We start from the raw sequence: 72089 nt of genomic DNA on the forward strand, positions 1-72089 counted from the left end.
CTTTTGCACGTGGCTTTCCAATTCTCCCAGCACCATTTATTGAATTGCTGTCTTTTCTCCATTGTATGTTTTTTGCTTCTTTGTCAAAAACTATCTGTCCATATTTATGTGGTTTTATTTCTGGGTTCTCAATTCTATTCCATTGGTCTATGTTTCTGTTTTTCTGCCAATACCATGCTGTTTGGATTATTGTAGCCCTGTAGTACAAGCTAAAGTTAGGGAGTATGATACCTCCAGTATTGTTTTTTTTTCTTAAGTTGCTTTGGCTATTTGGGGTCTTTTGTGGTTCCAAATAAATCTGATGATTTTTTGTTCTATTTTTTAAAGAAATGCCGTTCGGGTTTGATGGGGATTGCATTAAATCTGTATATTGCTTTGGGTAATATGGCCATTTTAACTATGTTGATTCTTCCAATCCATGAGCACGGAATGTCTTTCTGTTTCTTTGTGTCTTCTTCAATTTCTTTTAAAAATGTCTTATAGTTTTCATTATATAGGTCTTTTACATCCTTGGGTAGGTTTATTCTTAGGTATTTGATTCTTATTGCTGCCATTACAAAACAAATTGTTTTTTTTTATTTCTTTTTCAGAGATTTCATTGTTAATATATAGGAATGCAATGGACTTTTGTATGTTGATTTTGTAGCCGGCAACTTTACTGTATCCATTGATTGTTTCTAAAAGCTTTTTGGTGGAGTCTGTAGGGTTTTTTATATATAGCATCATGTCATCTGCAAAGACTGATAATTTAACATTTTCATTCCCCATTTGGATGCCTTTTATTTCTTTCTCTTGCTTGATTGCTCTGGCAAAGACTTCCAACACTATGTTGAAAAGCAGAGGTGATAAGGGAAAGCACTGTTGTGTTGCTGAACATAGAGCAAAGGGCTTCAGTTTTTCACGATTAATTAGGAGATTACCTGACGGTTTGTCATATATGGCCTTTATTATGTTAAGGTATTTTCCGTCTACACCTATTTTATTAAGTGTCTTAATCATAAATGGATGTTGTATCTTGTCAAATGCTTTTTCTGCATCAATTGATATAATCATATGATTTTTGTCCTTTATTTTGTTTATGTGATGTATCATATTGATGGATTTGCGGATGTGGAACCATCCTTGTGTCCCGGGGATGAACCCCACTTAGTCATGATGAATGCTCTTTTTAATGCATTGTTGTATTCGATTTGCTAGAATTTTCTTTAGGATTTTTGCATCTGTATTTATCAGAGATATTGGTCTGTAATTTTCTTTTTTGTGTGTTGTCCTTACCAGGTTTTGGTATCAGGGTAATCTTGGCCACATAAAATGAGTTAGGTAGTACTGTCTCTTCAATTTTTTGGAAGAGTTTGAGCAGGATTGGTATTAGATCCTCTTTGAAGGTTTGGTAGAATTCACTAGTGAAGCCATCTGGTCCCGGACTTTTGCTTTTGGGAAGGTTTTGGATGACTGGTTTGAATTCGTTACTTGTGATCAGTGTGTTTAGAGTATCCAGTTCTTCATGGTTCAGCCTTGGAAGGCTATATGTTTCTAAGAACTTGTCCATTTCTTCTAGGTTATTGAATTTGGTGGCATATAGTCCTTCATAGTATTCTTGGATCATCCTTTATATTTCTGTGGTGTCCGTGATAACTTCCCCTTTTTCATTTCTGATTTTGTTAATTAGTGTCTTCTCTCATTTTATCTTAGTGAGTCTAGCCAAGGGTTTCTCAATTTTGTTAATCTTTTCAAAGAACCTGCTCTTTGTCACATTAATTTTTTCTGTTGTCTTTTTGTTCTCTATTTCATTTAGTTATGCTCTGATTTTTGTCATTTCCTTTCTTCTGCTGACCTTGGGTTTCATTTGTTCTCCCTTTTCTAGTTCTTTAAGGTGTAACATGAGGTTATTTATTTGGGATTTTTCTTGTTTCTTGAGATAGGCCTGTAATGATATAAATTTCCCTCTTAAAACTGCTTTCACTGCATCCCCAAAATTTTGGTAGGATGTATTTTCATTGTCATTTGTTTCTATGTATCTTTTGATCTCTCCTTTAATTTCTTCTTTGACTCAGTCGTTCTTTAAAAGTATGTTGTTTAATCTTCATGTATTTGTGTTTTTTTTCTGCTTTCTTTTTGCAGTTGATATCCAATTTCAAAGCCTCATGATCAGAGAATATGCTTGGTATGGTTTCAATCTTCTTAAATTTGCTGAGGCTGATTTTATGTCCCAAGATATGGCCTATCCTTGAGAATGTTCAATATACACTAGAAAAAAACGTATTGTCTGATATTTTAGGATGAAGTGCTCTATATGTGTCAATTATGCCCATTTCATCTAATGTGTCATTTAGGGCTGCTATTTCGTTATTTATTTTCTCTTTGGATAATCTATCCATAGCTGTCAATGATGTATTTAAGTCCCCTAGTATAATTGTGTTTTAGTCAATTTCTCCCTTTAGTTCTGTTAGTAGTTGCTTGGTATATTTCGGTGCTCCCTGATTGGGGGCATAAATATTGATGACTGTTTTGTCTTCTTGTTGTATGTTCCCCTTTACTATTATGAAATGTGCATCTTTGTCTCTTGTTATCTTTTTCACCCTGAAGTCTGTTTCATCTGATATCATTATGGCTACACCTGATTTTATTTCGGTACCATTTTCTTGGAGTGTCAATTTCCACCCTTTCACTTTGAGTCTATGCTTGTCCTTGTAGCTGAGATGTGTCTCTTGGAGGCACCATATGGTTGGGTTTAGTTTTTTGATCCAATCTGCTAGTCTGTGCCTTTTTATTGGTGAGTTCATTCCATTTGCATTTAAGGTGATATTGATATGTGACGATTTCCTGTCACTCTATCTTTAGTTTTCTGGTAAGGCTGTGTCTCCATTGTTTCTTTGCCTTTTTGTTGTTGTCTATTATTTCTGTGTGGTGGTATTCTATGATGTTTCCATCTGTTTCTCCTTTTATTACAGTATATATTTCAGTTCAGGATTTTTCTTGAGTGTTTACCCTTAAGTTTATGTAAAAGAAAGTTTTATATATAGAGTATTCCATTTTCTGCAGCACGCTTATTGTCTCCATTCCCATATTCCTGTTCTGGCCTTTACTCTCCCCCTTTTTTATATTTCGGTTGTCACAAATTGTCCCAGTTGATGGTGGTCGAATAGCTTCCTTGTGGATTTCTTGTAGTGCAGGTCGTGCATTAGAAAATTCCCTCAGCTTCTGTATGTCTGGAAAGGTCTTTATTCCTCCTTCATACCTAAAGGATATCATTGCTGGATACATTATTCTTGGCTCATAATCTCTCTCTTTCAATAGTTTGAATATTTGGTTGCACTCCCTCCTGGCTTGTAGAGTTTCTGCTGAAAAATCTGATAATATAATGGGCTTTCCTTTGTAGTTTCCCGTCTTCTTTTACCTGGCTGCCTTGAGGATTCTTTTTTTGTCGTTGATTTTAGACAGCTTCAATACAATGTGCCTTGGATAAGGCCTGTTGGGTTGAGGTAATTAGGTGTTGTATTTGCTTCTTGGATTCAAGGATCCAGTTCTGTCCACAAGTTGGGGAAGTTCTCATCAACAATTTGTTTCAATATATTCTCTGTTCCCTTCTCTCTTTCTTCTCCTTCTGGTATGTCCATTATTCTTACATTGCTCTTTCTGATGGAGTCAGAAAGTTCTTGTAGAGTTCTTTCATTTCTTTTAAGTCTCAAGTCTCTTTCTTCTTTCATCTGTGTAATTTCCAGGTTTCTATCTTCGATGTCACTGATTCTTTCCTCCATCTGGTCAACTCTACTAACTAAGCTGGTTATTTCATTCTTAATTTCTTCTATTGAGTTCTTAATCTCCAGAAATTCTATTTGGTTCTTTTTTAAAATTTCAATCTCTTTCATAAAATGCTCTTGTTGTTCTTTGATTGTGTTTTATGAGTTCATTAAACTGTCTTTCTGTGTTCTCTTGTATCTCGTTGAGTTTTTTTCAGAACTGCAATCTTGAATTCTCTGTCATTTAAGTCACATATTTCCATATATTTAAGTTCCTTTTCTGAAGACTTTTCACTTTCTTTCTGAGCTGTCTTGTTGCCTTGGTTATTCATGGCAATTAATGATGCATTATTTCTCTTCCTAGACATCTATAGGAGTGTGTCCTGCCATAAGTTGACAGGAAGAGGTCTTTCTTTTGTTTTCCAGTACATGTTGGTAGAATGTTTTATTTTCTCTCCGACTGCAGCCTTTTATTCTTTCTCACACTGTAGTGTTATGTTTTCTCTGCACAATTCCAGCTTCTCACACAATTGGTTCATTTCCTAGAAGGCGGGCTTCTCCTCTGTTAACAGTTCACCTGTGTCATAGGGTGCTGATTCCGTGTTGGGATTCGGAGAGATTTTGAAGTTCCAAAGTTCTTCCTGCAGCAGATTCAGAGCCAGTGTGTTTCAGCAGTTGTATTTACTCCTGCAGGGTTCCACACAGATAGGGCGGACAGGGACGGGGTGGGTTGTGAAATGTGGCCCATAGCAACATGCAGCAACCACCACCACAGCCAGTCCTGCTTCCAGAGCTCCCTCCCTTTTGCCAGACCTATTTGAGCTGCAAATCTCAGAACTGCAAATATTCTGTTCTTTTGATCTTACAGTGCTCTGTTCCGTTTCTAACACAGGACAGGTGGGTACAGGGTGCGCTCTGGTAGTCTAGGCAGGGTGGGCTAGTCTCAGTGCCTACGGGTTCCGTTCTCTGCTGGGCAGTGAGAGCTTAAACTACCACTTTCAGCCTTCTTCCTTCAGTCTTTGCCCCGAGATCTCTGCCTTGATCATTGGGTTTAGCCGTGTTATATGCTGTCCCCTCAGCCCTGTGGGCCATCAACGGAGTCCTAGCAGTCTGAGTTCTTTCCCCTCCCACAGCTGAAGTAGTTCCAGGATGCAGCAAGCTCAGAGCACTGAGCTAGGTCTGTGTCCTGTCCCATCTCTGCACTTCTCCCTTCCCTCCTCCCCTGCTTGCACAATTTGCCCACCTTTAGGTGAATTCAGTAATGAACCTCTTCGTCTTGCATGTGTGCTGTGCAGGGAGTCCTTTGTGTAGTTATGGTTGTTCAATTTGTTTTAAGTTCCAGTGAAGATTTCCAGAGGCTCACTTCATGCCGCCATTTTGATGACATCACCAGCATTGGTTTTAAAATCTATTTTGTCTGGTGTAAGTATTGCTACCTCAACCTTTTCATTCATTTCCATTTTCATGAAATATCTTTTCCCATCCCTTTATATTCAGTGAGTGTGTCTTTCAATAATCTGAAGTGGATCACTGGTAGGCAGCATATGTGAGGGTCTTGTTTTCTTATCCATTCAGCTTCCTTATGTTTTTTGATTGGAGCATTTAATCCATTTACATTTAAAGTAACTGTTGATAGATATTGTATTGTTATTGCCATTTTATTATTCATAATTTTTAATCATTTTTGTTTTCTTCTTATTATTTTAGAAATGTTCCTCTAACATTTCCTGTAATGCTGGTTTGGTGGTGATGAACTCTACCTTTTTCTCCTGTAGGAAGCTGTTTCTCTGTAGTTCAATTCTAAGTGATAGCTTTGCTGAGTACAGTAATCTTGTTTGTAGATTCTTGCTTTTCATCACTTTGAATATTTTATGCCAATCCTTTTGATCTGTAAAGTTTCTATAAAGATCAGCTGACAGTCTTATGGGAGCTCCCTTGTCGGTAAATAACTCTGTTTCATTGCTGCTTTTAAGATTCTGTCTTTGTCTTTAAACTTTGTCTTTAAACTTTAAACTTTGATGTGCTTGATGTGGGTCTCTTTTAGTTTATCTTGTTTGAGACTCTCTGTACTTCCTGGCCTTGTATATCTATTTTCTTCTTCAAGTTAGGAAAGTTTTCTATTTCTTCAAATAGGTTTTCTTTTATTTCTTCAAATTATTTCTTCAAATAGGTTTTCAATTTTTTGCTCTCTCTCTTCTCCTTCTGCTACCCCAATGATGTGAGTGTTGGTGTGCTTGATGTTGTTCCAGAGGTCTCTTAAACTATCCTCATTTTTTTGGATTCATTTTTCTTTTTGCTGTTTTAATTGGGTGTTTTCTGCTACCATATCTTCTAAATTGCTAGTTTGAACCTCTGCTTCATTTAATATATTATTGATTCCCTCTAATGTATTCTTTATTTCATTTATTGTATTCTTAATTTATGACTGGTTCTTTTTTTATGTTTTCTACCTCCATTTTTATGTTTTCCTTCTCTTTGTTGAAGTTCTCCCTGAGATCACTGAGCATCCTTACAATCAGTGTTTTGAACTCTGCATCCAACAGATTGCTTGTCTTCATTTTGTTTAGTTCTTTTTCTGGACTTTTGTTCTGTTCTTTCATTTGGGACATGTTTCTGTCTCCTCATTTTGGCTGCCTCCCCGTGTTTCTTCCCACGTATTAGGTGGGGATGCTATGTCTCCTGGACTTAGTATAGTGACTTTATACAGTAGATGTCCTCTGGGGCCCAGGACACCTACTACAGTCTCCCTGGTCACCTGTGTGCTAGGTGCTGAAGTTTTGTTTCTTTTGTGGGTTGTGTGTGCCCTCCTGTTGAGCTTTGGTTGTTGTTTGCATATCAATGGGAGGAATTTATCTTTGGGCGGATTTGTTGTGAGGAGTATTCGTGACTACAGTAGAGGAGATGTTGTGCGAGGCCTGACCCTATGCAGCAGGATTCACTTTAGCAGGTCTCTGGTGACTGCCCAGTCTGCCCTTTGGATGTGTCGTCTGAGGAGGCAGCTGGGTGGTGCTCCAAGAAATCCTAAGCCAGCCACTTGGTGTGCTAGCCCCAGGGTTCCTGTAGGCTAAGTTCAGCCTCTGCCCCTGCCTTTCCCAGGGCCACCTGACCTGAGCCACAAAGCAATCTGCAGATGGCTGTCACCAGCACTGGACTTGAAGGTGTCTTGGAGAGGCTAAGCTGTGAACCAAGGCTGGCTGCCACTAGTGCCAGGCTTGAAGCTGCTTAGCGAGAAGTATGGGACATGCCAGATGCTGTTTGTTTTGGTTTTGTGAACCTTTGAGAGACTAAAAAATTTCACAATATGAGCCAAGACAGGCCATTTGTGTGGAACAGCGACGGAAACGTCTCAGGTGGGCTTGCAAGTTGGGTGGGGCGGCATCTCAGGGAATCACCAAGGCAGGGTGAAACGTGATAGCTAGGTTGATGGAGACTCAGATATGGTACCTGCCTGTTTCTGCACACTGGGTAAGAAGGAAGCTCAACAAAGAAACAATGCTTTTTGCCAGCACTTCTGTCAGGAAGGAAGCTGCCCCTCCAGCCCTTACTTTGAAGCCAGACAATTCAATTCCTTCCCATATATCCCTGGTGACCTTCAAGCTGTCAGAGCCAGTGAGTCCATCAATGAGTAAGTTCATGCATGAGCCTTTTAAGACAATCACCTGGGACTCCAGTCACCTTCCATCTCCCAGACCACAATCTCTACTGATTTTCACAGCCAGAAGTTGTGGAGACTTCTCTTCCTGACACTGGAACACTAGGCTGGGGAACCTGGTGTAGGGCTGGGACCCCTCACTTCTCAGGGGGACCGCGGCAGCCAAGATATCCCTCCTGATTTTTAACCACCACATGAGGGTGTGGGACTAGCCCATTCAGCATCTCTGCTCCTCCTACCAGTCTCAACTTGGATTCTCATGTATATTCTTAGTTGTATGGCTTCTGTTCAGGCAATTTTCAATCATGGTTGTTCTGTAATTTAGTTGCAATTTTGATGTGGTTGTGAGAGGAGGCAGCCATAGCATTTACCTACTCTGCAACCTTGACCAGCCATTCCCATTAAATCTTGATGTATCATTGTATATCAAGGCTTAACTTTATGTATCTATTTTGATTAGATTTACCCTTTGTAATTTATCAGTATTCTCTTACTTTATAATCAATAACTTTCCCCCAAGACATTTGAACAATCCTGGGCCTCCAACTTCCCCAGGTGGTGGAATGTCCATTCCACTCTGCTTCAGCTAGGGTATTTACCCACTGGCAAAATGGTCTCTTCTTAGCTTTCATCCACTAAGAGATAAAAGGACTTGCTTTCATTTTCTAAACTTTCTGGCTCTCATCTCTTCCTTTCTCATATTTTATGTTCAATTAAAGGTCCCAATATGTGTCAGGCATTTCACTGGCACCTGGGCTACAAAGATGGATAAAGCATAGCCAGTGCATTCCAAATATTTATAGTCTAGTGGGGGAAGTTATTTATTACAGGGCTTTTATCTAGCTGAAAGGGCTTTTAGAAATCATTTACTATAAATGCCTTCTTTTTACAAATGCTGTTACTAAGATCCAGAAAGTATGTAAAGTGACTCACCTAAGTTCTACCTTTCCAATGATTGAATAAGGACTGAAGTTTAGATCTAGTTAGAGCCTAGGATTTGTATCACCATGTGCTAATGAGGGAATTAAAACAAAAACAAAATAAAACTTTTCTGCTGTTGCTTTATCCAATGAGGAGGAAAATGTGAGAACAATCTCTGCTCTATGGATCTGATAATTAGAAGTAATTAAGAAGTAATTTTAAAGTACATAAACTTTTTTAAATCCAATGTTTCATAATCTAAAATTTCATATTTGACATTTAGAAACTTTGAGACTATTTGACACAGCCAAATATTTAATCTCCTATCTCACTATTTCCTGCCTTCTAGCACTCCTCATTTATTCATAAAGTTGAATATAACTGAGGAATCCAGCCAGACTCAATTTTTATTTTTATTATTTTTATTCTTAGGTTGCAAAGATTAAAAATTACTTATTTTTTACTTTATTTATGATTTTATTGACATATAGTTGATATACAAAAACTTCACATATTTAATTTATATAATTTAATGAGTTTGTCATGTGCATACACCCATGAAACCATCAGCATATTTATCAACTCCAAATGTTTTCTTGTATCCTTTTGGTTTTTGTTTGTTTTGTTTGTTTGTTGTGGTAAGAACTCTTAGCAAGAGAAGTACCCTCTTAGCAAATTTTTAAGTGCTCAATAAGTATAGCTCACTATGGGAACTATGTTGTACAGCACCTCTCTATGGATTACACAACTAAAATCTTATCCAACTTAACAACAATTCCCCATTTCCTTCATCCCGTAGCCTTTAGTACTCATAGTACTATGCAATGCGGCTCATATAAATGATATCATGCAGTATTTGTCCTTCTATTTGTGGCTTATTCCACTTAGCATAATTCCCTCCAGTTTTATCCATATTGTCACAAATAGCAGGACTTCCCTTTTTTAAGAATGAATAATATTATATTATGCATGTATACCATATTTTTCTTTATCTATTTACCATTGATGGACATTTGGGTTGTTTCCATATCTTGGCTATTGTGTATAATGCTGCAATGAACATAGGAGTGCAGATATCTCTTCAATATTCTGATTTCTACATTTTAGAATATATACCCAGAAGTGGGATTAGTGGATCATATGGTAATTCTATTTTTTTAAAAAGAATCTCCATACTGCTTTCCATAGCAGTTGTACTATTTTACATTCTCACAAACACTGTAGAACGGTCCAAATTTCTCCATGTCCTCGCCATCACTTGTTATGTTTTGTTTTTTGACCACCTTATCACCCGTATATTCTTTCCTCTTATCTGCATGCTAGTTCCAAGGGGTCCTTGAGGGTAGCCTAGCCAGTCAGTGATCCCTACCATATGTTAAGGACACTAAGGAAAGAACCATCTCTTCTGTTTGCTGAAATTGTCTTCTACTGTATCCACTACTTTATGTAGGGCCCTTTCCTTAAAGATTTAAGCTTTTAACAAGGCTTAAAACCATAACCCAGCCAGCCTTGGCCTGTCTCAAGGGTCTGCTTCTGCTGACCCTTTTCATGTGTTCCTGTTTAGAAGTATCTCATCCCAACAGCCCAGGAGTGACCGCAGAATATATGAAACATCCTTCAGGGACTTGTTTAAAAACATTTTGTGAACATAAAGTCAGAATAAATAATAGTCTATTCCATAAATAGGCTTAAAGATGAGGCCTTAGAAATCATCCCATCCAATTACAGACAACTAAGGCTCATACAGGTGAAAGAAATTGCCCAAACGTGTACAGCTACTTGGTGACAGAACTAAGTTTAAAATTCAAGTTTCTTGAAACCCACTACAGTACATTTCTAAAATGTTATATTATATTGCTATTCAAATTGGAAGTATATAAGTAGTAATGAATTACTAGTAAATATTTACTGAGTTCTAGAATGCAAAAGGTTTAGTGATAGGTGCTATGGAAGATAAAAAAAATGAATAAGCTTCACTTCCCATCTTCTAGAGACTCACAGCCTAGAAGAAGAGAGAGACAATGATATAATTCAAGGCGGCTTTTGAAAAACTGCAATTTCTGAGATTAAGTAAAAGGTTGGGAGAGATGAAAAAGGGGAATAGTTTTGGCTCTGCAGACTTAAGAAACCCTATAGAGAAGATTTGTTTTGAATTGAGCCTTGAAGGATGAAGTATCATTTCAACAAAACCCATAAAAATCGAGGACATTTTAGAGGAGTGGTGCACAGCCATAGAGGCAGATGAGTTTCTAAGCTCCTCAGATTTCATAGTTATTTAGGAAAAGTAACATCTTAAGTTCTAATGCAAGGTTAAGCCTCTGGTCTGGGCTTGGTTTAGCCCCTGCTCCACATTCAGTAATAGCATAAGCCATGGGTTTTTACTAATTGCTCAAAAACTTAGATTGTCTGGATGTATATTCCATCCCACCACTTACTAGCAGTATGACTTTGTGCAAGTTATTTAACTCCTCTCTACCTCAGTTTCCTTATCTGTAATGTGCAGATTATAACAACATCTACCTCATAAGTTTGTTGTAAAAGTTAAATTAGGTAAAATGCTTAGAACAATGTCTGGGACATAGTGCTAGGTAAATGTTTGTTAAAACAGTCCAAATTAACTGAATGCAATAGGTTCTTTGAGATAGAGACAAAGAAAAACTGAAAGATATTACTATGCAACTCAACTAATAAGAGAAATACATTAAATTCTGTGATGAATTCATGAAAATATGCTTGGGGTTTACTGTCCTTTGTCATTGGCCCAATGCACTGACTCACCTCTGCTAGTAGATACCAGACATGAAAGGTGACCCCCTGTGATGCTCTTCACCCCAAGATGATGAATATGGCCTTATACAGAATAATAGTCTGCTATTGATAATGCACTGAAGTCATATGGAAGCTCGATTATCCATGGCTCCGATTAGATCCTGACCTCACTATAGGCTCCCTCTACTAATGGTTTCATGTATTCCAGATTGTATTACTGCAAGGAATTAATTTTTCAGCTCTTTAAAATCAGTCTATTTGGGTCATATTTCCCTCACTTTTAGAGATGTATTTATTTCTCAGAATGTTTACTGACCCTTAGACACAAGAAATTTTGATTCCTGAAGCAGAAGAAATCTGTTGATCAATTGTTGGGAAAGCTGGGAATTTTTTCTTAGGAAATATTTCGTAGGTCAAAGCAAAGAAAATTTGTTTATTTTACTTGGGACCCAAAGTGAAACAAACACTGTAACTCCCAACTGAGACTTGAAAACTTTTTTAAAAGCTGTCAGGTGTATAGAGCTCAACAATTTATACAGTGATATTATCTAATATGGTAGCTACTAGCCACATATGTCTACTGAGCCTTTGTAATTTGGCTGAACTGATTACGGAGATGAATTTCTAAACTTATTTAGTTTTAACTCATTTTAATTTAAAAACCAATGCTTGATTAGTCATTAAAAACTTTTTAAGTTTCAGAAAATTTGAGGGTATGTCTACTTAATCAACTATAAATAATATGTAATAAAAATACATATCATGTATTTCTGGTGAAACTTTTGCATCAAAATTGAGATGTGTTATAAGTATTTAAAAAACAGATTTCATAAATCACTATAAAAATTTAAAATATTTCTTTCATATTTTTTTCACATTGGTCACATGTTGAAATGATAATATTCAGTGATGTCATAAACATGGCAGCAGGAGGGGAGCCTATTCAAATCTCCCCAGGAATTCACAACAAACTGAACAACTATAATTCCACAAAGGACTCCCTGCACAGCAGACAAGCAGACTACTGAAATCACCTGAAGGTGGGCAAATTGAGTGAGCTGGGGAGGAGGGAAGGGAGAAGAACACAGGGCCACGCAGACGCAGGACTCAGACCAGACTCGATGCTCAGAGCTCATTGCATTCCGGAACTACTGCATCTGCAGGAGAGAGAAAAACTTGGACAGCTAGGGCTCCGTTTATGGCACACAGATCTGAGGGGACAGCATAAACACAGCTGAACCCAACACTCATGGCAGAGACCTCAGAACAAAGACTGAGGGAAGAAGGCTAAAAATGGTAATGTAAGCCCTCACTGCTAAGCAGAGAACTTAGGCACTGAGCCAAGCTTCCCGCTCCCTACCCTCAAAGAGCTTGCTTCTCTCCCACCTGCCCAGTGCTAGAGGAATAGTATCAGTGTCAGATGAAAAGAATAGAATATTTGCAGTTCTGAGAACTGTGGTCCACAGACACAGACTCACACCCCAACTAGTTCCAGCACAGGGGAGGGAGCTTTGGAAGCATAACTGGCTGGGATGGTGGTCACCGATATTGCTCTGTGCGACGCTCACAACCCAACGCGCTTCTGTCTCCACCTATCTGGGCAGATCCCTGCAAGAGTAACAAGAGCTGCTGAAATACAAAAACTCTTAATCTGGTGCAGGAAGAGCTTTAGAACTTCAAAAGCTCAACACAGCCCCACACGGAGGTGGCACAGTGTGACCCAAGCATACTGTTCACAAAGAAAAGCCCACCTTTCCAAGGAATCTCCTGATTGTGTGAGAAGCTGGAATAGTGCAGAAAAACATAACACTACAGTGTGAGAGAGAAAAAAATACTGCAGTCGGAGAGAAAATAAAACATTCTACCAACACGTACTGGAAAACAAAAGAAAGACCTCCTCCTATTACCTGTTGCAGGGTCCACTCCTGTAGATGTCAAGAAAGATAAATAATAAATCATTAATTACTATGAATAACCAAGGCAACAAGACACCTCAGAAAGAAAATGAAAAGTCTCCAGAAAATGAACTTAAAGATATGAAAATATGTGACTTGAATGACAGAGAATTCAAGATTGTAGCTCTTAAAAAACTCAATGAGAGACAAGAAAACACAGACAGGCAGTTTAATGAACTCAGAAACACAATCAAAGAACAAAACGAAAATAACACTAAAGAGATTGAAATTTAAAAAATGGAACCAAATAGAATTTCTGGAGATTAAGAACTGAATAAAAGAAATGAAGAATAAAATAGCCACTTAGGTAGTAGAGTTGACCAGATGGAGGAAAGAATCAGTGACATCAAAGATAGAAATCCAGAAATGACATGATGGAAGAAGAGACTTGAGACTTAAAAAAAACTGAAAGAAATCTATAAGAACTTTCTGACTGAATCAGAGAGAGCAATATAAGAATAATGGGCATACCAGCAGGAGAAGAAAGGGAGAAAGGATCAGAGTATATTCAAACAAATAGTCGATGAGAACTTCCCAAACTTGTGGACAGAATTGGATCCTCGAATCCAAGAAGCAAATAGGACACCTAATTACCTCAATCCCAAAAGACCTTCTCCAAGGCACATTGTATTGAAGCTGTCAAAAATCAATGACAAACAAAGAATCCTCAAGGCAGCAAGGGAAAAGAAGATGGTAACCTACAAAGGAAAGCCCATTAGATTATAACCAGATTTTTCAGCAGAAACTCTACAAACCAAGAGGGAATAGAACCAAATGTTGAAACTATTGAAAGAGAGAAATTATGAACCAAAAATAATATACCAAGCAAGATATCCTTTAGATATGAAGGAAGAATAAAGACCTTTCCAGACATACAGAAGCTGAGGAAATTTTCTAATAACGACCTGCACTACAAGAAATACTAAAGGAGGCTATTCGACCACCATCAACAGGGACAATTTGTGGCAACCAAAACATCAACAGGGGGAGAGTAAAGGCTTGAACCGGAATATGGGAATGGAGAAAACAGGCATGCTGAAGAAAATGGAATTCTCTAAATATCAAACTTTCTTTTACATAAACTTAAGGGTAAACACTCAAGAAAAATCCTGAACTGATATATATACTGTAATAAAAGAAGAAACAGAGGGAAACATCATAGAATACCACCACACAGAAATAATAGACAACAAAAAGGCAGAGAAACAATGGAGACACAGTCTTACCAGAAGACTAAAGAGAGTGATAGGAAATCCTCACATATCAATAATCACCCTAAATGTAAATGGACTGAACACACCAATAAAAAGGCACAGAGTAGCAGATTGGATCAAACAACTAAACCCAACCATATGTTGTCTCCAGGAGACACATGTCAGCTACAAGCACAAGCATAGACTCAAAGTGAAAGGGTGGAAATTGACACTCCAAGCAAACGGTATCCAGAGAAAATCAGGTGTAGCTATACTGATATCAGATGAAACAGACTTCAGGGTGAAAAAGCTAACAACAGACAAAGATGGATATTTCATAATGGTAAAGGAGACTATACAAAAAGAAGACATAACAGTCATCAACATTTATGCCCCCAATCAGGGAGCACAGAAATATACCAAGCAACTATCAACAGAACTAAAGGGAGAAGTTGACCAAAACACAATTATTCTAGGGGACCTAAATATGTCATGGACAGCTATGCATAGATCATCCAAACAGAAAATAAATAATGAAATAGCCCTAAATGACACAATAGATGAAATCGACATAATTGACATTTATAGAGCACCTCATCTGAAAGCATCAGGCTATATATTTTTTTTCTAGTGTACATGGAACATTCTGAAGGATAGACCATATATTGGGAAATAAAACTAACCTTAGCAAATTTAAGAAGATTGAAATCATACCAAGCACATTCTCTGATCACAAGGCTTTGAAATTGCATATCAACTGCAAAAAGAAAGCAGGAACCACCACAAACACATGGAGATTAAACAACGTACTTTTAAAGAACAACCGGATCAAAGAAGAAATAAGAGGAGAGATCAAAAGATACATAGAAACAAATGAAAATGAAAATATATCCTACCAAAATTTTTGGGATGCAGCGAAAGCAGTTTTAAGAGGGAAATTTATATCATTACAGGCCTAGCTCAAGAAACAAGAAAAATCTCAAATAAATAACTTCATGTTACACCTTAAAGATGAAACCCAAGGTCAGGAGAAGAAAGGAAATAAGAAAAATCAGAGCATAACCAAATGAAATAGAGAACAAAAAGACAACAGAAAAAATCAATGTGACAAAGAGCTGGTTCTTTGAAAAGATTAACAAAATTGACAAACCCTTGCTTATGCTCACTAAGACTAAAACAGAGAAGACACTAATCAACAAAATACGAAATGAAAAAGGGAAGATATCATGGATGCCACAGAAATAAAAAGAATCATCCAAGAATACTATGAAGGACTATATGCTACCACATTCAATAACCTAGAAGAAATGGACAAGTTCTTAGAAACATATAGCCTTCCAAGGCTGAACCATGAAGAACTGGAAAATCTAAACAGACCGATCACCAGTAACGAAATTCAATCAGTCATCCAAAACCTTCCCAAAAGCAAAAGTCCGGGACCAGATGGCTTCACTAGTGAATTCTACCAAACCTTCAAAGAGGATCTAATACCAATCCTGCTCAAACTCTTCCAAAAAATAGAAGAAGAGACAGTACTCCCTAACTCATTTTATGAGGCCAACATTACACTAATACCAAAACCTGGTAAGGACAACACGAAAAAAGAGAACTACAGACCAATATCTCTGATGAATACAGATGCAAAAATACTAAACATAATTCTAGCAAATCGAATGCAAGAATGCATTAAAGAGATTATTCATCACTACCAAGTGGGGTTCACCCCAGGGCCACAAGGATGGTTCAACATACGCAAAACCATCAATGTGATACATATGTAAACACAATAAAGGACAAAAATCACATGATTATATAAATTGATGCAGAAAAAGCCTTTGAGAAGATAGAACATCCATTTATGATTAAAACACTTAATAAAATAGGTATAGAAGGAAAATACCTTAACATAATAAAGGCCATATATGATAAAATCTCAGCTAATCTCATAACTCATGGTGTAAAACTGAAGCCCTTTGCTCTATGTTCAGATGCATGACATGGCTGTCCTCTATCACCTCTGCTTTTCAACATAGTGTTGGAAGTCCTTGCCAGAGCAATCAGGCAAAAGAAAGAAATAAAAGGAATCAAAATTGAGAATGAAGAAGTTAAATTGTCACTCTTTGCAGATGACATGATGCTATATATAGAAAACCCTAAAGACTCCACCCAAAAGCAATTAGAAACAATCAACGAATACAATAATGTGGCCGGCTGCAAAATCAACATACAAAAGTCCATATACTACCAATGTCCATATACTACATACATATACAACGTACAAAACTCCATATACTAACTAATAAACGCACAAAAGTCTATATACTAACAAAGAAATCTCAAAAAAATAAATTTAAAAAAAATTCCTTTTGCAATTGCAGCAAAAAGAATAAAATATCTAGGAATAAACTTAACCAAGGATGTGAAATTGTATGCTGAAAACTATAAGACATTTTTAAAAGAAATTGAAGAAGACACAAAGAAATGGAAAGACATTCCGTGCTCATGGATTGGAAGAATCAACATAGTTAAAATGGCCATATTACCCAAAGCAATATACAGATTTAATGCGATCCACATCAAAATAACAAAGGCATTTTTTTAAAGATATAGAACAAAAAATCATCAGATTTGTTTGGAACCACAAAAAAGTACGAATAGTCAATGCAATCTTAAGATAAAAGAGCAGTTCTGGAGGTATCACACTCCCTGACTTTAGCTTGTCCTATAGGGCAACAATAATCAAAACAGCATGCTATAGGCAGAAAAACAGTCATGTAGACCAATGGAACAGAATTGAGAACTCAGAAATAAAACCACATAAATATGGACAGATAATTTTTGGCAAAGAAGCAAAAAATATACAATGGAGAAAAGACAGCTTCTTCAATAAATGGTGCTAGGAGAATTGGAAAGCCACGTGCAAAAGAATGAAACTGAACTGGTATCTGTCACTATGCACCAAAATTAATTCAAAATGGATCAAAGACTTAAGCATAAGACCTGAAACAATAAACTGCATAAGAAAACCTAAGTACTAAACTTATGACCTTGGGTTCAAAGAGTGTTTTATGAATTTGACTCCAAAGGCGAGGGAAGTAAAAACTAAAATAAATGAATGAAACTACATCAAACTTAAAAGCTTCTGCACAGCGATAAAAACCATCGAAAAATAAAGTGGCAACCAACTGAATGGGAGAATTTTTTGCAAACAGTGCCTCCGATAAGGGGCTAATATCCGAAATATACAAGGAACTCATGCAATTCAACAACAAAAAAACAAACAACCCAATTGAAAACTGGGCAGAGGACCTGAAGAGACATTTCTCCAAAGAGGACATACAAATGGCAAACAGACATATGAAAAAATGCTCAACATCACTAATCATCAGAGAAATGCAAATAAAAACCACAATGAGATAACACCTCACTCCAGTCAGAATGGCTATCATCAACAAGACATATATTAACAAGTGTTGGAGAGGCTGTGGAGAAAAAGGAACCCTCATACAGTGTTGCTGGGAATACAGACTGGTGTAGCCGTTATGGAAGGCAATGTGGAGGTTCCTCAAAAAATTACGAATAGAAACCATATGACCCAGCAATCCCTCTCCTGGGTATCTACCCAAAAAATCTGAAAACATTTATACATAAAGACACATGTGCTCCAATGTTCATTGCAGCTTTGTTTACAGTGGCCAAGACAAGCAAACACAAAAATGTCCTTCAATAGATGAATGGATAAAGAAGTTGTGGTATATATACACAATGGAATACTATTCGGCAGTAAGAAAAGATGATATAGGAACATTTGTGACAACATGGATGGATCTTGAGAGTATGATGCTAAGCGAAATAAGTCAGACAGAAAAAGCAGAGAACCACATGATTTCACTGATATGTGGTATATAAACCAAAAACAACAAAAGAACAAGACAAACAAATGAGAAAAAAAAACTCAGACAGAGACAATAGTTTAGTGGTTACCAGAGGGTAAGGGGTTGGAGGGTGGGAGATGAGGGTAAAGGGGGATCAAATATATGATGATGGAAGGAGAACTGACTCTGGGTGCTGAACACACAATGGGATTTATAGATGAGGTAATACAGAATTTTACACCTGAAATCTATATAATTTCACTAACAATTGTCACTCCAATAAATAAAAAAAACAGTGACTTTAATATAAAGTAGAATGATATGAGTATTAAATAAAAATATAGAATCATTCCCTTTCAATTTATTCTTTATGTGGCTGACAAAGTAATCTTTCTAAAACACTAATCTAATCATACCCTCTTCCCAAAAACCGCTACTTTCTTCCCATTATATATTGCCTACAGCATAAATTCCCTGTCCCTTTTTATGGCATCTGGCTCCCACTGAAATCCACAGGTAGAATCCATTATTCTATCGCTTCTCAACCCCAGTTTTGAATGCCATATCTATCTTTTACTAAATGTGTGGCCTCGAGTAAATGGTTTAAGCATTCTCAGTTTCATATTTATAAACCAGACATAAGCTTTCTTTACAGAGCCTATAACATAAAAGGAGATAATGTACATAATGCACTTTGCCCAGAGCTTGGCACATAGTATTTTGTGAGTGGTAACTATGTTAGATATCAAATCATGTTGAGCTGCTGCTCATAGTTCCCCAAACTCAGTGTCATCCAACTGTTTTTTCTGTTTGGGATGTTTTCTCAGCCTCTGAGTCTCATCCTTTGCTTAAACATCCTTTGGTTAATTTCTACCTAAAAAAAAAAAAAGTGACCCTTGGGTTTTGGTGCCTTAATCAAGTGATTCAATGGAGACACTCCATAATTAAGGAAAAGAGAGAGTTTAGTGAAATCTAGAGCACAGAGCTGGAGCTCATGATGTTCTGCTGAGGATTCTATTCTGTGTGAGCCCTTAAAAATACCAGATAATAGAATTTTTTTAAACAAGGTAAATGTGGATATTCACATACATCTGGAAAGAAAATCACAGGACTCTCCTGATGCAAGGAATTAAGCTGGTATTTGTATTTGTATCATGGTGATTTGCTTTACCTTCTCATTTTGCATAATCTCTTTTTCAATGGTGAGGAGTGTAATTTCCCTTCAGTTCATAGAATAGTATTTGGAGAGGACAGAGAGGAAGTCTCTGCATTTTGTGAAAGAGAAAATTAAAGGCACCCCTTTTGTTCCCTGAGGCAGGATTTGGATGGATTACTCATACTTAAAAAGGAAGGCGGCTTTTAACCTCAAAAAAAAAAAAAAAAAAAAAAAAAAAAAAAGAAGGAAGGAAGGAAGAAAGGAAGGAAGAAAGGAAGGAGAAAAGAAAAGAAAAGAAAAGAAAAGAAAAGAAGAGAAAAGAAAAGAAAACTTCTTGCATTAACACAGTGCATTGACATATTACTAAATCTAAGGAATTTTAAAGATAAATTCCCAGACTTTATCCAAATCATGAAACAAATTCTTCAAACACAAGCTGCCAAGCTCATCAGCTTGCTCAGATCCCTGCAACTTTGGTCTCACCAAACTGCTTGCTTAACTCCTCCATTGGCTGCTTAACCCTTTGAGGCCGATCAGAGTGGTGGGCAGGGGGAGGCTGGAGGGGACAATTGAACAAGCTCAGAACACTGGCCCTTCTTGGAAGATCAGACTTCTGGAATCGATTTGGGTCCAGAATTGCATTACCCAAAGAATGTGGAGTATGCACAGTCCTTGATGGCTTGTGAACCACACTTCCTGAAGCTGGCCACTAGCCAGAGCTGAGGCCATCAACATCTTAAAAATGAATTCTTTATGAGACAAAGAACAATCCACCCAATTTCTGAAATCACTGAACTGAAAAGCTTGTATGTAAGTAAGCTAAAACTTGGTCAACATTTAGACTTCTTTGTATTCCTAGTATATGGGAGATCAAATGTCATCCCAAAAAGTATTTTCCTTTCCACAAGCAGGCATCATAAGGTATTTAATAGCCTGGAAGTATATGTTGCTAAAACTTAACTGCTCTACTCAGAATTCTGTTTCTCTGTCAAAAATATTACCCACTAACTCCTCAAAAGACAGGACAGGCAGGACTAAATGTGGTAAGGAAAGATAAAGAGAAGTATTGATTCTATCTCTTCAAGAACTTAGTCTAGAGGGCAAGATGAGATGAATATCTGTGAAGGATTCTTAAAAAATCCATAAAAGCAATAGCTGGGAGGGGTATCCTACAGTTTTTAAAGGAAAGGGTGAATTGTGGAAATATAACAAGAAGCAAGGAGAACATTCCAGTTGTTAAAAAACCTATGAGCTGCACACTCAGAAGCAGGAATCAGCAAAATTAGTTGTGAGTGTGCCTGGCTGGTGTGGAAAAATCCTAACCTGAAAGTACAAAGAGATAAGCATGGGGGTGGGAGGAATTGGAAAGAGAGCCATGTGGGGGCTTAATTTTGCCTTATTGTTGCAAGTAGATTTTAATTTTCTTATGGTTGTTTTCTTACTCACTACTTAGACAAGGAGTATTTTCACCTGATATTTTCAGATTATCTTATTTCATTTCTATCTCTTGTTTGGATCATTTCATTCAAAGGCAAAGTTATAGCCCTTGAATGTACTATTGGCCCATAAAAGTAACTTCTGGATTTCAAATTCTGCAATAACATATATGTCACCACACTAAGTAGCTCTGCTTGATCCAAGGAGGGAAGTATATCTTCTAAATCAAGTGTATGCAGAATCATGGGTCTCAGTGTCACAATCTGTCCCAATAATTGTGTAATTGATTAACTAGCACTCTACAAGCAAATCTGACAGTTTCATTGCCCCACTACCAAAACTTGAAAACATACTTGATAATGATAATAATACTTTACTATCAAATTTTCACATATATTTTCTACTGCCTTTTCCTTTCTATTTATGAAGAAGTCTAAGAAAAATCTACCTGAAAAGTAAATATCTTATATTTCTCAGTGTCAGAATTACACATCTATTTAGTCAATTTCTCATCATATCAATAATGAAAAGTAGCATTCTCAAAGTGTATTAATTGCAATTTTGGTGAAGAAAAAGTTTCTAAGTGAACCCTAATATTGATCTCAGTGAGTTGAATCATATTAATTACTTGGGAACCTAGAACCAGCCTGAGGGAATCACTCTCAATTGAATGACTGTTTTTTTATTTCTACTTTCTAAAATAACACACAGACGATTATTCTTTTATCCTGTTTCTAAACAGACTTTAACCAATAAAATTATCTTGAGTATAAATTCTTTGAGGATATAGAAAATGTCTAACATAGTCCTTTAATGAACAAATGTGTAATTGAGTAAATAAATGAATAAATAAACGACTTTTTAAAAGAAACTCTTTTTCCTTAGTCAGGGATAGGCCAATCAATATGAAATGTTTGGAGATGGTAGTAAATAAAACTGGCTAAATTACTCAGTGTATATCCTAAGGTGGTGTTAACAAGAATGTTGAAGAAAATCATCAGTCCACTTGTCAGAAATCAAGGTGATTGTAATTGTTATCATCATGGACTACTGCAAACTGATTCAACTAACTTTCTATTGAGCAATATGTCCCAGGGCTTTCAGAAGACCCCAACATTTTTCCCCAGCCAGGAGGGCCCCTGAAAGATAATCTGATTCAGCCCATGAATTTAGAAGGAAGAAACAAAGGTCCAAGTAGGTACTATAACTTGCCCAATGTCACATATTTATGGCAGAGCATGAAGGAGCTCCTCATGTCCGTCCAGCTAATGCTCCTTCTATTGCACCATGGCTCCATGCTGTGAACTCACTGGAAGGAAGAACAGCCAGTCCAAGGTGGAATGATGAGCCCAGGATGCTGGACCCAAAGAACTATATAGAAAAGGCTGAGCTGGTATAATCCAGGAGCAATTGAGCAGTTACCGGAGGATGTTCTAAGCTAGGGTGCAAAAACTTCGGACCCCTATCCAGGTGAAGTAAAATGTAGGAAAAGCTTTGTTGGTAGAAGCATGGAGAGGGAACATTGTTTAAATTCAGTCAGTATCTCAACTGCTGCAAGGATCTGTGTAAATGCAGCAATGTCTGAGGAATTTGAGTTCTTCTGCAATTAGCTGAAAGAAGGATAAAATGGCTCATGAGATCTTCATAGCAAACATAACTGAGATGCCATGATTTCCACTGATGCCAGAGCAAAAATAAAACTGAGGACCACAAAGAAATGACAGGGTGCTCAGATCCAAGAAGAACAAAAAGGACAAAGGGACAGAGAATTGCCAGGAGTTGCTTAAAGAGAAAAATATTTTCACCTTAATGTCAGGGATAGAAAATCACAAAGAAAAGAGATTGTGTTTATCATGACACATTATTGTGACAGATAAAGGCAAAGATACTGTGTAGAAGAGGATTAAACAATTTCATAGCATGAAATAAGTGGGCTGAAGAGGAATCTGAAGAAAAGGTTTTAAATCTCAGGCCAGAGTTTGGGAGATAGAATATCTGAATATCCCTGGGGAGGAAACAATATTCCAAGGGGTGGGGTCAGCAGAATCATGGGACAAGAACGACTGTTCCATAGTCACCTCACCCAAACTCCTAGTTAGAAATATAAAAATTCTGCCTACAGGTGTAACAGCAGAATATAACCCAAAAGAGAGAAATGAGGCTTCTTCTTAAGGTGAAATGAACTAAATCAGGTGTATGGGGCCTCTTTCTTCATCCATACTGTGGTAGAATTGGCAAGGGTCAAAAAATTATAGACATTCTGATTATCTTATTTCATTTCTATCTCTTATTTGGATTATTTCCTTCAAAAGCAAAGTTATAGCCCTTGAATGTGCTATTGGCCCATAAAAGTAACTTCTGGCTCTCATATTCTACAATACCATATACATCACCACACTAAGTAGCTCTCCTTCGTCCAAGGAGGGAAGTATCTCTTCTGATTCAGGTGATATATGCAGAATCATGGATCAGATATTCTGGAACCAGGGCTGACTATTTTAACTAAAATGGCTCAGTAACAGTTTGATTACCATGCGTATAAACACAGCTTTGGTTAATTATCTAGATGTTTGTGCTACATCAAGTCAAATAAATGAAGAATCAGAAATATCAAAATAATTGACAAGATTATTTTTTTCTTTGAGTTTCTGTCCAAATGCTTTGGCATCAGCGTCTTTAGAGTCAAGGAAGAAAAGTATGAAGAAGGTAAATTTATAGTGGAAAGTAAAATTATGCTTCTACTTTTTTAAAATGTGATGTTATCTATGAGACAAAGTTATGGCTATCTGTTCACCAGTAAAAGAAAGTATAGTATAAAAAGAAAGTAAAGTGAGAAATCTCCTTCAAGTTAACTTAGTGTAATCTCATCTATTTGATTTATCAGAAACAAGCATATTGAGGCAAATGAACATATGTATACATGATCCAGAAGAGATAATTCCAGCTTTATTCTTTGTATGGAAAGTGGTTCAGAGTTGAGAATTTGAAGTCAAATAGACTTTAAATCATAGTGCTCTTTTGTGTCCAAAGGAAAATTGCTTAACTTCTCTGAACCTCAGTCGATACATCTTTAAAAATGGGGGTGGGGGGGTAGCATAACTTTATGAGATTATTAAGATCACACACATATAGCATATAATATAGTACCTGGGACACAGTAAGCACTTGGTAAATATTAGCTGTGACATAAACAACGTTGGATTGAATTGAAGTGGCTTAAGACTTCCAGATGGGTTTTGTTTGTTTGCTTGTTTTTTTGTTATTATACAGGAGATATTTCTATCTCATAGAGCACTGAGCTACATAACCTTTAAGGACCACTCCAACTATAAAGTGTTTATTATTTTATAATTAAATATCTGAAGTCATTTCTTTTCCTATCAATTTGTCAATCATTATTAATTTGTTATGAGAGGACACCCAACAAGTGCTGAACCAAGTGTGGGACCATTGCAGTCATGACAGTGAAGTAGAAGGAATGAAGAGTGCTCACTGCAGATGGTCAGCAAATGCATAAATCAAGATGTAGTAAGTCATCATCTTGTATATGCACACAAAATATTGAGTCTGTGTTTGGTATTTTGTATGTATTACCTCACTTATATCTCATGACCCTGATATAGGTATACACATTATCCCAATTTCACAGAAATGGAAAATTAGGCTTGAAGAGATTTTAAAATTTACCTAAGGTTACATATAGCTAGGAAGTGGCATAAATCCAGGCTCTCAAACCCATGTTTAAGCACTTCACAACCTGCCGATCATGTTTCCTCCTCCAGCCTTTTAAAAAGATAAATGCCACACTGCTTTTTAATTCTTTTTTTCTAATTTAATATATGCATGTTATGAACAAAGATTATGTTCATAATCACAAGAATATAGATTAATGTCCTTGTAAAGTGAAAAATCAGCAAGTACTATGAATAAAATAATGAACTAGAAAACTAGCTTCTAGTCATAACTTGAGCACCAAGAAGTGTGCAAGTCTTTTAAAATTTCTGGTTTAAAACATAGTTTTAGTGTTTTACCTCTAAAATTTATTTCATCATCACAAAGTGACTCAGACTAAGAGTGGTTTCCTCTTGGATTCAAGGCCTAATTTCACTGACTATCATAAAATATCTGGGACTACTCTTTGATATTGACCCACAAGGACCAGTAAAAAACAGCATTATCTCATTTAAAGCTCCAATACGTGGCATAGTCTTTTTTTTTTTTTTTTTTGACATCTTTGCTTTTAGGATTTCATCCACTGCTTTGGATCTTAAACATCTCTTCTCCTTGATCTTCCCTATCTCTATTCAGTCTCATCTTATAACCAGAGTATAGTTAAAGAAGCAAATTCTACAACAAAAATCATCTGCTTTGTCTGTCTGATGCTGAGGACTCACTTTGAAATCAAAGATATTATTAAATTTCTGACTACTCTACCTAAGAATGATAGTCCTTAGCATTTCTGAGAAACCATAACATAATACTATTAATGGTGATCGAATCATTTGAGATTATTAAGGAGAAAATAAACCCATTTCCAAAGTTGGTCGTGAGAAGAGGGTGAAGGGAGGATTTTATCCTAATCAACAATTATCAATGTTCTCTTCTCAGGAAAATAATCTTTTCTTTTTTCTTTTTTTTTTTTTTTCAAGTTCTGTGGGAAGTGTTAACTTCCAACTCTTAATAATGGAGTAGGGGAGTACAAAATGACATCAGCCCTGTGGCGTTATTTTCATTCTCTCCAGTACTACTGGATAGTTTCTTGGCTGATTAAAAAAAAAAAGCCACAGCTTCTGCACAGCAAAAGAAACCATCGACAAAATTAAGAGGCAACCAACTGAATGGGAGAAGATTTTTGCAAACAGTGCCTCCGATAAGGGGCTAATATCCAAAATATACAAGGAACTCATGAAACTCAACAACAAAAAAACAAACAACCCAATTGAAAACTGGACAGAGGACCTGAAGAGACATTTCTCCAAAGAGGACATACAAATGGCAAACAGACATATTAAAAAATGCTCATCATCACTAATCATCAGAGAAATGCAAATAAAAACCACAATGAGTTATCACCTCACTCCAGTCAGAATGGCTATCATCAACAAGACAAATAGTAACAAGTGTTGGAGAAGCTGTGGAGAAAAAGGAACCCTCATACACTGTTGGTGGGAATGCAGACTGGTGCAGCCGGTATGGAAGGCAGTGTGGAGGTTCCTCAAAAAATTATGAATAGAATTATTATATGACCCAGCAATCCCTCTCCTGGGTATCCACCCAAAAAATCTGAAAACATTTATATATGAAGACACGTGTGCTCCAATGTTCATTGCAGCTTTGTTTACGGTGGCCAAGACATGGAAACAACCAAAATGTCCTTCGATAGATGAATGGATAAAGAAGTTGTGGTATATATACACAATGGAATACTATTCGACTGTAAGAAAAGATGATATAGGAACATTTGTGACAACATGGATGGATCTTGAGAGTATGATGCTAAGCGAAATAAGTCAGACAGAAAAAGCAGAGAACCATCTGATTTCACTGATATGTGGTATATAAACCAAAAACAACAAAAGAACAAGACAAACAAATGAGAAACAAAAACTCATAATCACAGACAATAGTTTAGTGGTTACCAGAGGGTAAGGGGGATGGGGGTGGGAGATGAGGGTACGGGGGATCAAATATATGGTGATGGAAGGAGAACTGACTCTGGGAGGTGAACACACAATGGGATTTATAGATTATGCAATACAGAATTGTACACCTGAAATCTATGTAATTTTACTAACAATTGTCACCCCAATAAATTAAAAAAAAGAAAAGTCACAGCTTTCAAATTCCCCCAATGGAAAATTGTCTAAATCTGACTTACGCATACACATTAATGTATATTGAACTGTCTGAACTTGCTGTTAGGTTAAAGCTGATGAACAGACCAATCCCTTATATTGTCAATTTGAAAAAGATTAACACTCATTCTTAGTACAAGGCAATTTTCTGACTCTGGTAATTGACTACATGGAAAGTCAAACGATATCACTTCCACCCCCCAAATTTTGATAATACCAAATTTTTTCCCCCAAGGGGTTCTCAAAGAAGGAAAATAGAAATGCCACAGGTTCTACATAAAATAAATTTGAAAGCCAATATTTCAACCATTGCCACACTAAGAGGAGTTTATTCACTTTTTTTTTTTAGATGTTATTGATTTCTTTCTTTGTGTCAGGTGATACAGGTAGTGCATGCTATTCTTGCCTCAGTTTCTCAGTGAGCTGAAGGAGATGGTGAAGTAATCAGACAATTCTAATTTTGAGTTGAGTACTCACCAAAACCCAACACTCCCCCAAAGAGTTGGAAAAATTCTAACTTTAGGAATCAGCTCACACCAGCTCCTTGAACAGGTGAATCTGCAGCTGGAAACCCAAAGATTAGTGGTAAAACTTTATTCAGACATCTGTGTAACAACTACTTAAGCCATCAAAGGCCCATAAGATAAGACTGGAGCTGTGTTGGAGAGTCTGCTGCCAAAGCTTCTTGCTGTGTCATCAGCATTAACATCACACCTCCTCAGCATCTCAGAGCAAAGTTCAATTCTGATATTTTCCCACTAAGAGTAAGTCAGATGTAAAAGGTAATATTTGTGTTACTGACATGTCAACCTTTTGTAACTATCTACATCAGTCAGTCTGCTGTGCTTTTCTTACAGCACACCTCAGTGTGAATTACAGGCACTTGAAAAAGAAGACAGAAAGTAACCCTCATGCCATGGAGTCCACCCACAGGAGATGAGTAATTTGTGAGCAAATATCAGGGGTTCTGAATGTCTTCATCCTATCCTCCCCTACTTTCATATATATAGTCTTGCTAGCCCATGCATTCAATTTCTTCACACCCTTTGCCCTGATGAAGAAAAGCCTATAGAAGTTGGCTTTACTGCTCTCCTCAAGGACACTGAAGCCTTTGGCTCCAATCTACTAGCCCTTCAGTCAGGAAATCACTACTTTGCTTCCTTGTGTACCATTAGAAGTTTTCCCTTCATAGCTTTATTTTTCTCTATTTTTTTCCAGATAATCACCTCAGGTCCATGAAAGTCTGCTCCAAACTCTTGGGAATGTTCAAACACTGATTGAAAAGACCCAATACACAAGAATCTCTTTAGAAGACACCCAAGAGAAGATGTCTTCCAACTTCAAAATGTACAAAATATTGTTCTTCCTCTTCAAGTTAGAATTTTTCATACCTCACCATCTTACAATTTTTATAACTAAAACAAAAAGAACTTAAGTTTTATATCTATTTTAAATGTTTATTTTTTAAAATTTCTGAACATAAAGGTAAAATCATCAATAATCCTACCTTTCAGAGATAATCAACAATTGCTAAAATTCTGTTTTCTTCTTATTGCCCTGTCATTGGCAGGTAACAACTCATATTGAGGACAAAAAGAAATTTTTTCCAAAGAATTTTGTCCAAAGAAATTTTGTCTCATGTTCCAAAGAAAACTGAAATTATTTGGTGTTCAGCAGTTTCTCAGGGCCTCTAATTATCTCACATACACACAACAACAACACGCTGCATAGACTGGTGAGTGTATAAGCAAATTACTAAGAAGAAGAAAGACGTGGGTCAGGATTCAAAGAATTGACTAGAAATGTGATTCATAGGTCTCAAGGTAAGTATGTGGCTTTTTCTTCCCTTTCCTTTGGAGTGGGAGACCTACTTTTCCAACTGAGCCAATGGAGGAAGCACCAATGGCTTTGAGAAAGGAAGAAGAAAAAATAGTCCCTTGGGCTTGCAATTGCTGGGGAGAGAATAATTGAAGATAACTAGTATATTGGAAATGAAATTTAAATTTTAAAACAAATTAAGTTCAATAGATGAGGCTGTATTAACTAATAACAGAAAGTGAACAGAAGCAGTATCTGTCCAAGATATTGTTGTGAGGTAAAAAAGGGTAGTTTGGACAACACCATACTAAGTTTTTTAATGCTCTTGAGAAAGCTTTTGAACATAGAAAATATTATTTTCGGTTTTAAAAATTTGACTGATATTCAATTTATTTAAATTACAAATTCAAAAACCTCATTAAGTTCAAGTTACAAATTGTATTAGTCATTTATACATCTGATAAGATTTGATGACTTTTAAGGGTCTGTAAATAATGTTTTGTCCCACTTATGAACGTAGATAGTTGACACTTTAAATATGTTAAACCCAATTTGTAGATGTAGTGTATTCTAATTCATTTCTAATATATAGTTGTAAACTGTACAAACAGAATCTTTATGAGTACTAAATAACTCTTATATATCTTAAATAACTCTTATAATTTAAAAATATAGTGACCCTAAAATCCTCTTATATGTCCCAAACTTTGCACAAGATTTCAACTTAAACCACAAGTGTAAATTAATTACTCAATTCTATCGTTTAAATATGTTATGAGGCTATTAATCTAAAAATTCTATAAAACATGTAAAGTTTATGAAATACATAAGCAGATTCCTTATTATTATAAATATACTTATGATTATTATTCTTTTATATATTTAATTTAACATTGTCCTGGGAATAAAAGATGGACCGTCACTCAAGAAAGACAGTTACTTGAGATTGTCTAGCCATAAAGCAAGATGCATCCTAGTTAACTGAAATTACTTATAACTAGACATTTTGGCCTGCTAGAAATCATACAGTCCTGGACTTCTGAGAGAAATTCTTCTCACGCACTTCAACTATATGTAACAATAAGCCCTTCGTTGTAGTATTATAAAACGTTTTTGATTCTGACTACTCAGAAATGTATAACTTCCTCCTAGACTAAACACTTGATTAAAATTTTTATTTTTCTTGATCTCAACTTATGGACATGTATTTTTCTTTTTTTTTCTTTTTTTTAAATTAAAGTTTATTGGGCTGACAATTGTTAGTAAATTTACATCGATTCAGGTGTTCAATGCTGTATTACATCATTTATAAATCCCATTGTGTATTCACCACCCAGATTCAGTTCTCCTTCCATTACCATATATTTGATCCCCTTTAACCTCATCTACCATCCCATGTCTCCCTTACCCTCTAGTAACCTCTAAACCATTGTCTGTGTCTATGAGTTTTTGTTTCTCATTAGTTTGTCTTTTTCTTTTGCTGTTTTTGGTTTATATACCGCATATCAGTGAAATCATATGGTTCTCTGCTTTTTCTGTCTGACTTATTTCACTTAGCATTATGATCTAAAGATCCATCCATGTTGTCACAAATGTTCCTATATCATCTTTTCTTACCACCGAATACTATTCCATTGTGTATATATACCACAACTTCTTTATCCATTCATCTATGGAAGGACATTTTGGTTGTTTCCATGTCTTGGCCACTGTAAAAAAAGCTGCAATGAACATTGGAGCACACATGTCTTTATGTATAAATGTTTTCAGATTTTTGGGTAGATACCCAGGAGAGGGATTGCTGGGTCATACGGTAATTCTATCCGTAATTTTTTGAGGAACCTCCACACTGCCTTCCATACCGGCTGCACCAGTCTGCATTCCCACCAACAGTGTATGAGGGTTCCTTTTTCTCCACAGCCTCTCCAACACTTGTTACTATTTGTCCTGTTGATGATAGCCATTCTAACTGGGTTGAGGTGATAACTCATTGTGGTTTTTACTTGCATTTCTCTGATGATTAGTGATGTTGAGCATTTTTTCTATGTCTGTTTGCCATTTGTATGTCCTCTTTGGAGAAATGTCTCTTCAGGTCCTCTGCCCATTTTTCAACTGGGTTGTTTGTTTTTTTTTTGTTATTGAGTTTCATGAGTTCCTTGTATATTTTGGATATTAGCCCCTTATCAGAGACACTGTTTGCAAAAATCTTCTCCCATTCAGTTGGTTGCCTCTTTATTTTGTCGATCGTTCCTTTTGCTGTGCAGAAGCTCTCAAGTTTGATATAGTCCCATTCATTTATTTTAGCTTTTACTTCCATTGCATTTGGAGTCAAATTCATAAAATGCTCTTTGAACCCACGGTCCATAAGTTTAGTACCTATGTTTTCTTCTATGCAGTTTATTGTGCCAGGTCTTATGCTGAAGTCTTTGATCCATTTTGAATTAATTTGGGTACATGGTGACAGATAGCAGTCCAGTTTTATTCTTTTGCATGTGGCTTTCCAATTCTGTCAGCACCATTTATGGAAGAGGCTGTCTTTCCTCCATTGTATGTTTTTTGCTTCTTTGTCAAAAATTATCTGTCTGTATTTATGTGGTTTTATTTTCTCCTGGGTATCTACCCAAAAAATTTGAAAACATTTATCCGTAAAGACAAGTGTGCTCAAATATTCATTGCAGCTTTGTTTACAGTGGCCAAGAAATGGAAACAATCAAAATGTCCTTCAATAGATGAATGGATAAAGAAGTTGTGGTATATATACACAATGGAACACTATTCAGTGGTAAGAAAAGATGAAATAGGACCATTTATGACAACATAGGTAGATTTTGAGATTATAATGCAAAGGCCCATTCTTGAGACACACCTGAGTATCCAGATGACACTGAGATCGATTTTATTGTGTTTAGATATTTTTGAAGCAAACTGAGAAAGATTTATCAGCCAGGCCATTTATTCTAGTCATATTCTTGGGCACAAGACAATTGTTTGGGATGAAAATTTGGTATTCCACAATAAATGTAACACAATATAGATATTATTGTTAAGAAAATCGTGTTTTTAAAGTGATCAGGACTTCCAATAATTAAAGGAAATCAAGTACTATTATTTGGGGTTGCTTTTGGCCTACTTTCTCAGTGGATTATATAGATGAAATATCCCTCTCTTCATAGGGTATCTTAGAATTCAGTTTACTGTAAAATATGAACTCTAAAGTTAATAAACAGGGTGGCATTTGGTGCCAAGTATTGGATATTTACTTGTAAAATATACAGTGATGAAAAGGATTTTCAAATAGGTGATAAATCATATAGTCTGAGCTTTGTATTAAATATTATTTTTGATGGAAAAAATGAAACTTAGCCCAAGGGGAAAAGTTAACCCAATGTTTTGGATCCTGGGCCTGAGCTTGTAAAGATCACGATGTTAAATAAATGACAGAGATTTTATTTAATCTTTGAAATGATTCATTTATTTAGAGAAATAAAGAATGCTAACATGCCATACTTCACTCAGCCATGGTTAATACTTTATTTCTTTCACAGCCCTCTCCCAACTAGCTTTTCCCATTCCGCGCATCTTTTCTACCTTTAGGAATCCTACTGCACGATGGTTAAGAGCATATGCCCTACAGCTAGTTTGTCTAACTCAATTTTATTCAAATTTTGACTCTGCCAATTCCTTCTGTGTTATTTAACCTCTCTGTTCCTCAATTCACTCATCCACAAAATGAATATATTAATAGTACTACATCATAGGTTCTATACAGATTAAATATATGTATATACATATATATATGGCTAACCACTAACACATGGATTTTTTTCAGTTGACCTGGGCAGTTCAATTGATCCATGCGGTTCAAACTGGCATTGTCCAAGGGTCAACTGGCAGTTGGGAATTCACCTATGCAGCAAGCTGAATTAAGTTATATGCAAATTTTGGATGGAACCTGGTGGTCAGTGCCCCTAACCCCATGCTGTTGGAGGATCAATTGTATCTATGTATATCATTTAGAACACAGCCTAGAAAACAGTATTCTGCATATTATTGTTTTTCATCCTCCTCTTTAATTATCCCCCTATTACCTTACCCATCTTTCAAAACCTAACTTAATTCTTTAATGAGCTGTCTTTGATCAATGCAAACCTTCCCTAAATGTGCATAACCTCTTAAACCTGAACCTCTCTGTGTTAATATCTAATTGTTTATTATGCATTATTTCAAATTGATTTCTGATTTTCCTAATACATCATTCTCCTAGAGAGAGGGAGAGACAGGGACTAACTTTCTTTTTAAAATCCCTTTCAGCTGCATACACCTCGAGAATAGGATGATATCTGTAGTATGTACCCACATATTTTGCATTTATGGAGAGCCTATTATGTGCATTCTGCTGAAAACTGAACACAGTTCCCAATCCTTTAGCTTGGATAGTAAGGCAGATGGGTGCAAAGTGTGAAGCATGTTCCCTCTGTGCTGTCTAACACTTGGTTTGAATAGATCTGCTCTTGATAAACTGTTATTTAAGTTGGATGGATGGATGGACCAACGTGACACCTGAGGGAAAAAATCCTGCAGAACAAAAGAGAAGATTTTGCCTCTGGAAATAATTTACTACACAAAGCAGAAGTAACTTTTAGAAGATGTCTGTTTCACATTATTTGTAAGGCATAGGAAAAGGCTATGGAAGAAGAATGCATTGAGATGAAAATCCAACAAGCAAGATGCTGGTTAGGAATACTGAGTCAAGAGAATCATTGTGGTAGAGAAGTAGAGGTGGAGGGGGGAGGCAGAGAGAGAGAGAGAGAGAGAGAGAGAGAGAGAGAGAGAGAGAGAGATTGAGAGAGAAATTGATACTGTAACACTACTCTGAGTTTTAATTCTATTTCCTTTAAACTCAGTGTTCATAGAGAGCAGCTAAGTGATTTTCTGCAGTCCGAGACTTATGTTCTTAATTAGACTCATTTATGAAACAACATTAAGAACATGCAACAAACTGGTGGAGGCAATAAAAATGGGGAACAGTCGAAGGCCAATGCTTTGCCTGGGTACAGATAATAAGAATGGCTGAGTGTTATGCTCTCTTTTCTTTATCATTATGAAGACGAGAAACCATGAACAGAATCTCAGGATCATAGGTTATGATCAAGAACATTTTAGTCCCTGCTTCAGGATAAGGAAGCTTCTTTTAAGTCATATCCAAAAGATAACTTTCCTTCTAAGTCTCCAAAGAGGGAGATTCTGGTTTTATAAATAGGTTCTACAAATGGAACTATTTTGCCAATCATATTTCTACCTAAAATCCTATTTTCTGCAAAGATGTTTTCCCAATATGTGAAAGCAAAATACAGACTGGTGACAAAATATCATAATAATCACTAGAGGGAAAGTCATACAACCTGAATTTTAGTTCCATCTTTTTCTGTTAACTTCTTCAGTGATTCTGTCCAAACCACCATACTCCTGAGGCTTGGTTTCCAGAGTCTGAAAGGACAAGCATAAGCTCTATCTCTTGAAATAAAAATGGGAACCACTAAGCATTCATCAGCACTTTATAAGGCACAAAGCACTTTTGTTGTACATATTATTTCTTCTAAAGATGATAGATTTAAATGTTAAACAGTTAAAAGATAAGTTTCAAAATTAACAGTGGAAGTTCAAGTGAGGATAGAAATTATGTAAACATACTAGTTTGCTTCCCCATTCAGCACCACTTCCCAGCTCTATCCAATGTCTCTTGCAAATTAAACTCCTATATTCAACCTTATAATTTGATTTGCAAGTTTCCTGGATCCTTTTATGCATCCTGTATATACAGTATATCTACTTATTTCTGTTTGACTATATCAGTACACATTCCAAACAGTTTGTCCCCAGAGGGAATATCCCATGGTCCTATAATGACAGCTTAAGTCTACAGAACACATGACTGAAATGATGACCAAAATGGTGAGAATGGTGATGCTATGTTGATGACAGTAACACAGAGTGATGGAATCCTATCATGTATTTCCAAAGGAAGGTAACTCTAAAGTTGCCCGTGTGACCTGAGTTTCCAAATCTTCCTCGAGGTTCCATTTAAACACACAACAGATGCACAAAAAGCTTCAGCAAATACCAAATTATGCTATTTTAACTAGCAAACCAAATCTGAAAGCCTTAGACAAAAGTTTTCACAAAGAGCATTAGGAGAAATGCCAGCTTAGATGATCATAGAAGTTTTCATTAAGGGTTTGTCCTTAAATAAAGGGTTTGCATCTTAAATAAATAGTGGCCCTCTATACCACACAGAATGGTTTTCCCTTGAATGGAATTATTACTCAATGGAAAGACAAACACTGAAATTTGAAGCAGAACTGTTCTATGCATTGATATTAAACCATAAGAAATAAATCAAGAAAATAAAGAGGTAGAAGCAGCTCCTTGTTTCCTGTTGCTTCTCCTTGGTTCCCACACCCACAATTACCTCATGCCATTTTACATGCCCTTCTTTTTGCCTGGGGTGGACCCCTTACTATTGTGTTACCTCCTGGTAAATTCCTCATCCATCTTCAAATATTCCTTTCTCTATGAAGACTGTTCCAGCTCTCTCATCATTACCCTTTTTTCATTGCCTGCATTTGTGATTCTATCATAGCTCATCTCAGTAGGAAACAGCACTAGTTCTGGAGTCAAAATCCCAGGCTTCAAATCCAGGATTTCCCTTATTTGGGCAGGTTACTTAACCTTGTATCTCATCTTAATTTAGGATAATAATAACTGCCTCCTTGGGATGTGGTGAAGTATAAAAAGACAATCTATGTCTAAGGTTTTGTGCAGTATGTGACAAAATAATCAAGCAATAACTTGCTTGTCTTTACCATATTTAAAAAAAAAATTCTTTCTTCAGGTATATTTTGTTCATCTTTGTATCCCCAGCACATAGCATGGAACCTAGCACAATGTGGGAATTTTAAAATTATTTTTTTTTCCATTTAACAGATGAATTAATATTATAGTGCTTCACACTTTAAAAAGAACTTTTGTGTGTGTGGTCTCATTGGCAGTTCCTACTAACCCTCAGACAGAGGCAAGGAAGGCCCAGCTTTGCTCCTTGGGAAAAATGCCATTCTCTGTCTCCATATATACCTGTCAATCATGAGACACCTTCTGAGCTCAAGGATGATCATAGGACCAGACTGGACCAAAAGAAGTATTTCTGGTGATGTTATAATTTGATGAAACCAAAGGACAGAAAACAGATGGAGCTATTTCAGTCAATGGTAGCACTCCTGAAAGTTTACCAACTCTCGTACTGAAATTCCAGAAGCTGTCCTTATTTATTCCTTCCTTATCTTGTGTTTCAGTTTTTTCTGAACAATGCTACTGAATCACATGACACAGTAGATGGAGCGCTGAACTGGGCATCACCAGCCCTGGGTTCTAGGTCTGTTGCTACCATTAGTAACTGTGGGCAGATCTCTTCATTTCTCTTCATCTAAGTTTCAATATCTATGGAGTGGAACAGGTGGTAACTTGTTCTGCTTACTTCATTAGGTTGTTGAAGGCACAAATAAGATGATTTCTACAATGAGTTTATGAACTCCAAAGGAAATATAAAGCAGTAGTATTCCCCACTTTCCAGGCAGTAGATCACTTCCCTTGGTGTAACAGGTAAAAAAAAAAAAATGGGTTAGACACAACTCAATTCCATGTGGCGAACACCTAGTAAATACAGACTCTCTCACACTCTTGCCAGATTTCCCACCTATGTCCTGAACCCTTTTGCTTTTGACCCATCTCCCAGTCTGTTTCCTGACTCATTGCTGATCTCCTTGGTCCCTAACCCCTAGATACACTTCCAGTCGTAGTTTGAAATTCTCCCCCCATAGCTCACATTTGATATGCTCCTCTAGGACTGCTACCTTTGAATAATGAATGTGGCAAGAACTTTGGCTTTTCTGAGTACGTATGTAGCAAGGGTGGGCCTAGAGACCCAAGGCATAGGCCAGTCACACAGTAAAATTAGGAGCTCTTCCTTTGGTCAGATTTCAACCCATGACCTTTTTATTCTCCTTGCTCAGAATGTATTTTAAAAAGGATTTCCTATTAGTCAAAACTAAGTCACAATGACAAAATCCCAAAGCAAAGCCTGGGTACAATTCATGCTGGGAAATCTTATTAGTTTTCTCTAGCTATATTATTTTTATATTTTTGATGAGGAAATTCTCATGAGGTCAAGTCACCAGGCAATGTTTCCAGAGCTCAAGCCACTCTTTTTCTCTAGATAATACTGAATGGAGAGAAACAGCACAGATTCTCTTCTCATGCCTGGGGCAAATATTTCACTGGCAATTGGGAACATGTCCCTTTCACCTCCACCAAACATTCTTTCAGAACCTTCTTTGGCTTGAAGGATTTTGCCCCATTTCTGCTGGAGACCACAAAACATTTATTTTAGGTCCTGAGAGACAATCCATAAGTAAGAGGTAGCCAAGGGGTGGTGTTGTCTTAAGAGGATAAAGTCACAATATTTCATAAGGAAATCTATTAAAAGGTAGAATGAGGGCTTGGGAAAACTTGCTCTGGATCTCAGGTAATTTGGTTCTATAAGTCCTATAAACCAGTTTGTTTCCATCAGACAAATGAGAAAAGCAATGGAGGCCCTGGAGAAGGAAATGCAGAAGCAACTCCTCCATGCTGACAAGTCTTCCCACGTGTGACCTCAGACACTGCAAGCCAGAGTGCACTTCTCCAAGGATCCCGTTACAGTACCAGCCCTCCAGCTGTCAGCAGCTGTGTGCCTTCCAGCTCCTCACAGCTGGCTTTTCAGATAGAAATGGCCTCTCTCTAAGACAGTTTTCCAGAAGAGATTGTTTTGGATGTGCAATGTGGTTAAATGTGATTTAAAATGCAGTTATTAAATTAAATGAATTGCAATGTTGAATATAAAGGTGTGCTTGGACCAATGCATCACAGGTAGGAGGTACTCACTCAGTGAATAGCAGATTTTTCTTCCATTCCTTTGTGTCTTCTACTTTTTTCATGCTGAAATGAAGAACAGTTGGAAATAGTGTGAAAGCTTTTTCCCTGGGGGACTCTAGAGATTTCATCGCATGTGCTCATTTGTGCTTGCATGGTAGAAACATGTGTGGGTGCCTGAGTTTGATGAGGAAACTACCTGAAACACAAATGCGTCTAAAATTATGTGTGTGCATACATAAAGCATGCCTTAGAGTATTTTTCTAATATCAATCATATATATTTTAAATTCAAGGTTCAAGACCCTGTAGGAGTAGAAGGGGTTTAAAGGACTTTTCCTCATGAAAACAGCCTAGAAGTTGAGTTCCAAGTTTATGAGGTGGATTGGGTAGATTCAAGGCAATGACTGAATTAGAAGTAAGTCCTGGAGCAAACAATAGTTCACCCAGTATTCTATTTTCATTTAAATCAGAAGGTTTCATGTGTTCTTACTGACATATATTTTAACTACTGACTTCTTCTTGTTTTGAGTATGAAGCTTACATGCCCAGGAAAATTTCATAGAATAATCAATGGGGGGTTGTTTTTGTTGTCTAAAATGTTTTAAATATTATAAACTTCCAACCTGCCTGTTTTTAAAAGTTTAGTTCATGTCTATGCTGGGCTGCTTACTCAGAGCTTAGTGATTCTAACAGACAGTGGTGGGTAATTCTGAAACACGCATTTATATTAGTTTTCTCTACTCCCCCCCATACTCCTCCAAGTTTTGCATCCTCCTGGGACCTCAAACTATGGTTAATTTGCCTTTTTTTCTTTCCTTCCTTCCTTTCTTCCTTCCTTCCTTCCTTTTTTCTCTTCCCTTCCTTCCTGCCTTTGTCTTACTCTCCTCTTTTTCTTTATTTCCTGAGCACTGGCTTCTGTCTCCTGACATAGCCTCCTTTTTGCCAGATTATATAAATACCAGGCAGCCTGTTCTCCATCGCTTTTTGAAACACCTTCTCCAAACAGCATTTTCCCTAAGATTTATCTCTTCAAAAGAAGTAGGGCTCAGGGGTACTGAGAGACCTAAGCATGAGGAAAGAGAGAAAATAAAGACCCTGTTTGGTAAAATCACAGCCCACTCTCTCCCCTTTTGCCAACCCCCGACCCCACAAAAAAACACAATAAATCTCACCAAAGCCCTTTTCAAATCTGGAATTATTTTCATGCAGCTGAGGAAGGTCATGTTGAGTTGTTCCTTCCAGCTTCCTTGATCCTCTCCCTTCTCACACCCTCCTCCACTGCCCACCTGTCTTCCTCACTGAGCAGAGAAACAGAACACAGCCAATTAAAAGAAGAAAATGGACAACATAAGAAATGATTTCAAAACCTAAGGAAAAACAATAAAACATTTGAAAATTTGGAGTCAGGAACAGAACCCAGAAACAAGGTGGTTAATATTTCCCCTGGCCTTGCAAACCTTTTGTCTTTGAGCCACTAGTTCAGGCTGTGAATTCTGTTATCCCTGGTAGAGCCCCAGCCTGGGCGGATTCCACCTACATTCCTTCATTGCCCTCGTGGGAAGGGGGAGTCACGGGGGACTCAGGGGAGGAGGAGGCTGGGCAGGCCCTGGGGATTGTCAGACATACAACACTGATCTGCACCACAGCTAGGACTTCAGCCTTTTCGTTTTGAAGTTTACCCAAAGTTGCAGAGTTAAAATGCCTGAATTTAATACCACTTCCCTCACCGCAAGCTCAGCCTAATGTCCTTGGCTTTTCAATAGACCTAACCTCTTGGTAATATGGAGTCTTGATGTTTCGCGTTTTCTTTTGTCAACTCACCCTCAACTCACCCTTCTCTAACTTATGCTTCGTAAGTCACTCAAATGCCTGCCTTCCTGGAAAGAGCGCCTGCCTTTCCTCCTCCTTCCTCCCTTCCTCTTTCTGTCTCTCCCATCATTTTTTCTTTCTTTCTGTATTTCACTTTTCAGGAGGGGGTGAGGAAAGCAATGAAGGAACCCTTGGAAACTCTGCCTGGGGACGTGGTATCAGAGTAATGTTTCCAATGGAGGTGGTGCAATGTGGGGAGGCAGCACCGGTGATGGCTTAGTCACTCTGCCCTGAGAACAGAATTGCCTTTCCCTACAGCTCCCCAATTCCTTTTTGCTATATTCGTTCAAGTAGCTTCGGAAAGCTACAAACTAATCTTTATCCCCAGGGTTGTTCCAGGCTTTGGCACTGAACGTAGTCTTCAAGTGTTGCTCTTGAATAGCAAAAAGGGTTTATTGTCCTACTTTTGTCTTTGATATTGAGTTGTGCCCTTGCATCGTTAACAAATGCACTTCTGTAGACCTCTCAGTCAGTGTTTACTACGGCGAAGTCCCTTAGTTTCCTGCCAACTAGGACTAGTGTTAATTTTTTAAAGTTTAGATGCTTTTCATAGCTTTGCCTCCACTTTTTAACCATTCTGAGTTTCTTTCCCCGAGAAAGTCCAGTGGACTTGCCAAAGTTCACAGTCGTAGTGAAGAACAGAGCAGCAGTAAACATTAACATGCACCATATGTGCATGTACACACAGGCCATGTCTCACTGAAGACAGTGGATCAATTATTGTAAGTGAACCAGACAGTGTGATTTTATGCATATGAGTATTTTTCACAAAACCAACAAGTTGTGAAATCATAGAATTCATGCAATAGTTTTGGGAGATTTTTGTTAGTTTTTGTCATTATAAAGCCTGAATTTACTCTTATAGCTCAAGTTGATCTTTCTAGATTTCCATGTCTCTTTAGCAAAAAGCTCCTTCATGGAGTTATCTGCAACTAGCTTGTTACATTTCATTCTTCATGTATACTATCAATAGTTATTTTTATTGTGCTTCTTGGTCACTTTCTATGTATGAGTTCTGACAATTAAGTTAGCGAACTTGTTGCAATGATGCTATTATCCCGTTTTTGATATCAGAGGGATTATTCGTTATGAAATTATACCAACTCGACAAATAGTTAACTAAGTTTACTATTTAGAAGTGCTGAAAAGGCTGTGTGAAAAAGTTAGATGAGAACAACCTGAACTTTTCGTGCACAATTCATGGCTCTTGCATCACGACATTGTACCAGCTCACAGGGCACTCTCTGTGAGGGAGTTTTTAGTCAGTAAACAAATAACTGTATTGGAACATCCTCCCTACTCATCTGATCTAGCCCCCAATGACTTCTTTCTTTAAGCAAAGATAAAGGAAATACTGAAAGGAAGACATTTTGATGACATTCAGGACATCATGGGTAATACAACAGCTCTGATGGCCATTCCAGAAAGAGTTCCAAAATTGCTTTGAAGGGAGGACTAGGCCCTGGCATCAGTGCATAGCTTCCCAAGGGGAATACTCTGAAGGTGATCATAGTGACATTTAGCAATGAGGTATGTAGCACTTTTTCTATGATGAGATCACAAACCTAATTGTCAGACCTTGTATTATGCCGTATTCTAAGGAATTTATACACACTATCTTATTTAATCTTCCAAATAATCCTAGTGGGTACTATACTAATTAATTTTACAGATGTGAAAACTGAGGCCCAGATAGGTTATGTCACTTGCCTGATGTCTCTGATTATTTACCTATGTCTTCAATTATCTTGTAAGAAGCATAACTTTTCCTTTCTTACCCTCTGTCCATCAGATAGCATGTTATCAGCTTTGCACAAAGAGGATACTGCATTAATATCTGTGAATGTTCATTTCCCAAGAAAAAAAATTTAAACTAAAGACCAAGAAACATCAAGCCAAATTGATTAGATCAAAATGGCAGCATGAGGTGAGCCTCTGTAAATCTCCCCTGGAATTTAAAACAAATTGAATAACTCCACAAAGGACTCCCTGCACAGCAGACAGGCAAGATGAAGAGTCTCACTACTGAATTCACCTAAAGGTAGGCAAATTGCGTGAGCTGGGTAGGAGGGAAGAGAGAAGTGCGGAGATGGAACCGCCCGAGTGCAGGGCACAGGACGCAGGACGCAGACCTAGCTCGGTGCTCCAAGTTCGCTGCATCCCGGAACTACTGCAGCTGCAGGAGAGGGAAGAACTCGGACTGCTAGGGCTCGGTTTATGGCACACAGGACAGAGGGGATGGCATATAACACAATGAGCCCAACTATCAAGGCAGAGACCTCAGAGCAAAGACTGAGGGAGGAAGGCTGAAAATGGTGGTTTCAGCCTTCACTGATGAGCAGAGAACAGAAGACTTAGTCACTGCAACTAGACCCCACCCCTACCCTCCCAGAGCTGGCCCAGCCTCCACCTGCCCAGTGCGAGAAGTGTAATAGTAGCAGTGCCAGATGAAAACAACAGAATATTTGCAGTTCTGAGAACTGTGGTCTGCAGACACAGATTCACAGCCCAACTAGTTCTGGCAAAGGGCAGGGAGCTGTGGAAGCAGGACTGGCTATGGTGGTTGTTGCCACCATTACTCTGGGCCACATATCACAACTCACCCTGCACCTGTCCCTGCCTATCTGGATGGATCCCTGCAGGAGTAACATAACTGATGAAACACACAGGCTCTGAATCTGGTGACGAAGAGCTTTGGAACTTCAAAACCTCTCCCCATCCCCAAAGGGATACAGCGCCCTATGACCCAGGCAAATTGTTAACAGAGGAGAAGCCCACCTTACAGGGAATCTCCCCATGGTGTGATTAGTGTGGAATAGTGTGAACAAAACATAAAACTACAGTGTGAGAGAGAGAAAAACGTCAGCAGAAGAAAGGAAATTATAAATTTCAGAGCAGAACTAAATGAAATAGAGAACAAAAAGACAATAGAAAAAAATTAATTTGACAAAGAGCTGGTTCTTTGAAAAGATTAATACAATTGATAAATCCTTGGCTAGACTCACTAAGATAAAAACAGAGAAGACACTCATACACAAAATCAGACATGAAAAAGTAGAAGTTATCATGGATGCCACAGAAATACAAAGGATCATCCAAGAACGAAAGACTCTGAAAGACTATATGCCACCAAATTCAATAGCCTAGAAGAAATGGACAAGTTCTTAGAAACACATAGCCTCCTATGCTGAACCATGAAGAACTGGAAAATCCAAACAGACTGATCACCAGTAACAAAATTGAATCAGTCATCCAAAACCTTCCCAAAACCAAAAGTCCGGGACCAGACGGCTTGACTAGTGAATTCTACCAAACCTTCAAAGAGGATCTAATACCAATCCTGCTCAAACTCTTCCAAAAAATTGAAGAAGAGACAGTACTCCCTAACTTATCTCATGAGGCCAACATTAGCCTGATACCAAAACCTGGTAAGGACAACACAAAAAAAGAAAACTATAGACCAATATCTCTGATGAATACAGATGCAAAAATCCTAAACAAAATTCTAGCAAATCAAATGCAACAATGCATTAAAGATTATTCATCACGACCAAGTGGGGTTCATCCCAGCGACACAAGGATGGTTCAACATCTGCAAATCCATCAATGTGATACATTGCATAAACAAAATAAAGGACAAAAATCATATGATTATATCAATTGATGCAGAAAAAGCATTTGACAAGATACAACATCCATTTATGATTAAAACACTTAATATATATAGGTATAGAAGGAAAATACCTTAACATAATAAAGGTCATATATGACAAACCCTCAGCTAATCTCATAATTAATAGTGAATAACTGAAGCCCTTTGCTCTACTTTCAGCAACATGACAGGGTTTGTCCCGTCACCTCTGCTTTTCAACATAGTGTTGGAAGTCCTTGCCAGAGTAATCAGGCAAGAGAAAGAAATAAAAGGCATGCACATTGGGAATGAAGAAGTTACATTGTCACTCTTTGCAGATGACATGATGCTATACATAGAAAACCCTAAAGACTCTACCAAAAAGCTATTAGAAACAATCAACGAATACAGTAAAGTTGCCGGCTACAAAATCAACGTACAAAAACTCATTGCATTCCTATGTGCTAACAATGAAATCTCAGAAATAGAAATAAAACAAAAAAATTCCTTTTCCTATTGCAGCAAAAAGAATAAAATCCCTACCAATAAACTTAACCAAGGATGTGAAAGACCTATATGCTGAAAACTACAAGACATTTTTTAAAGAAATTGAAGAAGAAACAAAGAAATGGAAAGATATTCTGTGCTCATAGATTGCAAGAATCAACATAGTTAAATTGGTCGTATTACCCAAAGCACTATACAGATTTAATGCGATCCCCATCAAAATCCCAATGGCATTTTTTAAAGAAATAGAACAAAAAATCATCAGATTTGTTTGGAACCACAAAAGACCCAAATAGCAATCTTAAGAAAAAAGAACAGTGCTGGAGGTATCACACTCCCTGACTTTAGCTTGTACTACAGGGCGACAATAATCAAAACAGCATGGTATTGGCAGAAAAACAGACACATAGACCAATGGAATAGAATTGAGAACCCAGAAATTAAACCACATAAATATGGACAGATAATTTTTGACAAAGAAGCAAAAAATATACAATGGAGAAAAGACAGCTTCTTCAATAAGTTGTGCTGGCAGAATTGGAACGTCACGTGCAAAAGAATGAAACTGGACTGCTGTCTGTCACCATGTACCAAAATTAATTCAAAATGGATCAAAGACTTAAGCATAAGACCTGAAACAATAAACTGCGTAGAAGATAACATAGGTACTAAACTTATGGACCTTGGGTTCAAAGAGCGATTCATGAATTTGACTCCAAAGGCAATGGAAGTAAAAGCTAAAATAAATGAATGGGACTATATGAAACTTGAAAGCTTCTGCACAGCAAAAGAAACCATCGACAAAATAAAGAGGCAACCAACTGAATGGGAGAAGATTTTTGCAAACGGTGTCTCCGATAAGGGGCTAATATGCAAAATATACAAGGAACCCATGAAACTCAACAACAAAATAACAAACAACCCAATTGAAAAATGGGCAGAGGACCTGAAGAGACATTTCTCCAAAGAGGACATACAAATGGCAAATTGACATATGAAAAAATGCTCAACATCACAAATCATCAGAGAAACGCTAATAAAAACCACAATGAGATATCACCTCAACCCAGTTAGAATGGCTATCATCAACAAGACAAATAGTAACAAGTGTTGGAGACGCTGTGAAGAAAAAGGAACCCTCATACAGTGTTGGTGGGAATGCAGACTGGTGCAGCCGCTATGGAAGGCAGTGTGTAGCTTTCTCAAAAAATTACAAATAGAATTACCGTATGACCCAGCAATCCCTCTCATGGGTATCTACCAAAAAAATCTGAAAACATTTATCCATAAAGACACATGTGCTCCAATGCTCACTGCAGCTTTATTTACTGTGGCCAAGACATGGAAACAACCAAAATGTCCTTAGATATATAAATAGATAAAGAAGTTGTGGTATGTATACACAATGGAATACTATTGAGAAAAAGATGAAATAGGACCATTTGTGACAACATGGATGGATCTTGAGACTATAATGCTAAGCGAAATGAGTCAGACAGAAAAAGCTGAGAACCATATGATTTCACTGATATGTGGTGTATGAACCCAAAACAACAAAAGAACAAGACAAACAAATGAGAAACAAAAACTCATAGACACAGACAATAGTTTACTGGTTACCTGAGGGTAAGGAGGGAGGGGGCTGGTAGATGAGGATAAAGGGGATCAAATATATTGTGATGGAAGGAGAAATGACTCTGGTGGTGAACACACAATGGGATTTATAGATGATGTAATACAGAATTGTACACCTGAACTGTATGTAACTTTAGTAACAATTGAACAATTGTCACCCCAATAAACTTTAATTAAAAAAATAAGAAACATCAAGCCAGGTTATTTTATGATTCCTTCCAAATTTACTGTCTTTGGGGGCCCACAAACCACTACCAGAGTTGTGGTGATTCTCAAGAAGCTAACCGTGAACTGTTGTATCTCACTTCAGATTTCATTGCCCTAGTTGAGGATTAAGAACTCAAAGCTATGAAACTATAAATATAGACATTCAGCATCCTCTGTAAGCCAAAAATATTGTCTTTCTCATTGCTCAAATTATGAACTTCTCAATTCTATGTGAGAAAGAAGGTACTTGGGCATGTATTATATCTGCAGGAACCATCAAGTCAAGCAAACCCTGGGTGTTTCTTTTGTTCTGGGGCCCAGCATACTGATTCCACGTAAGATAGTTTTAGTGCCTGGAAACCCTGATATCACTGTCACTCAGTTTATCTGTAGTCTTGAAATTTTTCTTCCTTTACATCCCCACTTCGTTGGTCAGAATAATATGCTCAAAGAAAACACAGGTGAAGACAATCTTCAATGCTTCCGAGTTGAGCGGAGATCTTGCTATTGTGGTCCCTACATTTTGCCAGTTTATTGGAAGCCACTGGTATATTCCTGAATTATGTCTCAGATTTCTCTCATTGGCACCATTTCTAGTTTGGGCTCAAAAGAACCCCCACATCTAGTTCTCTAGCTCCAGTGAAAGCACTTGCTGCAACACACAGAGGCTAACTGATTTGGTTTTATCCCTAGGTGTAAGTTTACTCATCACAAACTGAATAACTCTGGTTTCAATTATTGTCAAAGTCTATTAAATGCCAAGGTTAGATGCTGAAAACCAGAAAGGGCAAAGGAAAGAGGAAAGCCCTCTCTGGAAACACTCAGTTATTCCAAAAATGGCTCTTCTAAGTGAATAGTCAATACAGACATTCATTGCCTTTACTGGAGCAAGTGCCAGAAGACACAGAAGAAAGAAGACACAAGGAGTTCCTAATACATGGGAAGCTTCAAGACTAAGATGGCGGCAGGAGCAGCAGAAAAATAGGATGCACTGTAAAAAGACATAGGACACAAAGAAAACATGACTTCAAATAAATAAATTGCAAATTATGTGCATGAGTTCTCATTTGTCTACCCAGAGATGAAATCAGACAATGAGCTAAAGTATGGAGCCGGAGTGGTAAATGGATCAAGCAACTTATTTCACCATTTTGGCATAGCTTTCTGTACTCTTTAGCTTGAACAACCCATTTAATTTTCAACAGGGAAGAAACTGAACAAAATATTGCCCTTAAAGAGTTAAGACTATAATTTCACTGCTCTCCTCCAGTGCATTTTCCTAATAAGGTCACAGTGCTATATTCTCTGACTTCACCTACTCATACTCCAAGAGTTTTTTTTTTTTTTTTTTTCTCCCCATATCCACATGGAATCTTTTTGCTATCCTTCCTTTCAACTGCTATTTCCTCAGGGCCTCTGTGCTCAAGAACGCTGACATTTGGGATACAAAGTGATCCAAACCTACTGATGGTCATTTCCCTTTCTATCCCATTTGGGAGCCTTGGACCTTCCCCCATTCCTATTGCTCCTCTCCTCACCCAATCAATGGCACAGAGGGAGACATCCTAAGCAGGTCTCAAAATGGAATCTCAAAGAAAAGATGCACTGAGCTTGAAGAGAAGGCCACACAAATAACAAAAGAAATTGAAAAACAGGAACTATGATGCAAAAACTACTGAAAATAGGATCAAAGAAAAATCTGGGAAAACTGAGCAAAGAGAATGCAAGAGCTCTTGAGATAGAGAAGTAGAGAGAAGAATAAAAGTTCCTGCTCCAATAGTTCTGCCTGATTTTACTTCCACTAAAGCACAAAGAAGACTTTTTAAAAGACCAAAACTGGAGTATGAGAACACTGATTATGAACTCAGGTTCTGCCTGATTCCCAGCTCTGCCTCTCACAACTAGGTGATCCAGGAAGCTGTTGAGCTGCATGTCCCTCTCTGTAAAGTGGGGATAATCATATTTCCTTCAGGAATATTTTAAGGTTTAAACAAAATCATAACATTAGCACTTCTACAGCACCAACTCTGCGCCAAGTATTGTTAATTAATTAGTTTGCCCAAGGTCACAGAGCTAGGAAGTGGCAAAATAGTGATTTGAACGCAGAAAGGCTGTTTTCAGTCTGTGTTCTCATCTCTCATGCCTCTCAATAGATGTGTTCTTATCTACTCTGCCTCTCAATATAATGCTCACAAATCACTCTGCCCAATGCCTGGCATGTGAAAATAGTGTTGTAAATGTCAGTTATCATTTTATTATTACTATCCTCACACAGGACATAAGAAAAATCTTTTTGTCAATAGAGATTAGAGAAAGAAAATCTGTTCTGGAATGCAATACTTGGAGGTCTGCATGCCTGAGTAGTTTTTCTGGGAGAATTTGGAAAGAACTCATCAAAGATGTGCTGCTTCTCTGTGGAGCTGTGTGTAGCTCACACAAGTATTCTCGGTTTAGTACCATCATCTCTTCTGTTTTCCAAGATTGACTTAGAGCTCTAAGTCTCAATGGAGAATTATAGATTATCCTCACCCTTTCATTTTGTAAACAAGTAAATTGAAGATCCAAGTTATAGTATTTTATTATAGAAGAAATACTAATACTTGAACAAAAGTCTCTCGATGCCCAGAAAATGCTCCATCTTTTAAATCTATAGCCAATACATACACCAGATTTCTAGATTTCACAATTTCTTGTTCATCATCTGCATAAGTGCAGTTCTATTGGCCAAATAAATGATTTAATTGTTGATTTGAAAAATATGGTTACATTAATGATTCATCACATGGAAGACAGTTATAGAACTTCTTTCTCTGTATACTTCTAATGGCCTGGAACAGGGGTGCGGGACAGGGAAAATGGTGATGCTTAAATCAAAATGTCTCTAATTACCTACCACAGTCTTCTTGGTTTTCAATGGTCTTGAGGTTTAGGAACCTGTTTGCTAATGCTGATACCCAAAAAGCTCACACAGAATTAGGTTGTTCAAGTGCTCCAGACAGGACAAGAAACATTGAAATCAGGACCTCCTTCCACTCCCCCAAAAAGATCCTTTTCCTTTAAGGCTCCTTTTAAAAGGCAGCAAGTTTTCTCTGACCCTCCTTAATAAAATACCCCAGCAGCAGTGCTCCCCTTCCTTATTTCAGATCCATGCAGTCTCATTAAATTTGATGTGTCGCAGAGGGCTTGGATATGTGAAAGGGAGGCTGTGGGAGCAGAACTGGAGGTTGCCAGCTTTACTAAGGAAATGTAATTCATTACTGCTTTTCAAAATGGACGCCCCTCTGGCTTCCTGCTCCATTGATTTTTCCCCCTTTGCAAGTAACAAGTGAAGGGCCAGCTCAGCCTGCAGATTTAACCCTTATTAACAGCTGTTTAAATTAAAGATGCAGTTTGATGGAGACACAGGAGCCTTCCTATATCCCCACTGAAAGGAAATCCAGAAGAGGTGATTAAAGATGAAAGCGTGCAAACATCTGATGTTAGACTGGCAATGCAGCATCTACCCCCATCAGAGGAGGGCCTAGCACTGCTATTAAGTAGTTTATCCAAATAATGTGCTCCTACTTTTCCCAGATTAAATATTCATGATCTCCTTTTTCCTCCCCCTCCTTCTTTGAAATAGTAATGGAGGAAGAAGTATTTGCTGTGCTTATGTGAAGTGATGAATACGAGGACAATAGCAGACTGCCAGCACATTGAACACTGCCTCCTCAGAAAGATTGATCCGGAACAGCTAGGACTACGAGCCTGGCTACAGGCTTCCCTGAGACCGGAGAGTAAAAGTACTGATTGCTTTGGTGCTTCTGAGTGAGGCAAACCTGTTCTGGAAACAGAGCTTGCAGAAAGAAGACAAGATTCATCATGCAAATGCAAGCTTTGCCTCTGTCTGTGGGGACCAGTCCATGAAGGCGCCCCACAAACTAACCAGGAAGCCAAATAGCAATGTCAATGTCAGTGCTTTGATGAAGGGAGGGTGCAGACAGTCCTAGATGAGGCTGCTTATCTAGCCTCTGTTTCTGTTTTATTCAGAGCTTCTTAAAGCCTCAGATTCCTTAAGCCCCTAACCCTAAATGCACTAGTAGGGGTGTTGTCATTGTTGTTCCTCTAAATTTCTCCTTGAGAGAAGAGTGTGGGGATTCACACTGGGTATTTCAGACAAAACAAAACCTACCTGCCCACTGGGACAATGCACCATGGGAAAAGACTATTTTAAGGAAGGGATGGGGACAATATGCCCCCTCGAACATTAAAGCCCACTTTGTTCAGAATTTTGCTCCCCCCATTCATCTAACCATCCTCATCTTCCCTCAAAAGGTAAATAAAATAATCCCAAGAATTTGGGTCACTCACATTCTTTAGAAAATGCACACAGATATGCTGCTATGAAAAAGAATAGCATCGAGGCACCTCTTTCATGTTCATACTCTATAAATTATTTTCCTGAATTGCACAATCTAACTCAAGGAATCTGAAGAGAAACATTCTATGACAGAAACAAAATAAGACAGGACTAAGTAAATCATGTGCTGACAGCACTGGCATTTGCATATTAAGTGAAAGAGGATGTCAGCTTACTCCAGTCTTATTTTATTTGTAACTAAAGTGTATAGATTTTTTTCTGGAGTCTAAATTTTATCATAGCTTTTCAAAGTGCAAAAACCTTAGTATACCCTAGTTTTTACTCCACAAGGAGTAATTCTTCACCACCACGACCACTCCCAAGTCCCAAAATAGATAAGAAATATATAGAAAACATGATAGTGCCACTCTCCATCCTCCTCAGTTCACTTCGGTGAGTTTTATGCAAGTTTTTTTTTTCTTTTCCTGGGAGATTCAAAGTATAAACAGAGTTTGTTATAAACAGAGTTTTCTTCAAACTGTTTTGAAAGAAAGTTTTAAAGTATTCACAATGTCAGAGAAACTTATTGCCAGCTTATGCTTGCCATAGAGTGCGGAACTTTGGAAATATAGACCTTCCACTTTTTTTTTTTTATTAATTGACCCCATCATGGAAATTTAAAAAGATGAAGCATTGAGAAAACAAGCTATAAATTTCTAATGCATGTCCTGTCTAGTGACAGATTAAGGGAGGTGCATGCTATAAGAGCTGCCAAGAACTTTCACATTCAGAACAAGTGTCCAAGCACAACGCATACTTGGCAAAAGCCATTTCCTCTTAATTTCAAATTCACCTATATGTATAGGGAAATGTAATCCCTGTTTCTTCTGAGAAGATTTCCCTTTCTAGAACATTCGATCCCTGATTTGCAAGCATGTACTTCATGAAAAAGAAGCTAATAACATGGAGGAAACTTGCCTGCCAAACAAGGAAGTTACTCCCATAACAGTAAGAAGAAGTTTGTTATAACGTGGTTGCTTCAAGAGATATTTTGCTCATCTATACCCTGCACTCCCCACAGAAATAGTTCTCTGACCTCTAAAAATGTACAAAATGATTAAGGTAAAAGTGGATGCTGGAGAGGAAAGAAAAAATTGTCACATTATTGAGCACATCACTAGCACCTAGGAATGTACTTAAGAACTTTATATATGTTATCTCATTTCATATTCACAACAACCCTACAAGATCAATTACCTTTTTTGGTTTTTCACTTACAGATGAAGACACTGAGGACCAGGTGAGTTCAATAACACCATCAAGGTCTAAGAGGCTCAGCTAGGACTAAGATCACAATCTAATTTTTTTTTAATTTTACTAGGGAACATTGGGGAACAGTGTGTTTCTGCAGGGCCCATCAGCTCCTAGGCATTGTCTTCAATCTAGTTGTGGAGGGCACAGCTCAGCTCCAAGTCCAGTTGCCATTTTCAATCTTTAGTTGCAGGGGGTGCAGCCCATCATCCCATATGAGAATTGAACTGGCAACCTTATTGTTGAGAGCTTGTGCTCTAACAAACTGAGACTTCTGGTCACCCCTCTGGAAGCTCAGTGCAGCTCATTGTCTTCAATCTAGTTGTGGAGGGTACAGCTCACTGGCCCATGTGGAATCAAACCAGCAACCCTATTGTTCAGAGCTTGTGCGCTAACCAACTGAGCCATCCAGCCGCCCCACAGTCTATCTAATTTTAAAGTCACTCACTCTATTTCCACTATATAAGATTATCTCCAATTGCAAGGATCTTTAGAAACCATAGAAGTAAACATTACCAAAATCATAAAGAAAGTGGAAACCAGACTCATGATTCTTAGCTCAGTCTTATTTCCCATTACAGCAGAGTGACTAATGCTATGTTTGCTTCAAAATGTTTGTTTGCCCATTAAACTTCTAAAATAAGTCTAGCATTCTGCTGTTACAATTCTTAATGCAATGCAATATACAGTCAGACACAAGACATACAAGTACTATGTAACAATGATGACAGTAAAAAGGATCCATTGTATGGATCGATTATTTCAACAAATATTTACTGTGTCCACTGTACTACAAAGTTCTTAAGGTAAAAGAAAAAAAATCCATACAGGCATAGCCTCAGCCTGGCTTCCTATCCCCACTCACAATACCCTTTGCTTGCCTTCCACCCAATTGTATTATTACCAGGAGCAAAGAAGACATTGTCAAAGCAAAAACATTGTACATAGACAGATATTCACATAACACATCAGAGGGATGGCTCAAACTCCCACAATGAAGGTAGAATGCCTACTCACCACTCTCCTTCTCTAATCACTAACACAGGTCTACAACCATACCCTGGACACAAACTCAGTCTAACTTCATTCAGCTCTGGTATACATACTTCCAGTCTAAGCACAGACCCCACCTGCCTGTCTTCTTCCCCTGCTTTCCCATTCAATCTGCCGCACTTACATCAAAACCAGTTTTCCACACACACACGGCCCCCACACTCCATACTACCTTCTCAACTAGTCTCTTCTTTCGTGTTCTGTGGATTCTTGTTTTCTTTTTAATGAGCAAACTCCTATAGAATTGCAAACCCTTATACCAGCATCCTTTCTGTAGCACTGTCTAAATGAAAATATGGCTTTCCCTTAAGTATGAATAGTTTTCGAACCCCCTTTCTAAAGAAGCTGTTTTCTCTTCCCTGACTTCAACTCATATGTCACACTTGCTCTCAACCTGCCTTGCAGAGCTTTATCCTGCAGCCACTGCACAAGAGCCCGTCTCCTTTGCATCTCTTCCCTCACTCCTTGATGTAGTCTTCTGATTCGTGATGTCTTGAGCACCTGTTCACCTAAGACTCCATCAGCACCCTAAGCTTTTATTGGTGAATGATGACCTTGAACTTTCAGGATCTTAACCTCCTCAACATCAATGACTTTCATTTCTTTTCTGTTTCACACAAGGCAGTGGCTCTCAAAGCCTGTCTTTAGACCAACAGCATCAGTATCACCTGAAACTTGTTAAAAATGCAAATTCTCAGGCCCTACCTTAGACCTGTTGAATCAGAATCTCTAGGGGTTGGGCCAGAAATGTGTGCTTTCACAAGCCCTCTAGGTGATTCTGATGCACAAAAGTTTGACAACCACTAATGCAGAGGATGGCCACACCATGAATACTGGCATCAATTGGAGCTTTGCTACTCTAAGTTCTCTCTGCTTCACCTCCTTGTCATCACTTTTCTACTCTTTCAACTTTGCTAATTTAATAATTGTTATGGTCAAGAAGTCAAGAACCTCTTCTGGCCTCACCTTTACTCAGTCTAGATGCTGGTCAGTGATTTGCATGATGCCTCTAAGCTTTCAAATTGTTGCTTAACTGTTTTCTCCTAAATCTGGACTTTTAGCAAAAGCTATTAAATTGTGCTGACTGAATCCAACATAGATATCTTATCTGGACCATTGCTGCTGGTTTATAACCATATTATTCATTTATTTTGGACTTGCTAATTTGTTCTTTACAATATTTTAATACCCACTTTCTTCAAGGTTTACATTTCCACTTAGTCTTTCTCACTTTTGTCAGATGAACTTTACTTTTACTTCATTAAGAACAAAGTTACTGAACTGAGTTCCCTCAATTTTTACCAACTGCTGTCCGAATCATCTCTATAGCTTCTCCTCCTGACTCTGAAGTAGAGGTGACCATCCTCCTCTCTTATGCTCATGAATTCTCCCTTCTCCCTCATGACTCCACCAAAACCTTGCCTCAGGAATGTCAGTAGAATATAGGAAGAGAAGTTTAAGACCATATCTTGCCAGAGGGTAGAGGAGATTATCAGTGATTAATAAAGTCATATGCCAGAAATAGATCCAAAATGATGAAACTGAGGAAAGGCTATTTTGTTGTGTCCACTACTAGATAATTGACTTCAAAATTGCTGTTTTAGTAGAGAGGTGAGAATAGAAGACGGGTTATAGGAGAATGAAGTAAGCATGTGAGGGTATGTATAGCTCACTATCAAAAGAAATGTATCCATGTAGGAAAAGCTGACAGTAGAAATGTAGCTAAAGTGACTGAAGACTCAATGGGCATTCTTATTTCAACCATTGGTGATATCTATGCTGGGTCTATGCAAAAGGGAAGCAGTTAGTAGACAGGGACAGAGTAAAGACACTAGAAGATGGGATATTGAAGGACAGATATCTGGTAAGGGACAGAAAGACATAGAATAGAGAGCAAACCTGGAGGGACTTATTCATCAGGACTCTTGGTTGCCAGTGACAATATAACTTTATCAATGAACTTAGGCTAAAACAGAAATATATGGACTCACACAACCAGCCAGAGGAGGAGTGTAGCTGAAAATTGTTGTACCCAGAGATTTGATGCTTCCAGGACCAATGTCTCACATCTGTTGGAAAGATACATGCCAGTAGAAGCCCATTGAATTAATCTAGCTTATGTTTGTCTTCATGGGAGAGAGTACAGAAGATAACCTAGACAAACATAAGCTAGACCCATTCAGTGGGCTTCTACTGGCATGTATCTTTCGAAATTTTCCATCACAAAAGCAAGGGTTTCTCCTCAGCTCCAGTTAAATGCTATAAAGTCTCTGATTAGTAGAGTCTGAGCTTGGTGCCCAACCTGATGGTCAGGGAAAGAGTATTAGGGTTCATGGTCTCCGTTAGAAAACTATGCATGGATGAAGAAGCTCTTCTTTACTCTCCCACCAAAGGTATGGCACTTTGTCCCACAGGGTAGGGAGAAATGAGGTACAGGGCAAACAGAAACCACCTATGTCAACTTGTCATGGTTAGCCTTGGATAGGAACATACCACCTCTTCTGACACCAGGATTGATATGAATGTATACATGTGTGTATGTATATTTTATACACAAAGGGTGCCAAAAAAAATGTATACACGTTTTAAGAAAGAAAAAAACTGTATTAAAATTATGCTGATGGTAACCACTTTGAGAACCTCCTGCAATTGCCAAAGTCAAACGTGACTTGTATTCATCTTTTGTTCTTGGTATATATTGAGTATTACAATTTTAATACAGTTTTTTCCTTTCTTAAAATTTGTACACTTTTTTTGGCTCCCATTGTATATACATAAGTAATGCATTTCATCTAGTCGTCTATATATACATATATAAAGTATTATACTATACATGTGTATATATACATGTAGATAGATATACATGTATCTACAGAGGGTGCCAAAAAAGATATACATATTTAAAGAAAGGAAAACTCTATTAAATTGTAATATTCAATATAAACCAATAACAAAAGATGAATACAAGTCATGTTTGACTTCTGCAATTACAAGAGATACTCAAAGTAGATACCATCAGCATCCAGACACTTGTAATTACAGCAAACTACTGTTTGAGCAACACTGACCAGAGTCAACATCTCTAAAAATGTATATACATTTTTTTTTCAGGAACCCCGGTATATAAACACATGCCTACATATACATATGCAGTGTGATCAGAAAATATGGTGAATGTTTAATTTTTTTTAAAAGTTTATTGGAGTGACAATTGTTAGTAAAATTACATAGATTTCAGGTGTACAATTCTGTATTACATCATCTATAAATCCAATTGTGTGTTCATCACCCAGAGTCAGTTCTTCTTCCAACACCATATATTTGTTCCCCCTTACCCTCATCTCCCATCACCCACACCCCTTACGCTCTGGTAACCACTAACCTATTGTCTGTGTCTATGAGTTTTTGTTTCTCATTTGTTTGTCTTGTTCTTTTGTTGTTTTTGCTTTACATAACACATATCAGTGAAATCATATGGTTCTCTGCTTTTTCTCTCTGATTTATTTCTCTTAGCATTACACTCTCAAGATCCAGCCATTTTGTCACAAATGGTCTTATGTCATCTTTTCTTACTGCCGAATAGTATTCCATTGTGTATATGTACCACAACTTCTTTATCCCTTCATCTATCGAAGGACATTTTGGTTGTTTCCATGCCTTGGCCACCGTAAACAAAGCTGCAATGAACATTGGAGCACACGTGTCTTTATGGATAAATGTTTTCATATTGTTTGGGTAGATATTCAGGAGAAGGATTGCTGGGTAATAGGGTAATTCTATTCGTAATTTTTTGAGGAACCTTCACACTGCCTTCCATAACGGCTGCACCAGTCTGCATTCCCACCAACAGTGTATGAGGGATCCTTTTTCTTCACAGCCTCTCCAAAACTTGTTACTATTTGTCCTGTTGATGGTAGCCATTCTAACTGGAGTGAGGTGAAATCTCACTGTGGTTTTTATTTGCATTTCTCTGATGATTAGTGATGTTGAGCATTTTTTCAAATGTCTATTTGCCAGTTGTATGTCCTCTTTGGAGAAATGTCTCCTCAGGTCATCTGCCCATTATTCAATTGGGTTGTTGGTTTTTTTGTTGTTGAGTTGCATGAGTTCCTTGTATATTTTGGATATTAGCCATTTATCGGAGGCACTGTTTGCAAAAATCTTCCCCCATTCAGTTGGTTACCTGTTTATTTTGTCGATGGTTTCTTTTGCTGTGCAAAAGCTTTTAAGTTCCATATAGTCCCATTCATTGATTTTAGTTTTAACTTCCCTTACCTTTGGAGTCAAATTCATAAAAAGCTCTTTGAACCCAAGGTCCATAAGTTTAGTACCTATGTTTTCTTCTATGCAGTTTATTGTGTCAGGTGTTCTGCTTAAGTCTTTGATCCATTTTGAATTAATTTTGGTACATGGTGACACAAAGCAGTCCAGTTTCATTCTTTTGCACGTGGGTATCCAATTCAGCCAGCAATATTTATTGAAGAGGCTGTCTTTTCTCCATTGTATGTTTTTTCTTTCTTTGTCAAAAATTATCTGTCCATATTTATGTGGTGTTATTACTGGGTTCTCAATTCTATTCTATTGGTCTATGTGTCTGTTTTTCTGCCAATACCATGTTGTTTTGATTATTTAGCCCTGTAGTACAAGCTAAAGTTAGGAAGTGTGATACCTCCAGTATTTTTCTTTTTTCTTAATTTACTTTGGCTATTCGGGGTCTTTTGTGGTTCCAAATAAATCTGATGATTTTTTGTTCTAGTTCTTTAAAAAATGCCATTGGGATTTTGAGGGGGATGGCATTAAATCTGTATATTGCTTTGAGTAATATGTCCATTTTAACTATTTTGATTCTTCCAATCCATGAGCACGGAATGTCTTTCCATTTCTTTGTGTCTTCTTCAATTCCTTTCAAAAATGTCTTATAGTTTTCAGCATATAGGTCTTTCACATCCTTGACTAAATTTTTTCCTTGGTATTTTATTCTTTTTGCTGCAATTGCAAAAGGAATTGTTTTTTGTATTTCTTTTTCTGAGATTTCATTGCTAGTATATAGGAATGCAATGGACTTTTGTACGTTGATTTTGTAGCCAGCAACTTTACAGTATTCGTTGATTGTTTCTAATAGCTTTTAGGTGGAGTCTTTAGGGTTTTCTATATATAGCATTATGTCATCTGCAAACAGTGACAATTTAACTTCGTCATTCCCAATTTGGATGCCTTTTATTTCTTTCTCTTGCCTGATTGCTCTGGCAAGGACTTCCAACACTATGTTGAAAAGCAGAGGTGATAGGGGACAGCCCTCTCGTATTCCTGAATGTAGAGCAAAGGGCTTCAGTTTTTCACTGTTAATTACGAGATTAGCTGAGGGTTTATCATATATGGCCTTTATTATGTTAACGAATTTTCCTTCTATACCTATTTTATTAAGTGCTTTAATCATAAATGGATGTTGTATCTTGGCAAATGCTTTTTCTGCATCAATTGATATAATCATATGATTTTTGTCTTTATTTTGTGTATGTGATGTATCACATTGATGGATTTGCAGATGTTGAACCATCCTTGTGCTCCGGGATAAACCCAACTTAGTTGTGATAAATAATCTTTTTAATACATTGTTGTATTTGATTTGTTAGAATTTTGTTTAGGATTTTTGCACCTTTATTAATCAGAGATATTGGTCTGTAGTTTTCTTTTTTTGTGTTTTCCTTACCACGTTTTGGTATCAGGGTAATGTTAGCCTCATAAAATGAGTTGGGGAGTACAGTCTCTTCTACAATTTTTTTGAAGAGTTTGAGCAGGATTGGTATTAGATCCTCTTTGAAGGTATGGTATAATTCACTAGTGAAACCATCTGGTCCCGGACTTTTGCTTTTGGGAAGGTTTATTATGACTGATTCAATTTCATTACTGGTGATCGGTCTGTTTAGATTTTCCAGTTCTTCATGGTTCAGCCTAGGAAGGCTATGTATTTCTAAGAACTTGTCCATTTCTTCTAGGTTATTGAATTTGGTGGCATATAGTCCTTCATAGTATTTCTGGATGATCCTTTGTATTTCTGTGGCATCCGTGATAACTTCCCCTTTTCCATTTCTGATTTTGTTAATTAGTTTCTTCTCTCTTTTTCTCTTAGTGATTCTAGCCAAAGGTTTGTCAATTTTGTTAATCTTTTCAAAGAACCAGCTCTTTGTCTCATTAATTTTTTTCTATTGTGTTTTGTTCTCTATTTCATTTAGTTCTGCTCTGATTTTTGTTATTTCCTTTCTTCTAATGACCATGGGTTTCATTTGTTCTTTTTCTGGTTCTTTAAGTTATAATGTGACATTATTTATTTGAGATTTCCCTTCTTTCTCGAGTTAGGCCTGTAATGATATAAATCTCCCTCTTAAAACTGCTTTCGCTGCATCCCAAAAATTTTGGTAGGATATAATTTCATTGTCATTTGTTTCTATGTATCTTTTGATCTCTCCTCTAATTTCTTCTTTGATCCGGTCGTTCTTTAGAAGTATGTTGTTTAATCTCCATGTATTTGTGTTTTTTCCTGCTTTCTCTTTGCAGTTGATATGCAATTTCAAAGCCTCGTGATCAGAGAATATGCTTGTTATGATTTCATGATTTCAATCTTCTTAAATTGCTGAGGCTAATTTTATGTCCCAATATATAGTCTATCCTTGAGAATGTTCCATGTACACTAGAAAAAAATATATAGTCTGATGTTTTAGGATGAAGTGCTTTATATATGTCAGTTATGTCTATTTCATCCAATGTGTCATTTAGGGCTGCTATTTCATTATTTATCTTTTGTTTGGATGATTTATCCACAGCTGTCAACGATGTATTTAAGTCCCCTAGTATAATTGTGTTTTGCTCAATTTTTCCCTTTAGTTTTGTTACTAGTTGCTAGGTATATTTCGGTGCTCCCTGATTGGGGGCATAAATATTAATGACTGTTATGTCTTCTTGTTTTATAGTCCCCTTTATCATTATGAAATGTCCACCTTTGTCTCTTGTTACCTTTTACATCCTGAAGTCTCTTTCATCTGATATCAGTATAGCTACACCTGGTTTTCTCTCCATACCATTTTCTTGGAGTGTCAATTTCCACCCTTTCACTTTGAGTCTTTGCTTGTCCTTGTAACTGAGATGTGTCTCTTTGAGACAACATATAGTTGGTTTTAGTTTTTTGATCCACTCTGCTACTCTGTGCCTTTTCATTGTTGAGTCAGTCCATTTATATATAGGGTGATTATTGCTATGTGAGCATTTCCTGTCATTCTATCTTTAGTTTTCTGGTAAGGCTGTGACTCCATTGTCTCTTTACCTTTTTGTTGTTGTCTATTATTTCTGTGTGGTGGTATTCTATGATGTTTCCCTCTGTATCTTCTTTTATTAGAGTAAATATTTCAGTTCTGGAGTTTTTTTTGAGTGGTTACCCTTAAGTTTATGTAGAAGAAAGTTTGATCTTTAGAGTACTCCATTTTCTTTATCACGCTTACTTTCTTCATTCCCATATTCCAGTTCAGGCCTTTACTCTCCCCCTTTTTATATTTTGGTTGTCACAAATTGTTTCTGTTGATGGTGGTCGAATAGCCTCCTTTAGTATTTCTTGTAGTGCAGGTCGTGTATTGGAAAATTCCCTCAGCTTCTGTATGTCTGGAAAGGTCTTTTTTCCTCCTTCATATCTAAAGGATATCTTTGCTGGGTATGCTATTCTTGTCTCATAATTTCTCTCTTTCAATAGTTTGAATATTTGGTTCCACTCCTTCCTGGCTTGTAGAGTTTCTGCTGAAAAATCTGATGAGAATCTAATGGGCTTTCCTTTGTAGGTTTCCGTCTTCTTTTCCCTGGCTGTCCTGAAGATTCTTTGTTTGTCGTTGATTTTATACAGATTCAATACAATGTGCCATCGAGAAGACCTGTTGGGATTGAGGTAATTAGGTGTTCTATTTGCTTCTTGGATTCGAGGATCCAGTTCTGTCCACAAGTTTGGGAGTTTGGGAAGTTCTCATTGATAATTTGTTTTAATATATTCTCTGTTCCCTTCTCTCTTTCTTCTCCTTCTGGTATTCCCATTAATCCTATATTGCTCTTTCTGATGGAGTCAGAAAGTTCTTGTAGAGTTCTTTCATTTCTGTTAAGTCTTAATTCTCTAATTCTTCCATCCGTGTAATTTTCAAGTTTCTATCTTCGATGTCACTGATTCTTTTCATCATCTGGTCAACTCTACTACCTAAGCTGGTTATTTCATTCTTAATTTCTTCTATTGAGTTCTTAATCTCCAGAAATTCTATTTGGTTCTTTTTTAAAATTTCAATCTGTTTCGTAAAATGCTGATGTTGTTCTTTGATTGTGTTCCTGAGTTCATTAAATCGCGTTTCTGTTTTTTCTTGCATCTCGTTGAGTTTTTTCAGAACTGCAATATTGAATTCTCTGTCATTTAAGTCAAATATTTCCATATCTTTAAGTTCTGTTTCTGGGGACTTTTCACTTTCTTTCTGAGCTTTCTTGTTGCTTTGGTTATTCATGCCAAATTACTGATTTATTATTTCTCTTCCTCGACATCTACAGGAGTGGCTTCCGCAACAGTTTGATAGGAAGAGGTCTTTCTTTTGTTTTCCAGTACTTGTTGGTAGAATGTTTTATTTTCTCTCTGACTGCAGCCTTTTTTTCTCTCTCACACAGTAGTGCTATGTTTTCTCTGCACTGTTCCAGCTTCTCACACAATGGGTGGTTTCCCTGGGAGACGGGCTTCTCTTCTGTTAATAGTTCACCTGCGTCACAGGGCACGGTGTCCGTGTGGGTATGCGCATAGCTTTTGAAGCTCTAAAGCTGTTCCTGCACCACATTCAGAGCCTGTATGTTTTAGCAGTTCTGTTTACTCCTACAGACATCCAGCCATATAGGTGGGGTCAGGGGCAGGGTGAGTTGTGAGAGGTAGCCCAGAGCAATGGCGGCGACCACCACCACAGCCAGTCCTGCTTCCACAGCTCACTCCCATTTGCTGGAACTAGTTGGTCTGCGAATCTGTGTCTGCAGACCACAGTTCTCAGAACAGCAAATGTTCTGTTCTTTTGATCTGACACTGCTACTCTTCTACTTCTGGCACTGGGCAGGTGGGGACAAGGTGACCTGTGAGTGGGTGGCAGGAGGTGGCTAGTCTCAGTGCCTAAGGCTTCCGTTCCCTGTTCGGCAGTGAGGGCTTAAACCACCATTTTCAGCCTTCTTCCCTCAGTCTTTGCTCCAAGGTCTCTGCCGTAAGCATTGGGTTCAGTTGTGTTATATGCTGTCCCCTCAGCCCTGTGGGCCATAAACGGAGCCTTAGCAGTCCGAGTTTTTCCCTTTCCCACCCGTGCGGTAGCTCCCGGATGCAGGGAGCTCTGAGCACTGAGCTAGATCTGCGTCCTGTGCCCGTGTGGCTCTTTCTCTGCACTTCTCCCTTCCCTCCTATCCTGCTGGCGAGAGTCACCCACATTTAGGTGAATTCAGTAGTGTGCCTCTTCATCTTGCCTCTCTGCTGTGCTGGGAGACCTTGTGGAGTTGTAGTTTTTGAATTTGTTGTAAATTCCAGGGGAGATTTACAGAGGCTCACCTCACACCGCCATTTTGATGACGTCTCTATCTTAAATTTAAAATGTATATATATTTCAGTAAAAGACACATTGCTATTTATCCTCCTCAAAATACTCCTCCTTGCTTCCAACATGCTTTCCCATTGTTCTTGCCACTTTCTGAAGCAGTTCTGGAAATCCTCTTTGGTGAGTGTCTTTAGTTGTGCTGTCATGGCCACCTTCATGTCCTGAATCGACTCAAAACATTTACCTTTCATGATCATTTTGACTTTGGGGAAGAGTCAGAAGTCGTAGTGCCAGATCCAGTGAATAGGTAAATAAGGACAGACCATAATGTTTTTATTGGACAGAAATTGTCATACCACATGTAACATTCTCAAGGATAGACCATATATTGTGACATAAAACTACCCTCTGCAAATTTAAGAAGATTGAAATCATACAAGCATATTCTCTGATCACAAAGCTTTAAAACTCGATAAGAAACAAATGACGATGAAAATATATGCTACTAAAATTCATGGGATGCAGCAACAGGAGTTTTAACATGGAAATTTATATCACTACAATCCTATCTCAAGAAACAAGAAATATCCCAGATAAATAACCTCATTTTACACCTTAAAGAACTAGAAAAAGAAGATCAAATGGAACCTAGTCAGCAGAAAGAAGGAAATAATAAAAATCAGAGTAGAACTAAATGAAATAGAAAACAAAAAGACAATAGAAAAAATTAATGCAACAAAGAGCTGGTTCTTTGAAAAGATTAATAAAATTGACAAAACCTTGACTAGACTCACTAAGATAAAAAGAGAAAAGACACAAATAAACAAAATCAGATATGAAAGGTGGGAAATTATCACGGATGCCAGAGAAATACAATGGATCATCCAAGAATACTATGAAGGACTATATATGAAACTAAATTCAATAACCTAGAAGAAATGGACATGTTTTTAGAAACATATAGCCTTCCTAGATTGAATCACGAAGAACCAAAAAATCTAAATAGACTGATCAACAGTAAGGAAATTGAATCAGTCATCAGAAACCTTCCCAAAAGCAAAAGTCCAAGACTAGATGGCTTCACTAGTGAATTCTACCAAACCTTCAAAGAGGATCTAATACCTGTCCTAATCAAAGTATTCCAAAAAATTGAAGAAGAGACAATACTCCCTAACTCATTTTATGAGGCCAACATTACCCTGATACCAAAACCTGGTAAGGATAAAACAAGTAAAGAAAATTACAGACAAATAGATCTGATGAATACAGATGCAAAAATCCTAAACAAAATTCTAGTAAATCTAATGCAACAATGCATTAAAAAGATTATACATCGGACGTCATAGGAATGGTGGCAGCGAGGTGGTCTTCTTGGGTTCTCCTCCAGAATTTACCACAAATTGGACATCTATAACCCATCAAAGGACTCTCTGCTCATCAGACTGAACAGCTAAGAGACTCATACAAGGATTATTTGAAGGTGGGCAAATTGGGAGAGCAGGAGAAGAGGGAAGGAAGCAAAGTGGAGACGTGGCCCCCATCCATGGCTGCAGAGATGCAGGGGGTCCCAAGACAGAACAGAGACCACAAGAGCCAGGAGGTGGGCTCTTTCCCTGCACCCCACAGCTGATCTCTCCTGCCAGGAGAGTAGCATATTAAGAATTTCAGGCAGTAACCTCAGCTGAGACCTCCAGCTGGGCCCTTGGTCAGACAAAGGGCTTAAACACCATACCTGAGCTCCTCCCCCCACCCTCCCAATCCAACCCCCACCCTTCCAAAGACTCAAACTGGCCCCTGAACTGAGGAGTAGTGTCAGATTACAGAGGAGTCATAGCGCTCCTCCTCTGGGAAGACCCAGCTTGCAGCTCTGATCCAGGGAAGAGGCTGGGAAGAGTGTGACACTGCTGGGTTGGGAGAGAGAAGACTCCTCCAACCCCAGCCCCCCACCTTTTCTGGCCTGCCTAGGGTAGGGCAATTACAACTGTGGTGACACACCCAGCGGTCAGCAGCAAGCAGCAGATGCAGCTCGGGTCTTTCAGCATCTCAGAATTCTCCCGCCGTCCACACAAACACACACACACACACACACACACACATAAGAAATGCCCTAAAACTCGGGAGACCCAGCCACAAGGCTGGTTGTGTTACTCTTAGTGCGCATAGGTGCAGGCAAGAGCAGAAACTGCACTGACTTTGGAGAAACTACCATCCAGACCCATAGCCCTACTCATCTAGAACTGCAGTCCCAGGGTCACTCAGGGCACCAGGTGACCGGTTCTACCTGCACAAGACACAGAGTACTCTTTGGTACAACAGAGGACAACCTGGAGAATACTTGGTGGGCTTAAGCCAATACTGGTGCTGCTTTTTTGTTTTGTTTTGTTCTGTTTTGTATTTTTTATATTTTTGCCTGTGTTGAGTGTGGGATATTTGTTGTTTTTACATGTGAGTGTATTTGGTTTTTTTCTTTGTTGCTGTTGTTGTTGTTGTGCTTGGTGATTTGCTTTGTTCTGAAATTGCCCTAGACCAGGGCCCAGCTCAAGAGGCATAAGATTCAACACAACCAGAGGCCAACTCCAGACCAAACCAGAGTATTACAGGTTTGACCTACAAGTGACACACCCAGAGGGAATTCTCTACAGGCACAAGAGCCCATAGGGGCCAAGCCTCATTTGAGTGGTCAACGCTCACTCAGCAGAACATTCACTGTGAGCAGAGCAAAGTCTCACAACTAGTCAGCCTAGGAGTCAATCCCACCTACTGACAAGCCAAAAGCAATTAAAGATCAACTTTAACAGAACAATATACACAACACAAGAGTCACCTTTGGAGCACACACACAGAAGAATAAAAAAGTGGTGCAAGTCAAATATAAAGGTCACATACTACACAAGATAGCCCAGCAAAAATCAAGAACCCTAGGGGATCTACCTAACACATAAAAGCAAACACAGAGAGTCAGCCAGAATGTGGAAACAAAGAAACATGCCCCAAATAAAAGAACAGAAGAAACCTCCAGGATTGGAACCAAATGAAATAGAAAAAACCAACCTATCATAGACAGAGTTCAGAACACTGATGATAAGAATGTTTAAGAAGCTTAGTGACAACATAAAGAAGGAGAGAGAAATCATAACGAACAACCAGTTAGAACTAAAGAATACAATTACTGAAATAAAGAACACACTTCAAGGAATTACCACCAGGTTAGATGAAGCAGAGGATCGAATCAGTGACTTAGAAATCAAGTTAGCAGAGATCACACAAACGGAGCAACAAAAAGAAAAAAGAATAAAAAACAATGAAAATGGTTTAAGAGACCTCTGGAATAACATCAAGTGCAACAACATGTGCATCATAGGAATACCGGAAGGTGAAGAGAGGGAGCAAGGAATTGACAACGTATTTGAAGTAATAATGTCTGAAAACTTCCCTAACCTGATGAAGGAAGCCAACATACAAGCCCAGGAAGTGCAGAGTTCCAACCAGGATAAACCCAAAGAAGTCCACACCAAGACACATTATAGTTAAAATGGCAAAGCTTAACGACAAAGAGAGAACCCTAAAAGTAGCAAGAGAAAGACAGCAGATTACATACAAGGGAAACCATATAAGACTATCAAATAACTTTTCTACAGATACACTGCAGACTAGGAGGGAATGGCAGGAGGTACTCAAAGTGATGGAAAACAAAAGCCTACAACCTAGATTGCTTTATCCAGCAAGGCTATCATTTAAATTTGAAGGAGAGATAAAGGGCTTTCCAGAAAAGAATAAGCTAAAGGAAATTATTACCACCAAACTAGCACTGCACAAAATATTAAAGGGGCTTCTGTAAATAGAAGAAAGATGAAAACAATCTAATTACAAATTTAAAAAATGGCAATAACTATGTAGCTATCAATAATCACTTTAAATGTAAATGGATTAAATCCTCCAATCAAAAGACATAGGGTGGCTAGGTGGATAAGAAAGCAAGACCCTTGCACATGCTGTATACAAGAGACTCACCTCAGATCAAAAGACAGGCTGAAAGTGAAGGGTTGGAGTAAGATATATCATTCAAAAAAAAAGCTGGAAAAAAGTTGGAGTTGCAATACTTATATCTGACAAAATAGACTTTAAAATGAAGAATATATTAAAAGACAAAGATGGGCACTATATAATAATAAAGGGATTGATCCAACAAGAGGACACAACCCTAGTAAACATCTATGCACCAACATAGCAGAACCTAAATATATAAAACAGATATTGACTGACATAAAGACAGAGATCAACAGTAACACTATCATATTATGGAACTTCAACACACCTCTGACAACAAGGGACAGGTCTTCCAGACAGAAAATCAATATGGAAACAACGGCTTAAGTGACACATTGGATTAGTTGGATTTAATCGATATTTTCAGAGCATTACACCCCAAAGCTGCAGAATACACCTTCTTCTCAAGCGAACATAGAACATTTTCCAAGATACACAACACGTTAGGCCACAAAACAAGTCTTGATAAATTTAAGAAACTTGAAATCTTACCAATTGTCTTCTCTGACCACAGTGCTATGAAATTAGAAATCAACTACAAGAAAAAAAATGGAAGAAACACAAATTCATGGAGGCTGAATAACATGTCACTAAATAATGAATGGGTCAACCATGAAATCAAGGAAGAAATCAAAAGATATCTCAAGGCAAACAAAAATGAAAACAAGATGATCCAAAATCTATGGGATGCAGTGAAAGCAGTCCTAAGAGGGAAATTCATAGCATTGCAGGCCTACCTAAAGCAACAAGAAAAATCACTAATCAACAGTTTATCTTCAAACTTAAGGGAACTGGAAAAAGAACAGCAAAATAAGCCCAAAGGGAGTACAAGCAAGGGAGATAATAAAGATCAGAGCTGCAATAAATGAAATAGAGACCAGAAAAACAATATAAAAAGATCAATGAATCCAAGAGTTGGTTCTTAGAGAAGATAAACAAAATCGACAAACCTTTAGCCACACTCATCAAAAAAAAGATAGGACCTAAATTAATAAAATCAGAAATGAAGGACAACAGACACCACAGAAATACAAAAAATTTTAAGAAATTACTATGAGAAACTATATACCAACAAATTAGACAACCTGGGAAAATGGACAGTTTTCTAGAAACATACAACCTTCCGAAGTTAACTCAAGAAGAAACGGAAAATTTGAATAGACTGATTACCACCAGGGAAATTGAATCAGTAATCAACAAGCTCCCAACAAACAAAAGCCCTGGACCAGATGGCTTTACAGGTGAATTTTACAAAACATTCAAAAAGAATTATCACCTATTCTCCTCAAGCTATTCCAAAAAATCCAGAAGGAGGGAACACTCCCAAACACTTTTTACGAAGCAACTATCACCCTGATCCCAAAATTACACAAAGACACTACAAAAAAAGAAAACTACAGGTCGATATCACTAATGAACATAGATGCAAAAATCCTCAACAAAATATTAATGAACAGAATTCAGCAATACATTAAAAAGATCATACACCATGGTCAAGTGGGATTCATTCTTGGTATGCAAGGGTGGTTCAACATCCGCAAATCAATTTATGTGATACATCACATTAACAAAATGAAAAATAAAAATCATATGACGATATCAATAGATGCAGAAAAAGCATTTGACAAAATCCATCAGCCATTTATGATAAAAACTCTTAAGAAAGGGACCATATTTCAACATAATAAAGGCCATATATGATAAATCCACAGATAACATCATACTCAATGGGGAAAAGCTAAAACCATTCCCCTTACGATCAGGAACAAAGCAAGGTTGCCCACTTTCTCCACTTTTATTAAACATAGTGCTGGAAGTTCTAGCTGCAGCAATCAGACAAGAAAAATAAATAAAACGCATCCCAATTGGTAAGGAGGAAGTCAAATTGTCATTATATGCAGATGACATGATACTATATATAGAGAACCCTAAAAACTACACCAAGAAACTATTAGAGCTGATAGATGAATTTAGTAAAGTAGCAGGATACAAAATTAATATTCAGAAATCAGTTGCATTTGTATATACCAATAATAAAATATCAGAGGGAGAAAGTAAGAAAACAATCCCACTTACAATTGCTTCAAAGACTATAAAATACCTGGGAATAAATTTAACCAAAGAAGTAAAAGATCTGTACTCAGAAAATTATAAGACACTGAAGAAAGGAATGAAGGAAGATATAAATAGATGGAAACACATATCATGTTCATGGATAGGAAGAATTAATATAGTTAAAATGTCCATACTGCCTAAGGCAATATACATATTCAACGCAATTCCTATCAAACTACCAACGTCGTTTTTCACAGAAATAGAACATATAATCCTTAAATTTATATGGGACCATAAAAAACCCCGAATAGCAAAGGCAATCTTGAGAAATAAGAACAAAGTGGGAGGTATAACAATACCTGACTTCAAATTATACTACAAGGCTACAGTAATCAAAACAGCATGGTACTGGCATAAAAACAGACACATAGATCAATGGAACAGAATAGAGAGTCTAGAAATAAATCCACGTCTATATGGCCATTTAATCTACGACAATGGAAGCAAGAATGTACGATGGAGTAAAGACAGTCTATTCAATAAATGATGCTGGGAAACCTGGACAGACACATGCAAAAAAATGAAGCTGGACCACCTCCTTACACCATATACAAAAATAAATTCAAAATGGCTTAAAGACTTAAATGTAAGATCTGAAACCATAAAATACCTAGAAAAATATAGGAAGAAACTTCTCAGACATTACCCGGAGTAAGATTTTTACTGATATATCCCCTCGCTCGAGGGAAGTAAGAGAAAAAATAAACATGTGGGATTATATCAAACTAAAAAGTATTTTCACAGCAAAGGAAACCATCAATAAAACAAAAAGGGATCCTACTGAATGGGAAAAGATATTTGCCAATGATATATCTGATAAGGGAATAATATCACAAATCTATGAAAAACTCACTCAACTCAACTCCAAAAAAAAAAAAAAAAAAAAACGACCCAATTAAAAAATGTGCACAGGACTTGAAGAGACATTTTTCTAAAAAGGACATACAGATGGCAAACAGACATATGAAGAAATGCTCAACCTCACTAACCATCAGAGAAATGCAAATAAAAACCACAATGAGATACCGCCTCACCCCAGTCAAAATGGCTATCATCAATAAATCAACAAACAACAAGTGCTGGCGTGGATGTGGAGAAAAGGGAACGCTTGTGCACTGTTGGTGGGATTGCAGATTGGTGCAGCCACTATGGAAAACAGTATGGAGGTATCTCAAAAATCTGAAAATGGAACTACCCTATGATCCAGTAATTCCACTCCTAGATATCTACCCGGAGAAATCCAAAACTTCAATTCAAAAATCTTTATGCACTCCTATGTTTATTGCAGCACTATACACAATAGCTAAGACATGGAAACAACCAAAATGCCCATCGGTAGATGACTGGATTAAGAAACTGTGGTACATTTATACAATGGAGTATTACGCAGCCATAAAGAAGAAAGAAATCTTACCATTTGCAACAACATGGATGGACCTAGAGAACATTATGTTAAGTGAAATAAGTCAGACAGAGAAAGATAAGTACCATATGATCTCACTTATTTGTGGAATCTAAAGAAAAGAATAAGTGAATGAACTAATCAGAAACAGTTTTGGAGACAAAGAGGAAAAACTGAGGGTTGCTAGATGGGCGAGGGTGGTGGGGGCGGGGGGGGAGGGTGAGGGGATTGGAGGGCAGTCGGTGACCACAGGATGGCCACGGGGTTTGAAAATTAATCTAGGGAACGTAATTTAGTGGTTACCAGAGAGTAAGGGGGTTGGGGGGTGGGAGATGAGGGTAAGGGAGATCAAATATATGGTGATGGAAGGAGAACTGACTCTGGGTGGTGAACACACAATGTAATTTATAGATGATGTGATACAGAATTGCACACCTGAAATCTATGTAATTTTACTAACAATTGTCACCCCAATAAATTTAAAAAATAAAAAAAAATAAAAAAATAAAAAATTCTCAACATCACTAATCATCAGAGAAATGCAAATAAAAACCACCATGAGATATCACCTCACCCCAGTCCGAATGGCTATTATCGACAAGACAAATTGTAACAAGTGTTAGAGAGGCTGTGGAGAAAAGGAACCCTCATACACTGTTGGTGGGAATGCAGACTGATGCAGCTGTTATACAAGGCAGTGTGGAGGTTCCTCAAAAAATTACGAATAGAATTACCATATGACCCAGCAATCCCTCTCCTGGGTATCTACCCCAAAAATCTGAAAACATTTATCCATAAAGACACGTGTGCTCTAATGTTCATTGCAGCTTTGTTTACGGTGGCCAAGACTTGGAAACAACCAAAATGTACATTGATAAATGAATGGTTAAAGATATTGTGGTATATATACACAATGGAATACTATTCGGCGGTAAGAAAAAATGAAATAGGACCATTTGTGACAACGTGGATGGATGTTGAGATTATAAGGCTAAGCGAAATAAGTCAGACAGAAAAAGCTGAGAACCATATGATTTCACTGATATGTGGTATATAAACCAAAAACAACAAAAGAACAAGACAAACAAATGAGAAACAGGAACTCATAGACACAGACAATAGTTTAGTGGTTACCAGAGGGTAAGGGGGATCAAATGTATGGTGATGGAAGAACTGACTCTGGGTGGTGAACACACAGTGGGATTTATATATGATGTAATACAGAATTGTACACCTGAAATCTATGTAATTTTACTAACAATTGTCACCCCAATAAATTAAAAAAAAAAAAGAATGAATGAAAGGGAGGATGTATGAATTAATACATGAATGCATGAATGAAAGCCAAGTGTGCTCTTGTCTCAGAGCATTGGTATTTACTGTTCCCCTGTCTGGAAAGGTTTTTCCCTAAATTGTTACATGCCTTGCTCCCTCAACACTTTCTTTAGCTCTTGGCTCAAATGTTACCTTATTAGCATGACCTTCACTGACCACTCTATGTAAATAGCAGCTACTCCTCTGGCTGTCACTTCTATATCCTTACCCAGCTCCATTGTTTTCACAGCATTTACTACACCTGACCTATTATATATTTGCTAGTCCATTCTTCCTGTCTCCCCTACTAGAGCTCATATTCCATGTGAGCTGGACCCTTTTCTGTATTGTGCACCACTGAAGCCCCAGTGTTGTAGTTCTCAATTACTATCTGTGAATGAGTAGACTTGAGTATTAAACATGGTCATTTAAATAAAATTTCTTCCTACTTTTCTTTTGTTTGGACTGAAGAATCAAATAATTGTATCAATGCTTGAAACAGTGCCGTGTTCAAAAGTATAATCTTTCTCAGAAAAGTTATGAGATTGTCTTTTATATTTTTATTTTATGTCTTTGTGTATATACAATGGGGTTTTGTTAGAATGATATGTTGCTACATTTCCCATCTATAGGATTTGGAGATAAAACAAAGCTGTATCTATTCTCTTCTCAGTGAATTGAAAGGTTAAAACGAGTACTTTCCATCTACTAAGAGGAAGGTGTTTTGACTCTCCACGTCTACTTTCCTTCTCTTGACCACTAGATTTTGGTGGTGGTTTAGAAGTTAAGTATTGTTTTATCCACTGTGATATTGGAAGAGGGAAAAGAAGAGACTCTGAAGGTTAATGTTTACTTCAAAGAAGGACAAAAGAGATGCAAACAGCTCAATCCAGGTTTTCAGTGTCTCCTGAAGATAACTCACAATCAAATACTTCCACTATAAAGGAAGGCCATTCACTCTCTTATGCAGGCTTCTTTTTTTTTGTTTTAGATGCTTCGACAAAGTACTTTTTCAGGACAGCATTGAAGCATAATACTGTGATAATATTCATTGCAATGGAATTTTATCTTTATGATAATATACTTAGTGGCAACAATTTCATTTCCCAGTTCTCTCTGTTGCTAATTACTTGGGAAAACATTCTAACATTATGATATTTAAAGGTAGGTCCTATGGGACTAAGATATTAACAAAGTTTAAAGCAGAACCTTTGGGATTCAAATAAACTATAAACTACTGACCTTGCACTCAAAGCTGAAATAGTAATAATACTTTGTATGACTCTCCACATTTTTCACTTTATTATCATCACCTTCTGGGTTAAGGAAAGTCAGAATTGGAATTTTCCCCAACTTACGGATGAGATTCCAAGAAGGTCATCAATGTCTTATCGTCACACAACTAGAGATGATAAAAGCAAAACTAAACCCCAAGTCTTTGGGTTCCTAAGATGTCCTCTATTTGATTTAAATAGCCCAGAAAAACTGAAACCTGGCCATGGACCATGACTCCTCATTTGGACTCTAATTTCTGGATCTCCAAGTCAATTACATGTCACTGTTTGGACCATATAAAACAAGTAAAGATTTCTAGAGGCAATTTATGATGAAAGCAAAAGTGGAAATTGTGTCCCTAGAAAGCCAACCCAGGACAGTGACTACTGGGGGGGAGGCGAAGAGGGGAATATAATCATATGTGGAGCAGAAGGAAACAAAGTCCCCAAATGAGCCTGTCAGAACAGCCAGTTTG

This window comes from Rhinolophus ferrumequinum, chromosome 25 (genome assembly GCF_004115265.2).
Source record: "Rhinolophus ferrumequinum isolate MPI-CBG mRhiFer1 chromosome 25, mRhiFer1_v1.p, whole genome shotgun sequence".
NCBI classification, from domain to species: Eukaryota; Metazoa; Chordata; class Mammalia; order Chiroptera; family Rhinolophidae; genus Rhinolophus; species Rhinolophus ferrumequinum.